This window comes from Protopterus annectens, chromosome 4.part0 (assembly GCF_019279795.1).
Source record: "Protopterus annectens isolate FY-2018-M chromosome 4.part0, PAN1.0, whole genome shotgun sequence".
In the NCBI taxonomy this organism is placed as follows: domain Eukaryota; kingdom Metazoa; phylum Chordata; order Ceratodontiformes; family Protopteridae; genus Protopterus; species Protopterus annectens.
The window spans coordinates 1,484,269,958-1,484,342,046 of record NC_056733.1 but is presented as its reverse complement, the minus strand read 5'-3'; positions in this window follow the sequence as shown (position 1 = coordinate 1,484,342,046).

The following is a 72,089-nucleotide window of genomic DNA, read 5'->3' as shown; positions in this document are numbered from 1 at the left end:
TTGTAAGGCTATAGACTGCCCAAAGGTACTTCTAAGGTGACTGATATCAGCAGGACTGCTAAAGTAAGGCAATGGCAAATGTTCTGGGTGTGAACAGGCTCAAAGTCTTTAACCTACAGACACTCACACACACACACACACACACACACACACACACACACACACACACACACACACACACACACACACACACACACACTTTTACATTTGTCAGGACTGAGATTAGAACCCCTACCTATCTAGTAATTTGTACTATAGTGTTATGCCATTATAACATGCATCACAGAGCTTATAGGGCTGAAAGCTGCCCAAAGGTACTTCTAAGGTGACTGACATCAGCAGGACTGCTAACGTAGGGCAATAGCAAGTGTACTGGGTGTGAACAGGCTCAAAATCTTTAACATATAAATACACACACACACACACACACACACACACACACACACACACACACACACACACACACACACACACACACACACACACACACACACACACACACACACACACACACACACACACACACACACACACACACACATAAACTTCTACATTTCACAGAACTGAGATTAGAACCCCTGCCTAACTAGTTATTTGTATTATAGTGTGACACAATTATCACATGCACCACAGAGCTTGTATGGTTGTAGGCTGCCCAGATGTACTTCTAAGGTGACTAACATCAACAGGATTGCTAAAGTAAGGCAATGACAAGTGTACTGGGAGTGAACAGGCTCAAACTCTTTAACCTACAGACACACACACATGCACACACACACACACACACACACACACACACACACACACACACACACACACACACACGTGCACGCATGCACAGACACACACACACACACACACACACACACACACACACACACACACACACGCACACACACTCACAATTTTACATTTCCCGGGACTGAGATCAGAACCCCTGCCTAACTAGTTATTCATACTATAATGTTATGAAATTATTGCACATGCCACAGAGCTTGTAGAGCTGTAGGCTGCCCAAAGGTATTTCTAAGGTGGCTGACATCAGCAGGTCTGCTAAAGTAGGGCAATGGCAAGTGTACTAGATGTGAACAGGCTCAAAATCTTTAACCTACACACACACACACACACACACACACACACACACACACACACACACACACACACACACACGCACACACGCACACACGCACACACGCACACACACACGTGCACACACAAACTTCTACATTTCCCAGAACTGAGATTAGAACCTCTGACTAACTAGTTATTTGTATTATAGTGTTACAAAATTATTGCATTCACCACAGAGCTTGTAGGGTTGTAAGCTGCCCAAAGGTACTTCTAAGGTGACTGACATCAGCAGGACTGCTAAAGTAGGGCAATGGCAAGTGTACTAGATGTGAACAGGCTCAAAATCTTTAACCTACACACACACACACACACACACACACACACACACACACACACACACACGCACACATGCACACATGCACACACGCACACACACACATGCACACACAAACTTCTACATTTCCCAGAACTGAGATTAGAACCTCTGACTAACTAGTTATTTGTATTATAGTGTTACAAAATTATTGCATTCACCACAGAGCTTGTAGGGTTGTAAGCTGCCCAAAGGTACTTCTAAGGTGACTGACTTCAGCAGGACTGCTAAAGTAGGGCAATGGCAAGTGTACTGGGTGTGAGCAGGCTCAAAATCTTTAACCTACAGACACACACAAACACACACACATGCATACACACACACACACACACACACACACACACACACACACACACACACACACACACACACACACACACTTTTACATTTCCCAGGGCTGAGATTAGAACCCCTGCCTAACTAGTTATTTATACTATAGTGTTATGAAATTATTACACATGCCACAGAGCTTGTAGAGCTGTAGGCTGCCCAAAAGTATTTCTAAGGTGACTGACATCAGCAGGACTGCTAAAGTATGGCAATGGTAAGTGTACTAGATGTGAACAGGCTCAAAATCTTTAACCCCCAGACACACACACAAACACACATGTTTACATTTGCCAGGACTGAGATTAGTACCCCTGCCTTATTAGTTATTTGTACTATAGTGTTATGCAGATCTCATAGGCACCATAAAGCTTACAGGAAGAGGCCAGTCCAAAGATACTTCTAAAGTGGATGACATTAGCAGATCCTGTAAAATAGGGCAATGGGAAGTGTTTGGTTGTGAACAGGCTCAAAACCTTTAATCTACAGACTCATACACTTTTACATTTGCCAGGACTGAGATTACCACCCCTACCTGAATAGTTTTTTTGTACTATAGTGATATGCATTTATCATACACACCACAGAGCTTATAGGGCAGATGCCAGTGCAACAGTACTTCTACAGTGAATGACATCAGCAGATCTTGTGAAGTAGGGCAGTGGGATGTGTACTGGTTGGGAATAGACTAAAACAGTTATTCCTACTACCCAACCCCACCCCCACACACAACCACTGTTACATATGCCAGGACTGTACTTAGATCCCCTACCTATCCACTTATTTGTATGATAGTGATAAGCAGTTACCACACGCACTATAGAGCTTACAGGAGTGGTCAGTCCAGAGGTACTCCTAAGGTGAATGACATTAGCAGATTTTGTAAAGTAGGGCAATGGGAAGTGCACAGGGTGGATAAGGTGCCATAATACTTAGACATCCAGACACACACACACACACATACACACACACACACACACACACACACACACACACACACACACACACATACACACACACCACCTCAGTACCATCAGACAATGAATCTCATCTTCATGCTGGCATATGCCAGTGGTTACAACTGGTATGCAACTGTCTGCTGCAGGACATCACTCTATGTCATTCAGGGTATCCCTGTGTATGATTCACTCTCTGTGTGTGTCTCTCTGTGTGTCTCACTCTATCACTGTCTGTCCCTCTCTTCCCCATGTTTATCTGTGTGTGTGTGTGTGTGTGTGTGTGTGTGTGTGTGTGTGTGTATATACATGTTTTACATATTACAATATGTTGCCCATATATATGTGTGTGTGTATGTGTGTGTATCGCACAGAACAGATGCAGATATACCACATATGTGCCACCTACAGCTGCCTGTGGGTAATCCTGTCTGAAGGGTGTCTTTGGAGACAATTAGGTTTACATAGCTGTGTGTATGCAGAGACATCTGCACAATACAGAGATATAATAGTCTGATGTGGTTTCAGACATGGGCTTCACTTCTCTAAGTGTAGGAGAATGCTCATTATGACCTTCTATAATAAGTGTGGGAATCGATTCCAGGGATAGTTGTACTCCGGTCCAGGGTGTTATGTACTACAGCCATACCTTGCAACATGTTTGTGCATGATACCTGGAGATAGGTTGCCAATATGGGGAAACAATGGGCCAAATATACGGGGGTACTGTAACTATTGCTCTTATCAATGTATGAGTTGCTTGAGTTAGAGGGTTTGTTTTAGCAGACACATTCTGACATATGCAATGTTTGACCTCATACTGTATTGTGTCTTTACCAACTGACAGATATAATTGGATCATCACAGTTATTTACCAGAGAAATACAAGATGGATAATCCACAAACCTATATTATGAGGTATAGGCTAGACATTCTTGCACAATCCTGCCAGTTGGGAGGTGTGTCTACAGTTGATTGACTGATGAAGCTGTGTAAAAGGTCCAGCACCTTGTTATATGCTGGCTGGGGATCTCCTGGTTGTGCAGTATTCTTCTTACCTGGATGGTCATATCCTGGTATGGCCATACCTGTTAGCTGTACAGATTCTTACAGATTATCCAGATTCATGCCTCATATATGTGGTCGATTTCACTTAACATTGTTGTTTTCTAGCACATTTGTTGCAAATGACTCAGGGTTGTAGTCAGGGAATACTGACTGAACATTAGAGTTTCAGACTTCACACCCTTCATGACATCCATGCTATTACACACCCCCTTTGTTATTTTATCAACTTTCTAACATTATGAGAGAAATATTTCAAATGTTTCCCTATATTTGGGCCTTTTCTCCCACCATTATGTATGGCTTTGTCCAGATTTCTTCTTCTATGAGGTTGAGAGGTATGCTACTAGCATTTAGCAGCATGACCTTACATTTGCATTTTGTTGACTGTGTTATGTTGGTAGTATGGACCCCATGACATTCGCTACAAAGGCACTATGGGTGAGGCATGGGCCTTTGTCAGAGGCCTGTAGGCCATGTGAGACTGATGCAGGCCATCTGCAGCAAGGCAATGCATACTGTCACTCATATGTTCCCTGGCTGCCAGGCAGTGGACTCCCTTGGGGTGACAATGGTAAGCGAAAGAATGCACTGTTGTACTACTAGGCACCATACCTCTCTATATATATGAGCCAGACATCTGGACAAGGCCATGAGTAACTGGGTGACAAAGGCCTACATATATGGACCATTGTAACTACTGGCCTTACAAACCTGGAAGGGTGATAAAATAATGGATTTTGCATTGGCATGCATTTTTCTATAGAGTATGAAGTCTGAGACACTACAATCCGTCAACATTTTCTGACTTTAACCCTTTGTGGTTTGCCAATGATTTGCCAGTCAACTACTATTTCAGACCGAAGGCACCACAAATATGATGCACACCTGTGTACATTCTGTGAGAGGTCTGTACAGTTGAGAGGTATGGTAAGCACTATGTAGGTTACTGCAACCTGTGTACTGATCATATGTGTAGCCGCCTGTATATGACCTGTCCAGCTCCCCAGCAGTATTGGATATTCATAGGTTTATAGGTTCATAGGTGTATACTAGGCTAATGGCTCTCGGGCCTTTACAAGCCTAGCCATAGGATTACCCTGGCATAGTGCCACCCGACCTTAGTTCCCAATGCCTCTGTTGAGTAGAGTCACTGGAGTTATCCCTGGGGTGAATTTTTCTGTTTCCCATCCACTCATTAATATTTCTCTTAAAGAGGGTCAGTGAGGTGCTCTGCTTGACATGTATGGGAACTCTATTCCATAGCATGGGCAGTCTCTGGGTTATGAACCTGTCCCTCCAGCATGTTCTGTTAATTGTGGTAATGAGGTTGTGGTCTCTGGAGTGTGTGGTGCAGAGGGATTGGGATGTTTTTAGATGCAGCATTTCTAACAGAGCTGGGTCAGACATGACTTTGTAAGTCAAGCAGAGATCGCCTCTAAGTAGGTGATATGAGACAGAGAATAGTTGGAGTTTTTTGAGTCTGTCCATCTAGGACAAGTGTTTAAGGCCTAGGATCCTCTTTGTGAGGTACTTTTGTGGCCTCTCCAATTGTTGCAGGTGTCTATTGAGGCATATGCCAAATGAGGGATTGTACTCGATGACTGGCCAAATGAGGGAAGAGTAGAGGGAGACAATGACCTCTTTCTTCCTGGATGCAAAACCCTTAGTAATGAGATGTGCCACATAGAAGGACTTTATGACCACAGTGGCAATGCGGTGATCAAAAGAGGGGGTTACTGTCAACCTGTGTTCCCAGATCTCTTATAACACCTTTTGTGTTCAGTGGACTACCATCAATGTGGTAATTCATGGGAACTGGGTTTTTCCCAAAGGGGATGATGACACATTTTTTCGCATTGAGCTTAAGGCCATTGTTCTGATACCAGTCGTTGGTCTCAGTGAGGCCATCCTGTAAGATATCAGCATCACTTGGGGAGTAAATAATAGCTCCCTACTTGCAATAGTCTGTGAACTTTGTCAGCCAGAGTCACTTTGTGTTAGCCTGAACTTCAGAGAAGTAGATACCAAACAGGAGAGGAATCAGGACCGAACCCTGTGGGACTCCACTCATGACTAGTCAGCAGTCTGACTTGGAGTCAGCTACTTTCACACTGTGGATTCTGTCTGTGAGCCAGTTTGCAACCCACCTAGTGATATAGGCGTTGATGCCTAGCTTAGTGAGTTTTTCTATGATTCCTGAGTGGGGAATGGTATCAAAAGCCTTGGCCAGATCAAGGTAGACTGTATGAACCACATTGCTGTGACTGACTCAAAAAAGTCGAGTCGACCAAGTTGAGCAGGCATGATCTACCCTTCACGAAACCAAACTGTGTAGGATCCAGAGTTTGGAGATTCCCTATATCTTTGTTTATTAGGTCCATGATGATGCGTTCCATAGCGTTGCATATCAGAGTTGTCAGGCTAATGGAGCGATAGTTCCCAGGGTCTATAGTCACTCCTCCTTTGTGGAGAGGGATGACTGTAGCAGTGTGCCATTTGGTAGAGACAAAGACTGAGGTGAGGCTGTGATTGAACAGGGCACACAGGTGAGGTGCCAGTTCACTCTGTAGTTCATGTAGAACACAGCCAGTGATATTGTCAGGTCCCATAGAAGCTGTATTCTTGGCTTTGGAGAGTGCTGTTTTAACCTGTGCAGCAGTAATACTGGGTTCCTGGCAATCTACTGATATTGCAATTGGTTCTTTGGGGGGAGAGAGGGGTAAAGTTGGCACTGAATCTGTCGGCCAGTACACTGGCAGTATCTGTTGGCTCAGTATAGGAAGTACCATTGTGCACTATCTCAGAGCAAATCTGTGTATTGCCGTGGAGATTCTTTACATAACTATAGAAGGCCTTATGGTTGTCTTTACTATCTGCTGCAATTCTGTTTTCATAGCTAGCTTTAGGAGATTTGATGAGGGATTTCAACTTTTTGTTGAGGATGATAAGGGAGTTTTTTCAGTCTTGGGACTCTGTTGTAAAGTTTATTTATGGCAGGGAACCAACAGATTGGCTTCCTTTTTTTGGAGGAGAGTGTCTTGGTTCTATTGGGTATGGTGAGATCCATGCATTTGTGTACGTGTTCATACAGTACATTGGTGTATGATTCGGTGGTCATGCAACTATTCTTCATTTGCATGAGTGCCGTGAAGTTAGCCACCTCTGTTTTTAGGAGCCCAAAGTTAGCTTTGGAGAAGTTTTTCATGGTGGTTACCTTTGTGGGGAGGGGGGGTTGGGGGGTTGTGGATTTCCAAGGTGGGTGATTAGTTTGTGGTCAGATCTAACCAGGGAGGAGCTGACTGTTGGTGTACAGCAATGGTCACCCATGTTAATAATGACCAAGTCAAGGATGTTGTTAACTGTAGTGGGGGTAAGAATGAGCTGGTCCAGGGCATTGGAATTAATGAACTCCAGGAAATGTTGCGCAAGTGCACTGGTACATGAGTAGTTTTTCGAGTTAATGGAGGGGTTGTTGAAGTTGCCTAGTAAGAGAGTTTTAAGTTGGACGCTAATATTCTCCAGCATGCTTAGAAACGTGGAGTGTGCGTCCTGGGACATGGTTGGGGAGCTTTAGCAGGCTACAAACTGAATCGCTGTCTTACCGAGTGTTAGTTGCACCTGAAGTATCTTTGATGTGTTATGTTGGGCTACCAGTCTGGAGGTGTGTGCATCCTTTATGAATATGGAAACACCACCACCTTTAGAGCTTTGGTCCAAGTTCTGGGGCTGAGTGTGTGGAATGTGTTATAGCCTGGTAGTGCAGGGGTGCTTTCTGCTGCCTTGAACCAGGTCTGTGTTACAGCACAAATGTCACTGTTCTCCATTTTAAGGAGTGTTTTGAGAGAGTTCATTTTGAGATTTAGACTTCTAGCACTGAGCAGCATGACTCTCAGACTGAATTTGTTTGTAGCTGTTGCGGTGTTACATCTGGACAGTGTGTACTATCCCACCATAGGTGTAGGTGACAGCCAAAATAGTTGGCACTGCATTTCGTGGCACATGGCCCTGTCTACCACAGTACTGTACCTAGGCCACTAGGACACAACAGCCATGAGAAGTTGCTGGCCACATCCTGACAGTATTCCCCACACATATGCATAGCTGATTGGCACCTGCATATTGTTGACATGCAACAAGTTATCCATGTTGACTGGAACAGCCCTGGCAATGTATACTCTGCTGCTATTACCCTACAAACTTACATGTTACTGCATTTCTATGTGAATATGGGTGTGTGGGGGCACACCTGTCAACAGTATACATTTGCACAGACTGTGCTGACATTGACTTTACATTTGGCTCCATTTAGCATCGTAGTGTGCCCTGTCTTGTAGAATAGAAGCATATCACTACAGACCACAGGTTAGATTGTAATGCCATACAATTAAGTTTCAGACTCCTTACCCTTCAGAGTCTTACTGCAAATACAAGGCCTGCTGTGATATCACTGTGTAAGTCTGTAGGAGGGGTATTCCATCATTGTCACCATTTGTGTGCCTTTGCCAGACATTCCTTTATGGTTTCCTGCAGCTGACTTGCTGTGTGAGTCTGGGGGAGAGTATGGGATCCCCACAGTGACATCCATGCATGTGACCTATGACACCCCCATAGTTGCCCCCCCCACATATACTGCAGTGGGATTTGTTACCTTAAATGATACTGCATAGTGTGAGAAAGCCAGTACTGTGCAGACATTTCCTGGTGTCCCACATAGATGTCAGTTGTCTACTGCTATCCCAGTAGGCCACCCCATTCCATTGCATGCATGCAGCATTGCCATAGATATGCTACCAAAACATACTAATCTATTCATTTATTGTTAAAAAGACTGACGTACCTTGTGCCTGCTGCAGTTGTGAGGACGGTGCTTGAGGGCTGCCTATGTTGGATGAACACAGTATACTGCCTATACATGGTAAGTTACAGGTTGATGTATGTGTTATCTATTTTACTGTGTGTGCATGTCAGAGAGAGGTGTCAGTCCCTGGGTCCCTTATAATGTCAGTGTGTGTTCTATGCATTGCCTCTTTGCCAAGGCCTGGGCATACTGGGCATGCCTCCATCTGCCTATGGGAACAGGCTCAGAGGCTTCCAGTTCTGAGTCTCTCTGTGCCTGTGGGGACCTTGGCAATGGTGGGGGCTGTATGGCCCTTCCCCGTGCTTTTCCTGCTGCAGCTATTTTTACAGGGTCATAGTGTGTAGCATGGCACATACTATGAACATGTGTGTGCATGTGGCTGGAGAGTACTGCAAGGCTCCACCAGATATGTCAAAGCAGCAGAACTGTGATTTGAGCAGCCCAAACACACGCTCTATAATGATCCTGGTTTGTGCGTGTGCCTCATTATGGCATTCTTGAGTGGGCGTGTGTGCATTTCTGATGGGTGTCATCATCCATGGCTCCAGTGCATAGCCAGCATCCCCCACCAGATGGCCATACTGGATGTCCCCAGTGGCAAATACCTGGTACAACTGTGATGAATGCCAGGTGTGGGAGTCGTGATAGCTTCCAGAGCTGAAAGCACACACATTCATGATAATGCCCTGGGCACTTCACATGACCTGGCAGCTGATGGAGGTGAAGCCCTTGCAGTTTATGTAGACCCTCCCCTATTCATCGGGTGGTGCTTTGATGTGGATGTGCTTGCAGTCCATTGCACCCAGTACCTCTGGGTATTCTGCTACATGGCGGAATAGACGCATGTTACTGGTCCTCTTCACATGGGTGGTGGGGAAGTAAATGTGGTCAATATCACTGTGTAAGTCTGTAGGAGGGGTATTCCATCATTGTCACCATTTGTGTGCCTTTGCCAGACATTCCTTTATGGTTTCCTGCAGCTGACTTGCTGTGTGAGTCTGGGGGTGAGTATGGGATCCCCACAGTGACATCCATGCATGTGACCTAAGACCCCCCCCTTAGTTGGCACCCCACATATATTGCAGTGGGATTTGTTACCTTAAATGATACTGCATAGTGTGAGGAAGCCAGTACTGTGCAGAAATTTCCTGGTGTCCCACATAGATGTCAGTTGTCTGCTGCTATCCCAATAGGCCACCCCATTCCATTGCATGCATGCGGCATTACCATAGATATGCTACCAAAACATACTAATCTATTCATTTATTGTTAAAAAGACTGATGTACTTTGTGCCTGCTGAAGTTGTGAGGACGGTGCTTGAGGGCTGCCTATGTTGGATGGACACAGTATACTGCCTATACATGGTAAGTTACATGTTGATGTGTGTATTATCTATTTTACTGTGTGTGCATGTCAGAGAGAGGTGTCAGTCCCTGGGTCCCTTATAATGTCAGTGTGTGTTCTATGCATTGCCTCTTTGCCAAGACCTGGGCATACTGGGCATGCATCCATCTGCCTATGGGAACAGGCTCAGAGGCTTCCGGTTCTGAGTCTCTCTGTGCCTGTGGGGACCTTGGCAATGGTGGGGGCTGTGTGGCCCTTCCCCGTGCTTTTCCTGCTGCAGCTATTTTTACAGGGTCATAGTGTGTAGCATGCTACATACTATGAACATGTGGTGCATGTGGCTGGAGAGTACTGCAAGGCTCCACCAGATACGTCAAAGCAGCAGAACTGTGACTTGAGCAGCCCAAACACATGCTCTATAATGATCCTGGTTTGTGCGTGTGCCTCATTATGGCATTCTTGAGTGGGCGTGTGTGCATTTCTGATGGGTATCATCATCCATGGCTCCAGTGCATAGCCAGCATCCCCCACCAGATGACCATACTGGATGTCCCCAGTGGCAAATGCCTGGTACAACTGTGATGAATGCCAGGTGTGGGAGTTGTGATAGCTTTAAGAGCTGAAAGCACACACATTCATGATAATGCCCTGGCACTGCACATGACCTGGCAGCTGATGGCAGCAAAGCCCTTGTAGTTTATGTAGACCCTCCCCTATTCATTGGGTGGTGCTTTGATGTGGATGTGCTTGCAGTCTATTGCACCCAGTACCTCCGGGTATTCTGCTACACGGCGTAATAGACGCATGTTACTGGTCCTCTTCACATGGGTGGTGGGGAAGTAAATGTGGTTACCGGCATGTGGTAGGATGGCATCCAGGAAATGGTGGATTATCCTGGATGCAAATGCCTGTGAGAACCCTATGATATCCCTAGTAGATCTTTGGAATGTACCTATAGCTAGTATTCCTAAGGCTACACATACCTTGGTATCCACTGGGATGGGTTCCCCTCTGTTGGCTCAGGGTCTGAGTTGAGGCCAGCACAACTCGATGATTTGCTTCAGTATGTCTCTGTCCACCCTGTAGCACTCTACTATCTACAGATCATGTAGCCTCTGGTAGGTTACCCTGGTTCTGAACACTCTTCTCCTCCTTAGTCTATGACAGCTGTCAGCATTATCCTCCTCACTGCCCTCAGCCTCTAGCACATACTGATGGATCAAAGCAATGGCAGCCCTTAACATGTTTTTGGTTAAAATTTATTTTATTATTTATTTTATTTATTTGCAGTTGATTTACCAGGATAGTCCATTGGGCCCAAAGAACCCGTTTTCAATGGAGTCCTGGGGAGAAAAGCTCCAGTACAGAAAATTGGGTACATACAAAGATTGCTAAAAATTTATACAAAATGGTAGATAATAGTCATAGGGAGAAAAGCTCCAACACACACAGAATTAGGTTCATACAAGATTGCTAATATTTATAGAAAAGTGGTAGATAAAACATTTAAATTCACAGTTCATAAACATTCAGAACAATACAAACAAAGAGGATTAATGTAAGTAAAGGAGTTTTGCAGCAGGAACATAAAGTACCTTAAAGGGTGGAAACAGAGGGAACACAAGCTTTGTTAGATAAAAGTTGGTCCTGTAAGCATATTGGTGGAAGGATGTGATGTATTTATGAGGGGTGGGAGCAAGAGCAATCCCATTGGGAAATTAGATGTGAGTGAAGTTGTTTTTTGAACATGTATTGGTTAGAGGTGGTACGAATGGATGGTGGGAGTGAGTTCCAAAGACGGGAAAGGTTACAGGATAGTAAGTGTTTACCTGGGGGATAAGATGGTTTATGAATTTCCAGTAGGTTTTGATTGTTGGACCTTAAGACTCTGTTTGGTAGGTGCATTTTAAAGGCAGAAGATAGGGAGGGACAAAGAGAGGGGTTGAGAATGAGCTTATGAGCTAAGGTCAGCTGTATATAGATGAGATGATTAGATAGTTCGAGCCAATTTAGTTTTCGGAGAGAGAGACAGTGGTGGGTGGAGGATCTATGGCTATTTGCGAATTTGGCAATTTTGTTATAACAGGAGGAGAGTTGGTTTTTTAGTGATATCTGAATGTTAGACAATAATGGAGCCCCATAGAGAAGAGGGGATAAGAAAGGAGGAAGCGAGAGTGATTTTGGAGGAGCTAGTAAGATACCGATTCTGACGGTAAAGCATACCTAGTTTTTGATGAGTTTTTTTAATATTAAGTTGAAGATGAGAGTTGAAATTAAGCCGGTTGTCGATTAGAACACCTAGTAGCTTAGCTTCAATTACCAGTTCCAAGGGTGAGTTGTCTTGGCTGGTAATAGAGAATGAGTTCGTGTCGAAGGAAGTAGATTTGGAGGGGGTAAATACCATTAGTTTTGTTTTGGAGGCATTGAGTGCTAAGTGATTTGTTTTCATCCAATCTTCAGTAATAGAGAAAGCTTCTTGTGTGAGTTTTTGGAGTGAAGAGGAAGAGGTGGCAGAGCAGATAATGGTAGAATCATCTGCGTATTGGATGATATTAGCAAATGGAATAGATTTGTGGAAATCATTGATGAATATATTAAAGAGGAGGGGACCAAGAATAGATCCTTGGGGAACTCCAGTGGGGGTACTAAGGAATGAGGAAGTGGCCTTCTTCCAAATTACAGCTTGGTGTCTGTTAGATAAATAGCTGGAAAACCAATCTATGGAGGAGGGAGAAAGGTTAAGTTGTGACAGTTTGGATAAGAGTAGGCTATGTGAGATAGTGTCGAAGGCCTTGGAGAGGTCAAGTAATAGGGTAGAGACAATGTGGCTGTGATCGCGAGCTCTGTTTACAGTCTCAAGAAAGGACAGGAGGGCTGTCATGGTACTATGATGAGGCCTGAATCCATGCTGTGTAGGGGTTAAGAGGTTATTTTCTAACAGATGTGGAAGGAGTTGAAGCTGGATGCACTTTTCTAGAATTTTGGATATAGGGGACAAGATAGCAATAGGGCGGAAGTTGTTGATGTTACAATTGTTACCTCCTTTATGGAGGGGGATGATGAAAGCATGCTTCCACAATTGGGGCACTGTGCATTCATGGATAGAGCGGTTAATTAGAATGCTAATGGGATAGGCAATTGCTTCTGCGGCTATACTTAGGAAGTAGGAGGGGATATTATCTGAGCGTTGGTGCAGGGCTTCAGTTTCTGAAGAAGTTTTTATGGTGGAAGTGGGTATAGGTTTAAATGAGAATGGAGAAGAGTGGGAGAGAGAAGATTTGAGGAAGATGAGGGTGAAGAGGGTTTTGAATAGTGGATGTGGTGGAAGATGGACAGTGAGATGAAGAGAATGAGGAGATAGAGGAATTAAGGGAGGGTTATTTGTGGGAGAGGGTAGGGATGATTTAGGTGTAGAGGTGGGGCATGTGAAAGAGGATGTGAGTTTGCTGATAGAGTCAATGAAAAAGGAGTTGAACTGTGTAGCTAGATCTAAGTCTGGGCTATTTGGGTCTGGGTTTGGGGTGTGTGGCTTACTGGGGTTAAGGAGGGTAGAGATCCCTTCCAGAATCTTTGAGGGTTGGTTTTGTTGTTGTTTTGGAGTGTGAAGAAATATTTCTGTCTATCAGAGATTATCAGCTTTTTTACTTTGTTACGGAGGGTTTTGTATGCGTTATGTTGTTCTGGGGTTTTATTTCTAAGATAGAGTCCCCAAGCTTTGTTTCTAAGGCGCATACTTGATAGGGTGGTCTTAGTTAGCCAGGGGGCTGAATTCATTTTATTCTTTTTGTTCTTAGAGGGCTTGAGAATTGAGTATTTCTAAGAAGGTAGAGTTAAAGTGAGTAACTGCCTCTTCTAGGGGTAGTGTCTTTAGGATATTCCAGTTGATTGCTTTCAGAGAATGTATGAAGGTTGAAGGGTTAAAGTTTTTGTCATTGCGGGTAGTGATGAAGTTATGGGTACGATGAGAGGTACAGGGGAGTCGGCGGGTGAAAGTAGGCAAGTGATCACCAAGGGGTCAGGAAGAGTACCACTGTCTGAGAAATAGTGGGGATGTGAGACTAGAATCCAGTCAAGGATGGTGCCAAAGGAGGGTTTTTTTGATGGGTGTGTTATAGTATTGATTAGTTGAGAGAAATTATATAGGTTGATATTAAGAGGGTTAGTTGAAGACTGGATGGAGGTCCAGTCGATATTAACATCTCCTAAGATTATGGTTTCATTACTGATATTGTTTGAGAGCCAGGAGAGGATGTTTTCAAGTGTGGAAATGTTGTCACCTGGGGGAATGTAGAGAGATGCTAGACAAATGTATTTGTGCTTATTAATCTGTAGGAGGCTGAGGAGTATTTCAGCATTGTTGAACTTAGGAGTAGGTTTGTTGTAGGGGGTAACTAGCAGGGAAGATGAATAAAGGAGAGCAACTCCACCACCTTTTTTCTGGGTCCTGTCTTTTCTAATGATGGAATAGCTGGGTGGAGTTATTTCTGAATCTTTTATAGAGGGTTTTAACCATGTTTCTGAGATAGCAAGTATGTCAGGTTTATTATAGGTGAGCCATGCATGGAGGGTAGGGACTTTATTGACAATACTTTGTGGGTTTAGAGAAGTAAATAATATAGGCTTGTGTGAGGAAGGAGAAGTGGAGGGGCCAGGATTTGGATGAATGTCACCAGATAGAAGGCAGTTAATAAGATGAGAGATTGGTTTAGGAAGGTAATTGAGTAAAGTGGAATAGTAATCTGGATCTGTTATGATAATCAAGGGGTGTTTGGTTACTATTGGGATAGGGTTGATCTGTGAGAAGAAAATCTTGAATGAGAAGGTTAAAAGTTGTGTTATTGGGTAAAGTTGGGGAGAGATAGGAGTGTGTAAAGGTGGGTGAGGGGAGTTCAAGTGGTAGGTTGTATGAAAAAGTTGTGAATGGTCAGGTGAAGGAGGTTGGGTGAGGTAGTAGAGATATGATAATTTAAGAGATAGTAATAGTAAAATAATGGTAGATGGGGTGTTTAAATGCATGTTGAAGGTTTCTTGGTATTTTAGTGTAGCAGTTATCTTATATATTTCTTACATTTTTGGACAGTAGGGAGAAGAAATGCGTTATAAAAGGTATATAGGAGTGGTGGTAGAGGGAGAACTTGATAAGTGGGGGTAAGTGTATGATTGATGTGTAGTGTGATAGATTGGTAATAGGTGTGGCTATACTTGGGTAGTAGGCTGATTGGGGTGTGTCTAGGGAGTTGTGAGTGATTGGTGTAGGGAGGAAGTGGGTGTGGTGTTAAGAGGGATATAGCTAGAGGTACTGGGGGCGGGTGGGAATTGGGGGCAGGGTAGGGGAGCGGAGTGAGCCCGCAGGGTGAACGGAGCGGGGCAGACACCAGGAGAGGATCGAGAGCCAATCAGTCAGTGGTGCATGAATAAGGATTATACAGGAAGGTAAGCCCAGCAGGGTAAGAAGGTTTTCTATAATTAATTGAGCAAAGTAATTGTAGAGAAAAGCAAGAAATGAATGGAAAAGTAATGATAGTGAGGGGAGGACGCCCTCTAGTGGTCGTATGCAGAAGTGCACTGGCCCACTAGGCAGGAGTTGGGACTGGATAGGATAAGTAGGGAAGAGCTGGAGAAGTCAGATAAGATGGGAGAGAGTCAGGAGAGTAAGAAATAAGAAGGGTAGGCTGCTGTTTGACCTGGCAGGGAGATAGCTTACAAAACCTGATTTTGTTAACAGTTGTTAAAAATTGCCCCACATGTGTACACCAATGGTGCAGAGTTTGTGGGAAAAAACAGACTGCAAGGTGTTTGCATAGTTTATACTGTTGTGCTGCAGATGCTGCCTGTATGATTGGCTGATTATGATGCATTCCACCTGCCAGCTATGTTATTTGTACTTGATTGCTTGTATTCTGCTATTTCCCTTTTCTTTTCCTTTTTTTCCCTTCCCATTTCCACCCCTTTTAAGCCCCGAGGTGCCCTGCACAAACCCGGTGCCAAAATCCCTGGTGCGCACCATGCAAACCCATTTAGCTAAGGTAAACAACGAGAAATATCTGTCCCCTGGAAACAAACACACTCTTCATTTCATGGATTAAGTCAATATAACCTCAGACACCTCCTTGCTTAGCTGTGCTTAGCTAAGCTCAAATGTGAGCCATGGAGCTTCAGTGTGCTTACACCAAGCCTGACACAACCCCCTTTTCATGTCTGCTGCTCCTCCTGCTTACACCACTGTCTTATAGCACCTACATGGTTAGGTGCAGTTTGGCACTTAGCTTCTTTTTGTGATTCAGTAAATTTCCCTTATTAGCATACTCCACTGCTTTAATCCCTAGTTACTGCACTACACCAGATCCTTTCCCCTTCGCAACCACTGTTCCCTGGTATTGTTTTGATTCTGCGTGCCATAGACTATAATGGCAAAATGCAGATTTCCCTTAAATTTGTGTTTTCACATCTTTCTTTTTATTTTTGGCAAGATCCAGTTTGCTCGCTGTTGCCCTATGCTTAAATGGCTGAGATCAACCAAAAAAAAATTAACTTTTATTTTTATAAAATTTAAACACTTTTCCATGCCAATGGCCATATATTTGGCATATAATACATGCTTTGAGCTGTCATGCCTCCATTTTGATTTTTTCAGAAATGTATTCGGCTAGTAGCCGAATACATTTCTGCGCATAACACTATTCCTGCACGGATGCTTGCCAGCTTCCTGAATCAGTAATTCACCTCATTTGCATGTTTTTCACCAGCAAATGAGGTAATTAGCATTATTCAGTGGTGTCCGTGCAGGAATAGTGCTACCAGGCTCGTGCACGTCCCCAGGCTTGTTTCTGGATCGCAGCCATATTTCGTGCAGTAGCGCTTACATTATTCTTGAACTCTATGTAAGTGTTACTGAATCCCAGGGCTTGTTTTGTATGAATCAGGTCCAAATTACACAATAGTTCCACACAATTGTCCTTATGACTTCTCACAAAGCAAATAACCTTAAATGCCAAACTGATGTTCTTGCAAACATCTCGCAAGCTGAACCCCTTATCTTCTTTTCCGGGGCTCTGAACTACAATACTCAACTCACAGAGTAAGACTATGCCTTAGAATATCCAGGTATCATAACAGATCCAATCCTAAGTATGTCTGCACATCACTAAAGTGGAAGCTAAAATTAACTTTGCACTTTTGGGTGCTGCAGTATCTCCCATTTCCCAAGTCTAGAAGGGTGATATGCAGCAGACATGTCACCCTGCCAGAGTGACATGCAGCAGGCAAAAATATCTTACAGACTCAGCTAAAATATGGCTTCCTACTTCCTGCTTATGCGTCCAATAAAAATCTGGCTCTGTTCAATAAACTCTCTGTTTATGCTACGCTTACCCCAAACAGAGCACCATTGTATCTCTGTCTCTGCAATAAGCAAACTGGCTTCCTGTGAAAGAATGTGCTGATCATTTCTCCACTGCCTCATACATAAAACCTTAAGCAGAGACAGTATGTTTTCCCTTAGTCAAAGGCAGGCAGTACAAATCTCATACCAACATTAATCCTGGCCAGTAATGCTACTGTCCTTACTATACCCTCAAACTCTATATCCTCCACAGAACTTACTTTCTCAATTCTTGGGCCCAAATTATAGGACTCCCCCAAGAGACTCTACAACATGTCAGAGTTTAACAAATTTAGGGAAGAACTCTTGCTCCTGCATAAGAGATCCCCCCATACTTCAAACAGCCCTCTGTTACATAACTAACCATACCACTACCATTATACTTAACATTTTTTAAAATTATTATTTAAATATTTATAGTACACCCAATAGAAAATAAGACAATTATCCATTTCAAATTACCGCAGATCACTTCTCAAGGTATAGCAACTACAAGGTACTGTTCTGAAAGTATGTAAACACTATGCCGCTTTATTGTTTTAGTTGTTGATATCTATGCATATAGATACAGCGGTTACAGTCTGTTTGGTTGACTTATTCACTCATCAAAGGAAATGGCTGGTGTTTTTAGTCAAATCTCACTTGATGAATAATAAATTATGAGCATTATGTGAGTGTCTGCATGAGATCATCATACAGTGGATCAGGAAATTGCTCCATTTTCAGACTGTTGAGTGATGTTGGAGATGGTATATTTATTTTACTGGGGTGTGAGGTAAGCAGGGGGAACAGGTCTCCTTGTAAAAATGGTTGTTGCAATAGCTTTTGATGTTTTGTGACCATTTGTTTGGCTGATGTAATGTTTTAATTATTAGTGCCGTTATAATGATTATTTGACCTAAGCTAGTATACTCCAATACAGTATATGTCTACTTTGAAATTCACTGCATATGTATTTCACTTTAGATGTTTACAAAGTTTACAACTGTGAACCTTCTCACTGCAGTGAGAGATATGACTAGAGTTTAGAGGAGCTAATAATCTTCTCACTTGAGACTGGAAAAGACAGAGGAACATGATATTGATGTAAAAGGTCATGACAGGGAGATGTGATGGCATCATATAGAACAGGAAAGACAAACATGGGAATGAGGACAGGCAACAGTTTGTTTAGACTAGCTGCTCCCTGGATTTCTTAAGGTACTTCTTCAGAAAAAGGGTTGCAGACCAGTGGAAGGAGTATTGGAATGGATTGTGGAAAAGAAATCTACACAGACATAGGGACAGTGAGGCAGGTAAAGAAAGGATAAAGTATGGCTGGAGGGATGTAAGATATTAAAGTGCAGACGAGATAATTTTACTGCCCCCTACTTCCATCAGTGTAACTGTAATATGTGGGTGCATGACACTCTATCGAATGTATATCTTTTGACAGAGTATAGTGTTGTTGTTTCTTTAAATTGAATGTTACATTGGACAACATCTGGAGATTTCAAACATCAGCTCATTTACCATTTGTAAAATTATGTTGGGAGATATCAGGACTGTATACATACTTCTCAACCTCTCAGTGCAAAAAATCTGGGCAAACACAGAATTAATGAGGGGACAAATGTCCAAAACAGAGGCAGATTTCAAATATTGTTCCTATAAGCTTAGAAAGTTGCTAGTATAACATGTTTTGAATTATTATGTATTTTCTGAAGGATATGAAGTCTGAAACTTAAATGTATGTCATTATTTACTTTTATTTGATTTCTTCAATCCTAAAATGTTTTTCCAGAAAGCCACACATTTTATGAGGAACAGACCAAAAACATGAGACAAAAATCTGGACATTCTGTGAAAATCTGTACAGTTGAGAGATATGACTGTATAGGGGGACAGTGGTAATAGTATATGACTGGGAGAACAGGTTACAGGATTAGCTTTATCTGGGCTGCCTGTTCCAAATTAGTGTATGTGGAAGGTTTATAATCTAGGTATATAAACAATGCATGAGAGGGGTAGAGCAGTGGATGGGGCAGTTATAAAAAGAGAAAGATAAGAAAAGTGTTTAAGTAAGAGAAAGAGAAGAAGTAATGTTTAAGAGGGGGGTGAAAAGATGTGTATTGATTTAAGTGCAGGAGGGAATGTTGTTAGGAGTGTTATTATTCAAGTAAAGGAGGGGGAAAGTTAGTGATGGGTGATAAGAATTGTGTGCTTTCAATAGAGGTCTCAACTTGCTGATGAACATAAGCATAACCAGGATTAGGTAAACTATTGCTTGAGCTGAATTTTATAGCTTGGGAGTTTGTTAGTAATTTTTAGTTGTGTAGGGATGGTGTCCCAGAATTTAGAGATGTAGCAACAATATAGTGAGCACGCTGATGAATTATTTGCTTTAGTAGTGCTTAGTAGAAATTTATCAGGCAATGGAGGTCCCTTGTGAGAGTGCAGGGTAATACCGTATTTTTTAAGACAGGGCACTTTTCAGTATAATATATCAGTCTGTATGTCAGAACTACCGGAGTATGTCAGATAGCTGTTAATGTCTAGACAGGTTAGCTGTTTAAAGGCTTAACAAGTGGTGGGTTTGGTGTACAGTGTTGCTAGCAGATTTAGCTGTTTTGTTGCAACAGAAGGCTAGTTCAGATTTTAGTATATAGCTCAGGTTTTTAAGGATAAGTGAGGCATATAAAAGGATTGTAGGCAAACAGGATGAGGCTAGGATTTTTCTTACTGGGTCTGTAATGTACCATTTGGCCCTTTAAAGGAAGTCAAGTTTCTGGTGGGTCTTTTAATTGTTTGAATAATATGTAGATAAAATGTAAGATTGTCATTTATTATGTTGGCCAGTAATTTAGTGTGTAGTACTACCTCAAGTTTAATATTGTTTGCAGATGAAACCAAGAAAGACTGCATTTGTTTGGTATATGGAAAAATAAAGCTTGTTTATAAAAATATTGAAGGGGTCCTACTATAGAGCACTGAGGGGAACCTATAGTTTCTGGAAGAGAGGAGGAAAGGTCCTGTTTCAATTTCACTGCTGGTTGTCTTCTAGATAGATGGCTAAGGAACCATGTAAGGGAGGAATGACAGAAATCTATAGATGAGAGTTCGTGTGGATAAATATTGGTGTAATACAGCATCAAAAGCTTTGGATAAGTCCAGGGACACCGTTGACACTAGTTTGCCATTGTGCCTGTGGTGGTTGTATTGTGGTAGGGTCTGAAACCATGCTGCATTTCAGTGAGAAGATTATTTAAAGTTAGGTAATATAGAAGCTGTGCATGAATACATTTTTAAGTATTTTTGATAGGGGAGAGAGGATTGCAGTGGGCCCGTAGTTGCTGAATTCTGTAAATGTGCCATCTTTGCGTAAAGGTATAACAGGATTTTTTCGAGACGGACAGTAGGTATTTTTTGGATATAGATCTACTTATCAATATAGAGACTGGAAAATCAGTTGCATCTGCTGGCATTTTTAGTAGTCCTAGGAGAACTGGTCAGCAGCTAGGGTGGGTACTTGTAGCTTATATAGTAGTTTTTTTAATGGTGGAGGTAGGTACTGGGCTAAGTAAAACAGATGAGGATATTTAACAGATGCTGCAGGTACTGAGTGGGGAGTAGAGGTTTTAATGTTTATGAGCAACATTACTGTTTGCTTAAAATAGTTAAACTGTGTGAGAATTGAATCAGTTGTATTGCTGGATGTAAGGGTGGGGTGGTAGTTTGGCTGGGATGCACATGTTTGTTTCTGAATGTCCAGAAGAGTTTATTTTGGAGGACTTTATAATATTTGCTTGTCATGTTTTATTTAGTATTTTATCATATTGCTTAGGTGCCTGAAAAGTTGACGTATTTTATGTTCTATTTTTGTACCACTCATTCCAGGTTTTGTCAGACTGTAGCATTAATTTCTTGGTTTCCTTTGTTAGCCATGGTGCAGAGTTGGATTTCTTCATTCTGGTACATACTGGGACAAGGTTATTGAGAGTGTTTAGGAATATCACATTGAAGTGTGCGACAGCAAAGTCTAAAGGCACAGATTTTAGTATTTTCCAGTTATATTTTGTTAACATTTTGATAAAAGTGTCTTTTCAAAGTTTGTTGAGTTATGAACTTGGTTGTAAATTATATGTTTATTTTGGATATTGTAAATTCTGACTTTTTTAATTTCTCCCAATATTTTAGGTTTCTAATACCATTATAGGAATGGGCCCCATTCCTAAGTCAAAGCATGATTAAAGTTCATGAAATTAGTATTGTTTCAATCTTTGATGTCAGCTAGAAGTGCTCTTCACAGCACCAGCAATGTACCCAGTAATGACTCCTTTTGCAATTTGTACGGAGTTACATGTATTGGTCACATAGCTAAATATGACTCGAGTCTTTTTTATAAAATCAGTTGCTCCTACTACTATTGGAACTGTCTGGGCATCTTTCTTCTACATTGTTCTCATTTTTGCCTGCAAATCCTGATATTTTATGACTTTGTGTCTCTCTGTAAGCAAGACACTGTAGTCACTGGGTGCAACGATTCCGATGATCAAAGCTACTTTTGTATTCTTTTTATGGAGTACTATATCTGGTTTTCTCACATCTATTTTTTGAACTGTTGGTAGTGGGTGATCCCATGTGATATAAAGTTCATAATTTTCTATGATGCTTTGCGGCTCATGTTTCCAGTGTTTTTCAACCAATTCAGTACCATAATGTTTGCACAATCTCCAGTGCAACAATCTTGCCACATTATTATGCCTTTCCATATACAATCCTTCTGCCGTTAGTATATCACAACCAACTACAATATATGCAACTGTTTCCAGTTCTGTTTTACAAAACCTACATTTGTCCATTTCTCCCAGATGTTCAATAGACTTTGTAAGCCATCATGTATGTAGTCCACTATCTTGGGCCACCAATATTAACCTTTCATCTTTTGTTTTTAAATGCACCTCTCCTTAACCATTCCTGCATTTGATCCTGATCAACATGAGGTTGCTCCAAGAGTTTCTATACTTAGAGTTCTATTTATGCATTTTACACATTTCTTGCCTTCTCATCTGATCCTTCCTTCACCTTATATTCTTTTTTTTTTGCCGCGTTCAGTTGCAACCTGATTTTTATCTACTTCTGGTTTGATTTCCATTCCCACTTGGTGCCAATATGCTTCTGCTAAACTAACAGGGATCCCATCTTAGACTTTTTCTCCTCATGTTTAAGAACTTTCATTAGATTTGGGTCTTGTGAAGTCAACAGATATATGTGCAGTCCCACAATTTCAGATCTATACATGTAATCATTTTCGAAGACACCCATACCTCCTTCAAAACATGGGATATAGAATCTTGGTATGCATTGATTTTTATAAATCATTTGATGAGCATGAAGTATCCTTCTTGTTTTCTTCTCTAACCTGTCCAATACATTTTGGGGCCAATCAATCACTCCAAAGCCGTAAGTTAAGACAGGAAGAGCAAACTGGTTTATAGCTTGGACTTTGTTCCTAGATGGCAATATTGTTTTTAGTATTAATTTAAGCATTCTAAAATATTCCTTAATGAGATTTATTTGACTTTGTTCATGTTTTATTGTTGATCCTTCATCAGTTCCCAAAGAATTATACACTCCATCTTGCTCAAGTTCTCTTATAGCACATTCCTTTCCCAACGTGATGTTTTCATGGTGCTGCAGCTTTCCTGCTTTAAAAGTTGCTTTTGCACATTTATCAAGACCAGATGACATTCTTATATCATCTGAAAAAGTTTCCTGCAGGTAGTCTACAGAAAGTTCCAGAACATCTTCCTGTGACATATTCTCTTCAGCTGCATCCTGTGTCACCCTTTGCTCTTTCATATGGGAACACATTGGCCTAACATGCCACAGCATTGACTGTGTCAGAGTTGCCACTGTTTCCTGTTTCTTCCCTCGCTGTGCAACTCCAACTGAACTTTTATAGTGGTTTCCTACTGAAGCTCCAGAGCATATTCATGCTTACCATTCCAAATATTTCTCCTTAATTTGGGGATTCATTGTCCCTTCATGCTGTATCTTTACCCAATTTGGATTTTTCTACACTAAACCCTTCACTTTGCAGGCAATCTATAACTTTGTTTTCTATTTCTTTAACTTCTCCATTTCTAAGCCTCTTTTATACTTTTTCCCTTTGTTTTCTCATTTTTTTGTATTGTGAATTTTTTTATATCTAGATGTCTTTGCCTGTATTTCTTTTCAAATATCTTTGGTATTGCTTTTTTGTATTGATTAATTTTGCTCTCCTTTACATAAATATTGCGCCATGTTAAATCTCGTTTTCTTCCCATGTCCACATTTCTTCTTCAGATGTCTCATTCTCCAACTAGTTCTCTTTAATTTGGGGACTCATTGCTCCATCATGATGTGACATAACCTGTGATAGACTTTCCACACTAAATTCGCTTTGCAGGTATTCCTTAACTTCAGCTTCTATTTTTAACTTATACTTTAGTAATCGTCTGTTCTACATCCCCCGGTTGTGATCTTTTTTTTTTTTTTTTTTTTTTTTTTTTGTGAAATTTTCCATATCTGGGTGCCTTTTCCGGTGTTTCTCTTCAATAATTTTTGAATTGATTAGTTTGGCTTTCTCCTTTGAATAAATAACACACCATACCAGTTCTCTTTTTCTTTCCCGTGTCCATATTTTTTTTTATACCTTTCAAAATTCTCTAGGTTTTGTTGTTTATATTCTCACAATTCCTGTATTGTTTCTTTTTTCAAGCAGCCTAAGTGTTTCTTGTCTGTGAAATGTTTTTCATTGATCTGTTGTATTAATCAACAGAAATCTACATTTGAAGCATTTGACAGTTTTTCTTGTTCAAGTATTTTTCTTTCATCCAATTTCTCTCAATCTTTTTGAATATCTTCAGTCTGTAAATTCTGGGCTTTTTGCATAATAACAACAATACATAATTTCTTCATTATCCTCAATAGTCCACTCTGTCATCTTCATGGCTCTTTTTTGGCCTATCAGTTTTTGTAGACTGGTGCTCCTTCTACAACTGGGGGCCCTCCTGTGTGCATGTGGTTAAGTTTATGGAATTCTTGTAGATTACGTCAGTTCCAGTGTCATGCTTATTTGTCCTGTGAAGCTTAATTATACTGAAATAAACTGAGGTAATTTTGTCATTCATGTGTCTTTTTTCAGCCAGGTTTCTGTATGTATGACTGTGTCTGTGGAATATGTGGAAATAGAAGCACATATGCCTTGGTTTGTGTTGTAAATGCTTCTAAGACTGATATTTAGGAAGAGAAAGCTAGAACTGGGGATCTGAAAGGAAAAGACAATGGTAAGTTTAATACTGTACTGTTAGTTTTGTTTTTTGGCTGTGGTGTGGGGCGGGGCTTTGGGTGAATTTCTGCACTGACTTTTTTGGGTGGAAATTATGTGAAGAAAATGATGCAGTCAAATGCATTTGTATTTTAGTTTTATTTGATTTTGTGTGGTAACAAACTTAGATTTAAGATACCAATAATTTAATAAGTTTGGCAGCAACACTTTCTAGTTTATATTGCCTTTTCATCGACCAGTAAGCAGCAAACCACCAGTTAAGTGAACGGCCAATTCAGCAATGTTTTTTTCCTAGGGAAAAAACATTGCTTGGTCATCATCATGAATTTGCCCTTTCCCCCACTGTAGTGCAATCTCGGAGTTGGTATATTTAGTTAGGGTGTGTGTGGGAGACACATCCCCCACACATTGGGGTGTGTGTGTGGGGGGGGGTGAAGCCCCCCCACATTGACATGTTTGTAGTGATATATCGTTTCTTGTCGGCCCAGCGTTTTTTATCCCTAGGAAAAAAAATAACTGAATTGGCCATTTGCTTAACTGGCGGTTCACTGTTTAGGGTTTGGTGTAAAGGCATTCGGTGGAATGCCTTTTTGATAACATAATATAGACCCTATTTATTCATGCTGATTAATGTCACCAAATTGACATGGGTATTTGCTGGTAAAAAGTGGGTTGAGGACCCAGTCTACTCCAACCATGCCAGGTACCCTCACTAATGGTGGGGGAGTGAATGCATCCCTATTGGCTTGTACATGCCCACCATAAAGGCCAGCAGCCATGGCTCAAAAAGCTAGTGGCTGGCTGGTGCCCAGTTGCTCAGCTTGTGTTACCTGGGATAGATGCATTGAGTGAAAGTTGGATGTCAAACCAATGAACCTGCAATGGTCTTGGAATTGTGTTGAGGGGCAGGCTTCATTAGACAGTGAAGGATATCATCAGAATTAGTGACAGACTCATGGCAATCAGACTGCAGTCTAATGATAATGCAGTATTTCTAATTTCAGCCTATGCCCCACAGCAGGGTTGTGATAGGAAAAGAGTGCAGTTGCAGGACCTTTTAGATAAAGCAGGACAGCATGAATTGGTGTTGATAATGGATGACTTGAATGCACATATTCAGGCAAACATAATAGGATATGAGGACTGCCTGTGTCCACATGGGTGAGGCAACAGGAATAAAGAAGGAGAGATCATTCTAGACTTCCGTCTGGCAAATGGTTTGATAGTAGGCAACACGTGCTTCCGAAAGAGAGACAGTCACAAGATCACATACAAGAGTAGCCAACATGCAACTCAGGTAGACTTCCTCCTAGTAAGGAAATTCCTAGTAAGGAATTTCTGGGGTGGAATCAGTGATTGCAAATTTATCTCCACTGAAACAGTCGGCCCACAGCATAAACAGCTTGTCGCCACAATCAGCTGCAAGCAGGGGTGAAAGAAGACTCTAAGGTCAAAAAAGACCAGGCTGAAGACATGGAAGTTGACTGGAGAGAAAGCACAGCAGTTTAAGGAATTACTCTTGGCTATAGTACCTCAAGAAGAAGAGGAAATAGATGGAGTTGAAGAAGAATGGCAGGGTCTTCAAACAGCATGTGTGAGCACTAGAGAATTGATATGCAGCTGAGCCAGGAATGGAAATAAAGTACATAAGGAAAGCTGGTGGCAGAATTCAGAAGTCCAGAAAGTCATCAAAAGAATGATGGAGTGCATAAAAAGTGGTAGATAGAAAAGACAGACCAGGCTAGGAAGGAATACTGGTTGGCTAACAAAGAGGCTAAGAGAGGAGCTACAGTAGCAAAGAACAAGTCATCAGAGACACTCTACCATCTTTTGGAAAGTGACTCAGTGGATGGCACAAAGAAACAATATCAGATTGCAAGGCCAAGACAGAAAGATAAAGAAGATAGTTAGACACCCTTCATAAGGATGCCAGCAACAACCTGCTCACCAGTCCATAAGACATCAAACACTGATGAAAGGAGTACTTTCAGCAGCTTCTGAATGAAGAAAACCACACAGAAGATGTACTGCCTTAGACATGAGCCTAGGATGAGAGAAGAGGAGGAGCCCACCATTCAAGAAGTAAAAACAGCACAAAGTAAAATGAAGTCAGGGAAAACAGCAGGCTTAGATGTGGTCACAGTAGATATGATAAAGTTGCTGGGTAAGATAGGGAGAAATGGCTCCTGAGGGTAGTCAGAGCAGTATGGAGGGAAAGGTGTATCCCAGGTGACTGGTTGATAAGCATATTAGTGCTAGTGTTCAAGAGCAAAGGGCTCATTCACAACTGGGGTCAAGGCAGAGGTATCAAACTTCTGTTAGACTGCATGAAAGCTTTGGAGAGAGTGATTGATAAACAAATGTGCAAAGTAGTAGAAAATAAGATGGGACATGAGCAGTTTGAATTTAGATCAGGATGCAGCAGAGATGAGATTATGTTTGCAGTGAGACAGACAGTTGAGAAAAATCTACAGATGAAGAAGCTACACATGTTCCTGTGAAATATAATGTCTGACTTGCAGAAAGCATATGACAAGGTCTTAAAAGCTGATTTGGGTAGTCCTGCAATGGTCTGAAGTCCCAGAAACCTTAGCAGAATTAGTGAAAACTATATACAAGGACACCACACCCTACATATCTGAAGAGCAGGTCCTCAAAGCATTGTCCAAGGCAAAAAGCACAGCCTCTATGGGACCAGACAATATCCCAGGCTGTTTCCTAAATAGGCTAAAACATGAACTAGCATTACCACTAGGTACCCTTTTCAATCATAGCCTAACCACAGGCTTTGTTCATGTGGCATGGAGAACAGCAACAGTTATTTCCCTCCACAGAGGTAGCTTAGCAACAGACCCGGGGAATTACAGACCCATAATCCTGACCATCCTTATCTGTAAGGCCATGGAACACATCATTATGGACCTCATAAAAAAGACATAGGTGACCTCCAAACCTGGAATCCTACCCAATTTGGCTTTGTGAAGGGCAGATCCTGCCTGTTAAATCTGGTAGATTTCTTTGAAAATGTGTCCAAGGCCACTGATGAGGGCAAATCTGTGCACAAAGCATACCTCAACCTAGTAAAGGCTTTTGACACAATCCCACATTCAGGCATTACTGATAAACTTAGCAAACGGAATGTAAATCCTTTCATTGTAAGATGGGTTGCCAACTGACTCAAAAACTGAACACACATGCATTATCAAAGTGGGTCACTTCACATCAATCAGCAGACCTGTTACCAGTGGGGTGCCACAGGGGTCAGTGCTGGGCTCTCTACTGTTTGGTATATACTTCTTAGAAGTTCAAGTCAAAACTAAGGGGATGTGGTTGACCAAGTTTGCAGACGACTGCAAACTAGGTGCAATCATTGAATCCAAAAGCCAAAAGATAAGCCAGCAAACTGTGAGACTGAAATAATGTTTATTCAATGAAAAAGCAAACCGGTTTCGGCTGGTATAGACCACAGCCTTCCTCAGTGTGACTGAAATTCATTGAAAGTAATCTTTTATAGGTGTATTTTAATTGAATCAAACCTGTGATAGGGTAATCAAAATTGTTCATTTAATCCAGTTGGGAATAAACAACCCAGTTTAACAATCCACTTATTTTCCTTTGTATCAAGAATGGAATGCCATCCTGCTTTGTTGGATTTATTCCCTTTTATAATGTCTATGACCATGAAACTGAACTTGGCAGATAAATGTTTTGTAGAATGTTTAAATAAAGCACTACTTGGATTTTATTCCTCATGTCACTAGTGTGTTCAGAAATTCTCAGTCTAAATGGCTGTGAAGTTTGACCTATGTAGAAGGTGCCACAGCTGCATGTGGATAAATAAATCAGCCATTCGCTACTGCAATTGGCAAAAAAGTTGCGGTTGTAAACTGTGCCACAGTTCTTACTTGTAAATTGTTTGGACATAAAAACCTTGTTGCAATGAGTGCAATGACCATGTGAGTAGCATCCTGTGAGCACCTCACCCATTAATGTAGTTTGTACTTCTTGAGAGAATGTACTGGAATGTGAATGTTTATAATGGTTGACATGCGAAGCTAGATTTCTGCCCTCATGAAATGAAAAATAGCATCTGTCTGGTAGAACATTAGTTAGGTTGTGATCACTCTGTAGAATATTCCAGTGTCTTTGTATACTGTTGATTAACAAATCGGAATTCCTACCATAAGTAGTGACTAACCTGATAGGTGACAACCTGTGCTTCTCATGTTGTTTATATTCCAAAAGGTCTTCTCTTTTGAGTGTATTGGCCCAATTGCTGGCCTGTAGGACATGTCCCATCTGATAGCCCCTATCCCTAAAATCTGCGAGTCAGATCCTGTCTGTATTCCTGAAAAGTGGAATCCTTGGAACAAATATGTCTCATTCTAACGTACTGGGATTTGGGGATATTTCTTGTTATATGGAGTGGATGAAAGCTGGATGCATGGAGGAGGGTGCTATATCGGGGATACTTCCAGAAAACTTCAGTACATAAAGTGTGATCTGATTTCCTAGAAATAGAAAAATCAAGAAAAGTGGTTGTGTTTGCATCAAAGTTGACTGTGAAGTGTAAACCCCATTTATTTTCATTTAAATATTCAATGAAGTCAGGTAAATATTCCGCATCCGACCTCCATACCATCCAGCAATCATCCAGATAATGCAATCTCTGTCAGGTACAAATTATGGTCTGCATCGTAGATAAGCTGTTCCTCAATAAAGGCCATAAAAAGGTCAGCATAAATGGGGGCAAAAGATGCCCCCATAGCCGTCCACTTAATTTGCCAATAGCAGGTGTCCTGACAGAAAAAGGCATTGTTAGTTAGGACATGTTCTGTCAGGCCTAATAAAAAAGTATTGAATCCTGGCTGATACAATTCTGATTTATCCAACCAGTATTCAAGGACCTCCAAGCCAGCAGTATGAGGAATGTTAGTATAAAGGACACTGACGTCTAGAGTGCACATCAACCATTCAGGTTCAAGTTGGGTGTCTGAGATGATTTTGAGAAATTCAGTAGTGTCTTGTATACATGACCTGACCCACCTCAATAAAGGTTTAAGTTGTTTAGTAAGAAATAATGACAATGGCTCAGTAATAGTGCCTCTCCCAGACACAATTGGTCTCCCAGGTGGTTTAACAGGATCCTTGTGTATTTTGGGCAAAAAATAACTATACTGGCTCATGGGATCTTTGATGGTAAGATGTTGCATGACTTTATCACCAATGATACCTTCTTCCTTAGCTAGTAATAAGAAATCATCTATCTGTTTTTTAAACTTAAAGGTGGGGTCCAGGGGCATCTCAAGATAATACCGCCTGTCCTGAAGTTGTCTTTTTGCTTCTGCATTGTTGTTGTTGTTGTTGTTGTGTCCCTCGGCTTTTTCCCGGTTATCGTATTGAAGCCAATTTATTACCAAAAAAAAAAAAAAACAAGTAGTGCTTTATTTAAACATTCTACAAAACATTTATCTGCCAAGTTCAGTTTCATGGTCATAGACATTCTAAAAGGGAATAAATCCAACAAAGCAGGATGGCATTCCATTCTTGATACAAAGGAAAAGAAGTGGATTGTTAAACTGGGTGTTTTATTCCCATCTGGATTAAATGAACAATTTTGATTACCTTATCACAGGTTTGATTCAATTAAAATACATCTATAAAAGATTACTTTCAATGAGTTTCAGTCACACTGAGGAAGGCTGTGGTGTATACCAGATGAAACCGGTTTATTTTTTCATTGAATAAACATTATTTCAGTCTCAAGTTTGCTGGCTCATCTTTTGGCTTTTGGATTTCATATTACTGGAGCCGTGCAATTGCCTTTCATGCAGGGGGATTCCTTTGATGTAACACTGACTTTTCTCATTCCTTGCTGGGGGTCTGTGAGACTGGTGTGAGCTGCATGTCTTATCTGCAGTTCACAGTAAAAGAACTACAATTTGCTGTTTGAAAGTTGAATTTATCCATTTTTCTACAACTTGACCACATATTTGGTTTTTCAGTGATTAATAACAGTCCAGGTTGCTTGTTTGGCAGAGGAACTGCTTTGTTACATCAGGCAGTCTAGCAGCAGAAGGAGAAATTAAGTCTACACGAGCCTTCAATTTTTTTCACTATGGCTATGTATGCTTCTACATCTATGGACGCTTCCTGACTTTGGGTAAATAAAAAAGCCTTTGAGGCATCTGGCTACATTATTTCAAGTGCACTTTTGGTTGCTAAACTCGGGTTAATATGGGACATCTTTTCAGTCCATTCATCGTCTTTTTCAATTGTTGTTTTTTATTATGTACTGTGCTGCTCATGTTTGGGACTAAAACGACCACATGTGGTTATGTTTCATACGATTTTTTGAGCATTTGGGTCACTTTGTGTATATCCGTATACCTTTTGGTGCATACCAGTTCTGACTGTCCTTCTGGCTTCCTGGTTGCCATTTTAACATCGTGACCAACAGTCAGTACAAGAACGAAGATACTTTTGGTACTAAGGGCTTCTTTGAAGATTAATAGATCATATATGTGTGACTAACCAACATTCTAACTTTATTACATCGGGATTAAGGGATCTGTTTGGACTATATATGAGGAATGTTTATGCTGTGAGATACGAGGGTCTGGTTGACGTGTTTGGGACTTTTTATGCCAAAATACAGTCTGTTTCAAAAATTTTGGACATATAACAACAGGGAATTGTTGTCGCTAAATTATATGTCATTTCTGAAGTGTTTTCATTCAAATAATATCTGCTCATAATTATTTTTTTGTGTTTTTGTATCACAATATACATATTGTCACAAGAAATTATACTGTTCTAGGGGCAGTTAGATATGCAATGACTATTTTTTGAAGTGCTTAAAACCAAACTGAACTGTTAATCTAGTTTAGTTCAATTTTGAAATAGTATGTAAGGAGTCTGCAATTGTTTTTTCTTTCATATATCTGTGTATTTATGATTTAGATTACTTATTACATTATATGCTTAATTTTTTATAGCAGGATCCAAGCTTGATAACAACAGCACACATACACACAAATAAATTTTTCTCTTGTTAGATTTAGGCAAGCATGATCCCCGTGTGTGTCATGGTTTAATATGCAAATTGATGAAGAGACCAAACTTTTGGCATCTATCAATGTGGATATTGGCATTAATAATTTTTGTTGGCTGTCCCTCAGGCTTTAAAGGCTTAATTATTTTATTTTTATAACATTGGATGCCAGTTCTTGGATGGTGGTTATTTACAATTGTTTGTGGTATGCCCTATCTCCAGATTTCCAATAAGCTCCTCAGCTGACTGACCGTTTTTATTTTGTTATTCACAACCAGATTCTCTGATCTGCATTCTGGTATTTCATATATTGGGTTGATTAATATTCAGACCAACACATTATACCATATGGACCATTGGCCAGCTATGTGTATGGCAGCCAGATTTGGAATGCGCGTAGCATTGTTTTGAAAACCACTAAGTGGGTCACAAGACCAAATCTGAAAACTGGGTTGAAGGAAAGCACAAGGGCTACTATTGTTCATTCTATTATTAACACAAGTATTAAGTACCAATTGGAATAATATGGCTTAGCATTGCCATTGCATTTGGCAAGGGCTAATTTTGCCATTAAATATTTGCATACATAGATATTTGAAGGATTTACTAAGTGGATATATAATAAGTGTCTAAGGATTCACAAATTAATTTTTATAGGTTGTTGGTTGGTCTATATTAATACCCATTATCAATATAGAAGTTTTTTTCAATATATATTTTGTACCATAATGGAACTAACAAAAATATTAACAGGTTTGTCAGCTGATAGGGAGGACTTGGGAGTCTTTTGATTGGGTAATACAAACAATAATAATCCAAATGGGGTTACCCTAGGCCCGGAATCCAGTTGTGGCTCATGTTTTGATAAACTACAAAAGCGCATGAGGTCTCTCAGGTCCCATGTCTGGCATTCCAAACTCTTTAAAGCATATATGGCCAAAGGGATCACACCAAGGAGACTATGGATTAAAACACAACCATTATTTAATGAGGCTGATGATGAGTTGAACAAACAATGGGTGGACATCCAACAACAAGCTACTATGGGTTTCGTTGAAGCCCTGGCTAAATTCCATGACAGAGTCATTGACCGACAAATTGTAGACATCACCAGGTTATGTTCTGAAGCACAGACATATGAAGGACAGCCCTTCTTTATTAGTAATATGAACAAATTAGCCAAAGACCTATTTGGTCTTGAAGAACAATTAAAAACCAGGAAGATCAAAAAATTCCAAAGGGACCAAACGGATTATCAGCTTGGTAACCCTTTTAGTATTAGTAAACAGGTCAGATTTCAACAAGCACAAACTCGAACTCCAAAGAGAAAACGACCAAGGTCAATATTGAAAAAGCGACCTATTGACACAGGGTCAATCTACTGATGATTTGTCTTCATACACAGATACAGACATGCAACACACACCAGACTCACCCACCCCTAAGAGGACATACAGTTCGGCCCCTTTAGGCCCAAATACAAAAGAGCAGGCAGAAAACATGCCAGAAATAAACAACATAGATGGTCTTTTGAAACTAATAACACAAAAATAACCCAAAATATTAATGTTCTGAATATATCTGATGAGATTTTGTCCATCACACAAACTGAACTTTTGAATAAAGGTTTACATTTTATTCCTGACTTCTTGGTTACTGAAGATCTTTTAGCACAAGATGTAATGTCATTTTGTAGACTTATAAACCTTAGATTGCATTTTGAGGACTCTACTGACCTTGGTGTGGATATCATAAATCAAGGTATATGCCTCCCATGAATCCCACAGTACATCAATTTCAAAGTAGTGTTCTCAAAGATCTACACTATCATAAGGGTGAATTTACTTACAAATGAAACAATCTCTCAAAGATCGAAAGAGATGCACTATCCGAACTACAAAACAACAAGGACATTGTCATTCTTTCTGCTGATAAAGGTGGGGCTGTAGTGGTAATGAATTGGCTTCAATATGATGCAGAAGCAAAAAGATAACTTCAGGACAGGCAGTATTATCTTGAGATGCCCCTGGACCCCACCTTTAAGTTTAACAAACAAATAGATGATTTCTTATTACTAGCAAAGGAAGAAAGTATCATTAGTGATAAAGTCATGCAACATCCTACCATCAAAGATCCCATGAGCCAGTATATTTAATTTTTGTCCAAAATACACAAGGATCCTGTTAAACCACCTGGGAGACCAATTGTGTCTGGGAGAGGCTCTATTACTGAGCCATTGTCATTATTTCTGTCTAAACAACTTAAACCTTTATTGAGGTGGGTCAGGTCACATATACAAGACACTACTGAATTTTTCAAAATCATCTCAGACCCCCAACTTGAACCCAAATGGTTGATGTGCACTCTAGACATCAGTGCCCTTTATACTAACACTCCTCATGCTGCTGGCTTAGAGGCCCTTGAATACTGGTTGGATAAATCAGAATTGAATCAGCCAGGATTCAATACTTTTTTATTAGGCCTGACAGAGCATGTCCTAACTAACAATGCCTTTTTCTGTCAGGACACCTGCTATTGGCAAATTAAGGGGACGGCTATGGGGGCATTTTTTGCCCCCATTTATGCTGACCTTTTTATGGCCCTTATTGAGGAACAGCTTATCTATGATGCAGGCCATAATTTGTACCTGACAGAGATTGACATATGGAGGCATTATTTGGATGATTGTGGATGGTATGGAGGTCGGATGCGGAATATTTGTCTGAATTCATTGAATATTTAAATGAAAATAAATGGGGTTTACACTTCATGGTCAACTTTGACACAAACACAATCACTTTTCTTGATGTTTCTATTTCTAGGAAATCAGATCACACTTTATGTACTGACGTTTTCCGGAAGTATCCCCAATATAACACCCTCCTCCATTCATCCAGCTTTCATCCATCCCATATAACAAGAAATATCCCCAAATCCCAGTACATTAGAATAAGACATATTTGTTCCAAGGATTCTACTTTTCAGGAATACAGACAGGATCTGACTTGCAGATTTAGGGATAGGGGCTATCAGATGGGACATGTCCTACAGGCCAGCAATTGGGCCAATACACTTAAAAGAGAAGACCTTTTGGAATATAAACAACATGAGCAGCACAGGTTGTCACCTATCAGGTTAGTCACTACTTATGGTAGGAATTCCGATTTGTTAATCAACAGTGTACAAAGACACTGGAATATTCTACAGAGTGATCACAACCTAACTAATGTTCTACCAGACAGATGCTATTTTTCATTTCGTAAAGGTAGAAATCTAGCTTCACACTTCAACCATTATAAACATTCACATTCCAGTACATCCTCTTAAGAAGTACAAACTACATTAATGGGTGAGGTGCTCACAGGATGCTACCCATGTGGTCATTGCACTCATTGCAACAAGGTTTTTAAGTCCAAACAATTTACAAGTAAGAACTGTGGCACAGTTTACGACCTCAACTTTTTTGCCAATCGCAGTAGTGAATGGCTGATTTATTTAGCTACATGCAGCTGTGGGGCCTTCTACATAGGTCAAACTTCAGAGCCATTTGGACTGAGAATTTCTGAACACACTAGTGACACGAGGAATAAAAAAAAACAAGTAGTGCTTTATTTAAACATTCTACAAAACATTCATCTGCCAAGTTCAGTTTCATGGTCATAGACATTATAAAAGGGAATAAATCCAGCAAAGCAGGATGGCATTCCATTCTTGATACAAAGGAAAAGAAGTGGATTGTTAAACTGGGTGGTTTATTCCCACCTGGATTAAATGATCAATTTTAATTACCCTATCACAGGTTTGATTCAATTAAAATACATCTATAAAAGATTACTTTCATTGTATTTCAGTCACACTGAGGAAGGCTGTGGTGTACATCAGCCAAAACCGGTTTGTTTTTTCATTGAATAAACATTATTGCAGTCTCACAGTTTGCTGGCTCATGTTTTGGCTTTTGGATTGCATATTACTGGAGCTGTACAATTGCCTTTTGTGCAGGGGGATTCCTTTGATGTTGCAATCATTGAATCCCCAAATGATGTCAATATACTCCAGGAGGGCCGCATGCAAACCAATGACTGGAGTATTAGTCACAGTCTCAAACTGAATGCAAAGAAATGCATCATCTTTCCCTTTGACACAAACAATGCCCTCTTACACTATCAAATCAACAATAATACCCTAAGTACCCATGAAATGGTAAGGGATCATAAGTTGACTGTGACTTTAACTTCAGCCACCATGACTGTAGTAAGGAAAGATTTCTACCTAGCATACTTGATTAGTAAAGGCATTGCCTTGAAAGCAAAAGAAGCTATAACCCCCCTATACTCGGCACTTATCTGGCCCATAACTGAGTATAATGTCCCATTTGGCATGCACCATACTAAGCACCTGCAGCAATTAGAGGGACCTCAGAGGTTTCTAACAAAGAAGATCAAGGGGCTCCAGTATATGCCTTACACAGACTGACTAAAGTCCTTGTCACTATACTCTATATCATATAGACTTCTTAGGGGAGACTTATACCTGGCCTACAGAGCAATCCAAGACCCATTCCTAATGAAATTGCTGCATATCCATAAATCAAACGAGACTAGGCGTACCCATTCCAATGACCTAAATATGGCCTGCAACTTAAATAGGACATGATGGTGGGACAGATTTATCTCCCAATGGCTGCCGTGTCTTTGGATCGGGCTACCAATTCATGTGAAACAAAGCACCTGTATGACACTGTTCAAGAGGAAACTGGATTAGTGGATGGGGCACTGCAAATTCTTACCTGGGATAGAGCCCACAATTGTCCTGGACATGGGCAGTCATCACAAAATGCAGTCTCAGGTATTGACTAGCATTTCTATGTTATTACATTGGGATGAAATGGTTAGGCTTAAAATGACCTCTGGGTTGAGAGCTTAGTAATATCCTATGATCCTATGAAGTATGAACAATGTTTGGCTTCACAGAGAGGTCCCCAGTGAGAGTGGGTGTGTATCAGGAGTCAGTTCTGAGTCCACTGCTGTTCATATGGGCTACATTGCAAGTAGATTGGAGGGGACAGATTACCAAAGATGCTGTATGCAGATGATGGGACATTACATGCAGAGTCTGAGCAAGAACTTCAGCAAAGGATACGGAAATGGAATGGAAAACTGAAGCCACATGGTATGAAACTTAGTGGAAATAAGACAATTGCAATGGCAACAAAAGTGGGAAATCAAAAGAAGCTGAGAATTGAGACAGAAAAGAAATATGTGGAACAGGTTAACTGCTTCAAGTATCTGGGAGAGACGGGAGAGGAGAAGGGATGTCTGAATGAGGAGGGGAATGCTAGAATCAAAGGGGTTGCAGCCAACTGGCACAGTGTGTCAAGTATAGTATATGACAGAAAAATACCAAATAAGCTGAAAAGTAAGGTGTACAAAACAGTGGTGTGACCAGTACTACTGTATGGCACTAAAACCTGGGCAGTAAAGGTAGAGCAGTAGACGATGCTAGAGATGATGGAGATGAAGTGCCTGAGATGGGTGGTAGGATGAACACTGTGGGACAGACAAAGAAATGAGGACATAACAGCAGAAGCCAGAGTAGCTCCATTTGTGGAAAAGGTCAAAGAGAACAGATTATGGTGGTTTAGGTTCCTGGTGAAGAAGATTTGGGACAGACAGGAAAAGGCAAGAGGAAACAAAAATGTCCACCAAAGAGGTGGATGGATTGTTTGAGAAAAGACCTGCTACAGTCAGTCAGTCATGAGTGCTGAAGAAGGCAAGAGAGTAGCATTGAATAGAGCAAGATGACAACAGTTGATACGACACTTCAACCTCATGTAGAAAATAGGAAAGGGGGGGGGTTGATGATGATAGTGATTTCATTACATCCCACTCAATAGCTAAAACTTCTAAAAAAATTTCTATCTTCCATAATAACTCTCAAATAATTTCCACAACTCATTCCTTAAAGTCCTCTGTTTTTAATACGTAGGTTGAGAAGCACGTGTGTCTCATTCTTTACTTCAGTACCCTGCATTTTTATCTAAGTTGTTATTGTTGCATGATCTGAAATAGTTGCTAGATGTGTGTTGAAGCTTTCAGTTAAATTAACATGTTCCTGTGAAATATCATTTATGTCTAATCCAGCCTACTTATTGTACCTTGGGGAATAATGTGTAAATTCTCTCCAAGTTCATACTACTGAATTCATGTCTTCCATACCAAATATTTTCATAAATATCTTCAGAAATGTACCATCTTTTGTTATATTTTTCCATCTAAGTCCCCCAGACACATTCTCATTATTGCAAATCAAGATCCAGTCCCCACCAGTAATTAACATGCTTTGTAGAAAGCTGATTATTTCTCTCAACATTTTGGCTCCATAATAGCAGTTTTAGGTGGAATTTAAATACATGCCAGCATAATCCTTCTCTCTTGCCGGTAACACCTTACTATCACAAATAAACCATGATCATTTTCTTTTTTTCCTCTCTATCACTAGTGGATCTCCACTAGAAATTTTGTTTGCCCCTGATATTCTGATGAATATGCACCTTGAAATCCTTTCATTATCAAATTCACATGCTCACTTTTTTCCATTTGTACCTCCTATAGCATTGGTATTTGTACTCTGTATTTCTTAATATAGTTCAATACTTTTACCATTTTGTCTATACCTGTGTAGTCATTTAAGATAAATAATAATATGGATAATGTGGCCATTATGATAAAAAGTTATTATTCCCTCCATTTATTACTGACAGCTTTTTTAAAATGTTTATTTCTAGCTTTTCTGTTACATTCACCTACTAATATTTGGCGGGTTGATCCTTTATGCAGTTGTTTCTTGTCATCTCCATTTGAACCTATGTCAGAGTTACAAGACATTTTGTTTTAATGAAAATCTTCAAACAAAAGTTCAAACACACCCCAGCATGCCTATAACCAATTAAATTAAAACAAACCAAAAATGATGCACATTTTTAAATAATAAGTTTAACCCTCCTGATAGAAGCAATTGTCCCAAACAGACAGCCGCACCCAAAGGCTTTACCTAACTTAAAATTAAGGTTATCCATGCTGTGGTGCATGTTGCAGCCTGTTCTTCTATTTACACTAATTACTGAATGTTCTTGTTTCATCTCTTTTCCCTTCCCAGATGTGAAAAATAGCCGGTATGCTTTCAGAAAACATTACTTTTAGCCTTAAGAAAAAGTGTACTTTTAAACAAAATTACATTTTACACTCTCATAGTAAATGCATTGAAATATTTAATACCATGAAAGCTGTGATCCCTCATTCATTTCCAGTAATTTAAACTTTGTTTTCTACTAAGCTGTTTTCCCTTGTACCTTCTAATTTTACAATTCCCTCAGCAAACAGCATCCAGAACTCTTGGGATTTATTGTCTTCACCTGTAATCAGCCTGTCCCCATGGAAATATAAGAACAGAATGTACAGCTGCTCTCAGCGCAGACTTCACAACTCACATTGAACATTTATTTGCTAAAGGACAACTTTTCATTACATTCACCATGTTCTCTTGTATATAAAGCCCACTTAAACACACACACACACACACACACACACACACACACACACACACACACACACACACACACACACACACACACACACAAATGTTATTAGATTATGGCAACAGCTTTAATCTAGATATTGAAAGAACTGAAATTAGGCTGTTAATCTGTATACAGCCATCTTGGAAGTCCCTGTACACTAACATCCTTGAGAGTAAGAAGCATGAGATGTTAGAGTCAGAAAAATCAGCTCTCGTGTCATGCATCCAGACACTTCTGACCTTCAAAGACATTAATGGGTGACTGCAAGTCAAAAGGAGCAAAAGAGATAAAACATTTATGATATCTTCATGCAGAAAGAGACTGACTTATATATGTATTTTCTTATTTTTGTTTGTAGAAAAGTATATGTGATAAATTTAAAAAAGTTACCATAAAGTCTGCAGAAACCTTTAATGACAGTGGTGTGCTAACATAATGAATGTCAGCTGTATTATTGTGCTAGCTACTTGCCACACCGGTCATAAATTCTAATCTGAGATATTAAACAATGCTTCTGATAAGACAAAAAATACTTACATATTTATACATTTAAAATTTTACATTTTAAATTGGAAAGTCATTTTATTGGCAGTTAATGTGAAAAAAAAATTGGGTCTGATTCCTTTCATTTGCCTATTATGCAGACCTTTAAACTTTCATGCTGTTGTGAGTTATTTTTCTTTAATGCAAAAAATATAATAATAATAATAATAATAATAATAATAATAATAATAATAATAATAATAATAAAAAAGGGGGATTGGAAAGTACTGATATGAAAGTTTGCTATTAACAATGATATTACATGTGAGGTAAGCTGCTTTATATGTAAGGTACTCTAGGGTGAAAGGAAATATTCTCACAACTGTGAGACATTGATTATAACATAAAGATATTATTTCAGATTTTGTTATTTACAAGCATAGGCATTAATGACAGCTGTTTTATATTATATGCATGCCTACATGATGCTTTAAAGTTAACTGATATATTTTAATTGCATATTGAATATTTTCTGTATGATTTTCTGTAAAAGGCATTTGCAGATGTACACATGGACATTTAAACATGATGTTGCATATGCACAAATGGCACCCCCTCCCCCAACCGACACATTCACAGTCATGGAACTATTTGAATGTTTGCACTGTGAGGGATTATTTAGTGTACTAGTGGTACTGTTTGCGGTTTATAGATCATTACAAAGATTTTTTTGTTTATTTAATGCTAATGATTTCATGAAGGTATTTTCCCTGTGTAAGTATGAAAATACTTACATGAGTTTGTGTCCTTTCATGGGGTTTAAACACAGGATTTAATTGCAAGGCTGTGTAGTTACAGAATTGCTAGAATAATTTATCTAATGTAACAATGAATGTCCTTCTATATTATTATTGCAGTATTCTTTACCTTAGGGACAGCCTGCCCAGGCTTACCTGAAGCTTGGCCACTATACCAAAGTCTTATGATTTTGTATGTGCTGTCATCACACGTATGCTCCCCACTCAGGACATAGGTCACAAAGGTTACATACGGATGCAGTTACCTAGAACTTCTTTGCAACCAGTCTGAATGCCATCATTGCTAGTCAGTCTGAATGTATTTTGCAATGTTGAAGATCTAGCCATCAGATATATGCCCTTTTGGGGCCATTTTTCTTTCTTTTGGTCTTGTACTTTATTTTATTTACCTAGAGTTCATGTCATCCAAGAAGGAAAAATGTCAGTGTGAGAGGGAGATCCCACATAAGGATCATTATGATCAGTGTATCTTTTGCTTTGGTGCTTCCCATGAACATACATCTTGTAGTATCTGTATGGTGTTTATGCCTAAGGCACTCAAAATACTAGTTGTCTTTCTTGGCCATTAATCTTGAAAAGCATCATCTTAAACAGTTAGCCCAGGGTAGTATGGTGGAATCCATTAACCCTGATGTACTACTGCTAAGTAAGAGGAAGGCCAAGATATCTCTTCTGGATTCTTTAGCTGTTCAGCCTCAATTGGATGTCCCTCTTGAAGCAAGTGGTAGGTCAGTAGGCCATCCAGTGTCTATGTTGCATTCTTCTGCTGTGACCCCATTGGAAGCCAGCATGGATCTGTCTTTCCGCACGCCCTCTGAGGCTTTACGGACATCTGCTCTGGACATCAAGGGGGAACTGTGGTTTGGTTATGTTGGAGGATCATAGAGGGTTTCCACAGATATTGGTCATGGAGAATGTTTGGGTACTCTTATTGAATCCTGCCAAAGGGTGAAACCTCTGATATGTGTTAGGGTTGACATCCCTTCAAAGAAAAGATGAAACATGCTTCTGTACATCAAAAGGATCCTCAAAGGGAATGACAAGAATTTACTCAGGGCTTGTTTTTTGCCTTGATGGCCCTGAAGCCTCTATAAGGGGTTTCAGTGCCTTCTCCTCTTTGGACCTCTACCCCCTCTAAATATCCTAAGGATCTTGATTTCTCAGATGAGGATTCAAAGTCTGGTCATAGGTCTTTGTCCTGTTCTTATCAGATGCTTTCATCTTTGGCATATGGTTCTGATGAAGAGGAGGCTATTAGCCCTGAATCTCCTTTTGAGGAATTGTCCTTTGGAGATACAATTGCTAGAATGATGGAATACATTAAATGGGGTTCTTCTCAAGTGTCGTGATACTCAGAGTAGATATTAAGAGTTGCTTCAAATGTATATTCCTCTTGCTGCTTCCAAGTCTCCTGATTCTTAGACTCCTGCTCCTAAAAACCTGATAGGTTCTATGAGGTCCCTGAGGATTGTCAATTTTTATTTAAATGTCCTTCTGCTGATCCTGCTATGGTGTCAGTCTCTTCAGACAAGCCATCTAAGCTCTTGCCCTCTTCCAAACTTTTGCCTTATGAAAAGGATAGTAAGGTAATGGAGAGTATTGGTAAAAAGGTCTACAGTGCTTCTACTTTAGCCTTTAGGCCATAAATTACCATATCCACTTAACCAGCTATGCTCTGACCACGATTACTCAAGCCTATCAGGTTATTTCTGACCTCCCTGATTCTGAAAGCAAATCTTCTGCATTATCCATTTTGGGTTCTACTTCTCTTTTTTTTTTTTTTTTTTCGATAATCATTTTTATTGTTTTTCAAAACCATAATACAATTCACACACTATTTACATTATGTACAAAATTGCTTCCAATGTTTAGTTCCATTTCAAATATCCACATCATACATTAACAATAGATATCGTATTAATCAAGTAAAGGAAAACAAAAAAATAAAAACGAAAACATCTACCAGAGACAATTAAAAACAAACTCAAGCCAACAATCTGTATTGTTTCTACATCTTCTATCTAATCTAAGATTGTGTTTGTTCACTTACTGAATGTCCTAAAAGAAAGTGGATAGGAACCTCTAAGCCAATATAATGTTAAAGATTTGCTCCCAAATTTTTATACTATTTATACTTTTCTTGTTGTTACTAATTAATAATTTATGCGCTAAAATATGCTTGATCGCTAACAGCCTGAATTTTTGCCACAATGTCTGTGCTGGGTTCAACCAATTTGTGGCTATATATAATTTCATTAATAAACTGATATTCATAATTACAATCCTCTTTGATTTGTCTAAATTCTCCGGTGGGATGTGTAGAATCAAAAATTCCCAGGTGAGTGTTGAGTTTTGGTAACCCATTTTTTGTAACTGCAATTTTAATGAGTTCCACAATTTATAAATGCACTTGCAACTCCAGAACATGTGTAGCAGGTCTGCTGTCTGATCTAAACACTGTGGACATTTAGGTGAATTTTTTGAATCAAATTTATGAAGAGTGAGATGGGTATAATACGCATTGTTAAATATCATCAGTTGAGTAAAGACCAGTTTTTGAAGGGATACTGATTTCAATGTTAAGTTAAACGCCTCTACTATCTTACTATCATCTAGGGATACCAATTTCTCTTTCCAGTATTTCGATAAAAGAATATGATTATTATATTTCCTCTCTTTTATCATTTTATATGCTGAGGATATGTATTTTCTGTCTTGTTGCAATGCTTCCCACAGATTGCGAGAAATAACTAGTTCCTCTTCTTTGATCTCGGAGCTATTAAAATAATTTATGGAAATATCTTTTATCTGCCTCATTATAATTAAATAAGAAATGGGAAGATTCATCTCTTTTAAGATATCCTGTACTGCTACTCCTAAGAAGGGGTATAAATCAATTACAGTTAAATCCTTAATAAGGGGAAATTTCTTTAAATCTATCAATTGACTACCAATAGTCATGTTAGGATTCCCATGAAACGGTTGAAACATCATCATATATTTTAATAAGTTTAAAGAGGCAAACAGAGTTTGAGTTGCCATTGCCCATATCTTAATGTGCTCCATTAAATCATATTTGCTCAGTGTTCGATTATTTAAAAATGGTACAGCTTTAACGTTAATTCCCACTCCTTTTATATGTTTACAAGTTAGAAGCACCCATTTGGGTATCCATTTTCTACTATTACTGTCCAAGTAAGACACCCTTAAAATCCTATTGGCCTGAATCACTATATAATACATCTCAAAATCCGGTAAATCCAACCCCCCCCTAGTTTTAGGAGCCATCAGTTTCTCATATGATATTCTCGTTTTTCTGGGTTCCCACAGAAATTTCCCCATTCCTATCTGAAACTGCTTAAAAAATGTTTTCGTGATTTTGAGTTGTGCTGCTCTAAAAATATAAAGCATTCTGGGGAGAACATTCATTTTTATTATCGCTGCTCTTGCCATCATCGGTAACTTCAACTTACTCCATCTTTTCAAATCCAGTGTTATTCGGTCTCCAGTTGCCTTAATATTATTAATAAAGAATTCTCTATTTTCAGTTGAGAAATCAATCCCCAAATATTTTATCCTTTCTTCTGTCCTTACTTGTCCTATCAATGGTAGTATTGAAAAAGGTGTAGGTGTCTTTAAAGGGAATATTTTGTTTTTTTTTTAAATTTAGTTTGTAATTAGAAATTCTCTCAAAGTTTTGTATTGCTGTTAGTATTTTTTCCGTATCCAACACTGGTGTGGTACAGTATATATTTAGATCGTCTGCAAAAGCGGCCATCCTAACCTTTATCCCAAGAAGTACAGGAAAGTTATAAAAAACATTTTGCTTCATATGAAGAAATAAAGGCTCCAAATACAGATTAAACACTATGGGAGATAATGGGCATCCCTGTCGAGTTCCATTTTTAATTTGGATCCTTTTGGAGCATTCATGATTTATAGATAAACTAGTGTATGCATTATTATATAACTTCCTTAACGTTGAAATAAAGACCTGAGGTATATTGAAATATGATAACATATCAAATAAATATGCCAAATTAACTCTGTCGAATGCTTTTTGAGCATCAATTATTAAAGCATATATGTTCATATTTTTATACTTCGCATAAGATATTAATGTATGAAGAGTTAATGTATTGTCCGTAGTCTGTCTCCCATCTATAAACCCTGCCTGTTCCTCTGATATTATTGAATTTATTATTTTTTTCAGTCTACTAGCTAGAATAGATGTCATGATTTTCATATCAATATTCAACAGTGATATACGCCTGTAATTGTCTGGATTTTTGGGATCACTATTCTCCTTCAATATCAGGATTGTCCTTGAGGCATTAAAGTGGGGATCATTGCTGCTATTCAAAATGATATCATTAAAAGTCTGTGAAAGTACAGTGCTCAGAATCACACTAAAAGATTTATAGAATTCGGAGGTCATGCCATCTGGCCCTGGGGCTTTATGGGGCTTCAATTTCTTAATTGCCTCCAAGACTTCCTCGACTGTAATCGGTGCAGTTAATTCTCCATGAGAATCTTTGTCAATATTGGGAAAATTAATTTTCTGTAAGAACTCTTTTCTATCTTTATCTTGAACGTGTATTTGCTGCTCACCATACATCTGATTAAAAATTAATTCAAAAATCTTCATGATATCTGACTTGTCAGTATATAAAGTATTGTTATGATTTATTTCAGTAATTAATCGTGTCGATTTCGTCTGATTAATAATACGGGCTAAAGCTTTCGAGGGAGTTTGAATATGATTTGCATATTTAACTAAACTTCTTTGTTCATACAGTGTCAATTTGCTATTATGCAAAAGAAACAGCTCTTTCTGACATCTTAACAACTCAGTTTCTGTCTGTTCATTATAGTTCCTCATCAACTACTGGTCCAGTAGTTGTATTTTGGTTTCCAAATCCAGTTGTTCTTTAGTTTCTAATTTTTTGTAATATGTGGCTTTCTGAATAAATAATCCTCTTAACAAAGTTTTAGTTGTGGCCCATTCTATATCTATTGGATGTTTGTTACGGGGAATATTATATAATAATTGTTTAAGTATCTCCTTGACTTCCTGTAATATATCCTCTTTGGTCAATAGGTATGGGTTTAAGGACCAATTATATCCACAGTGATTTTTAGTTTTCAAAATATTGGTATTTAAAGTTAAAGTTATCTTAGAATGGTCAGAGAGCTGTCTAGCTTGATTAGAAACCCTAGGGTCAAGTGAAATGAATACTTCTGAAATTAGGAAAAAATCAATTCTCGACCACATTTTATGGCAGCTAGAGTAAAAGGTAAAGTTCTCTGCCTTTGCTTGTATGTGTGTGTGTTTAAAAGGGTCATACAGTTTGAAATCAGTTCTCAGTTCTTTCAACGCTACCATTGCCTGCTTATTAAAAGCTGTAGAAGCCCCCAGCTTATCAAGTTTAGAATCTTGGTATGAGTTCCATTCCCCTCCCATCACTATGTAACAGTTATTATATGACTGTAAAATGGAGTAAATTGAAGTTATAAAATGATGTTGGTTCACATTAGGGGCATATACACATATAAGTACTATTGGTTTATCATAACTGTCGGATTTGAGAACCACCTAACACCATCTGCCTTCTTTGTCTATTTTGTCTTCCAAAATTTCTCCTTGAAAATGATTCTTGATTATAATTGCCACCCCAGCACTATTCGTAGTCCCTTCCGCCGTCACAATCTTCCTAATCCATTTCTTGTCCTTCATTGTTTCCCACTGGTCATTAGTCAAATGCGTTTCTTGTAATAGAATAAAACCTGCTATTGATTTAAAAAACAGATGCAAAAACAGCTTTCTTTTTTTCATGTTCTGGAGTCCTTTAACATTCCAGGAATCTATTATCCACATTCGAAGCTATTTATTAATGTATTATAATATCTAGTTTTTTTTATCCACCTTAGATTGACAAGTGTTGGCATTTCTTAAATTTTTTGGAAGCAAAACTGCCATCCCATCCCTACCCAGTGCCTATCCACTATCCCTCTGGACCAGGATGAACATAGGCTTTTCACATTGCTTAAAATTCCCCAAGTAGCTAATCTACTAATTCTACTAATTAACAATAAAATATCATGCAAAAAACCTACACCAACTATATCTACGTCTACAAAGCCTAACCCAGACATTCCCTACTAAACACTGCACTCAAGTAACTACAGCTCTGTACATTTTCCCCAATATTCATATAAACTAATTGTACCTGACATTTCAAATAATTCACTTTTATCAGACTTTATATTCAGCAATAACATACTAGCATTGTAATTACTTGTTCTAAAACATTTTAACTATCAGTTCACGTAATAAGCACACAGTTGTTATACATTTTGTTTAAATAATGCAATTATTTTAGTCAGCTACTTTTCTCCAAAACAATCCTAAAACGTTCCATGTTAATTTTTATAGATCATTGCAGTTAAAAATAAACTATAATGCACATTTACTAATTGTACTGGTAAGTAGTCAAAAAGAAGAAAAAAAAAAGGTTAAAAAAGCCAAAAGAGAGCAGACAAGAAAAGAATAAAATAGAAGGAAGATATATTATCTTAGACATCTTTAGCCCTACTATTACATATTCTTTATTCTTGTCACCAAATCCCTTACCTCTATTAAATTCAGTGTCCTTGTATCACTATCTAATTACAGATTATGCTTTTTCTCTAAAATGATAAAATTTAAAAGCTACTTAATTATTCACAAGACAGAAACACAGTAGAATAGAAGGCAAGCATGAAAAAGAAAAAAGAAAAAAAAACAAAGACTGCATTACCTTAATTAACCACTAAGCCATAGAATCTCATACTGCAACAGTCAAACCATTCATTTTAGCCTTTACCTGACACACTTGACTTCAATGATCGTCCTACAGTCATTTTACCCTTAAATAAGTCCAAAAAAGCTTTGTTTTGGTTCCTCAGCAGTTCTTCTTTCTTCCCAGCAGTTGCATCAGTTCAGGCAGTTCTTCTTCATTTCTTCGAGCTCGCAACGGGGGAACCAATTCGCGAACGGACCTCCCAGCTGCACCACGCTCAAAACGGTCCCCCCGCTTCCTTTACCTTATTTCCTGTTGCCTTGAGGGTCAGAAGCGCTCGTTAGAGCCATAAAACATCATAGAATCTTCGTGTTTCAGCTGGGAAGACGAGATAAGAAGATAAAACGGAGATTTTCCAGGCCTGCTGAACAAACAAGAACAGACAAAGGATTTTAAAGCCTCGGATCCTCGTAAATGAAGTCTCCCATTCATGCTGATGCTGGAAGAAGCCTAGTTAGACTGTTCAGTTTTCTGACGGTGGCAAAGCCTTAAAAAGCTTCAAAAAGGCAGGCCTGGCTTCTTTTTTTTGTATTTACAGAGTACTTAATGCCATCAACAGTAAAAATTAAACTGTTAGGATATTTCATTTGGAATCTAATGTTTTTATCAAGCAGAAACTTACAGTATGGAGCCAGCATTTGTCTAGACTGCCTTATTTGTGTTGGTAAATCCTGTGCTATAGAAACTTTATAGTTTTGCCACATTATAGATCCACCAGATTTTTTAATGGTTAGAAGTATTTTACTCACATCTTGGAAGTTTAATATTTTAACATACACAGGTCTGGGTGTATTTGAAGCTTGGGAATCCCTGTATGCTCTATGCGCTCTTTCGATGACAATTTGCTGAACAGCCACAGAGTCCTTAAGCAGTGTTTCAAATATTTGTATAATGGAAGTGGTCAGATCATTATATTGGATTGATTCTGGGATCCCTCTGATGATTATGTTGTTACGTCTCGATCTTGCTTCCAAGTCCAGAATTTTGTTTTGCATCATTTGAATGTCAGCCTCATGGGACTCAGTTCTTTTAGTGAGCAATGTTATATTGTCTTCATTTGCTGCTATTCTGGTTTCCGCTTTCTCCATTCTTGCAAGAATCCGGTTGCATGTATCACTAAATGTTTGTGTTTGGGATGTTAGATCTTTTAAAGCTTCCTGTATAGGTAGTAATGCAGACTTAATTTCTTCCATTGTAACCTGTTGATCAGGTTCGTTGTTGCCCCTGTTTTTGCAGTCTCTTGCTGTTTAACTGTTTTCTGTCTCTTAATTATAGATTCCTTCTCTGGAGACTGTAATGCTGACAGTTTAGTTTTAGTAGTTGTAGTATCCATATTTTTATCTTCTTTTGACATTTTGCAATGCTGCAGATAAAGATATTTCCCAAGGAAAAGTTTCAGAAGTGAGGTAGTTCAGTCCTTTGTTTGGTGCTCTGTTCAGAGTCAACCTAACAATCAGTTCCAATCCTGCTGTCACCAAGTATTTTCTTTCAATTTTTTTCCTCAAGAAGATCACTGACTTCTAGTAGTTTAATAATTGCTGGCAATTAGTGGATTAACTCCAAATGTACATCCGCAGGGTTGATTTTTTTCTCTGGTCTTTGGAGAGCTGAAGTACTGCAGTGCTTATAGAATGGCGGCCATCTTTGAATCAACACTTCATTTTCTTGGGTTCTACTTCTCAACTGGCACGCCACACTATCAAGTGTAGCTATGATGCTGCTGATGCCTCTCCTAGGGCTGCTGCTTTTGGGTCCATCATGAGGCATTACTCTTGGCTTTATCTTCAGTCTTTGTCTGATGACATTAAGGCCATTCTTTGGATAATAAACATATTTTTGAGACTGCTGCTGACATGTTTAAGTCTCTTCAAGAGAAAAGCAAAGCCATGCAGGACTTTAAACATCACACCAAGTCAAAAAATGTTCTGTGTGTGTCCATGTAGCCTCACTGATAATAAACCGCAAACACAAATAAAATCTAAAATAAAACACTTTTGTTACAAATAGCTGTTTTGGGAGAAACACGCTTGGTTTTGAGAATGCTACATGAGCCATTTTCAGTTTTTATTCATATTTGAGGAACTCAAACATATTTTTGTCTCTTATTTCCCTATGTTCCAGAGAAATTATCCCAGTAGGTCTGCTTTTGTCTTCTGGCAGCCTTGTTAGGCCACCAAGGGCAGAAAGGGTGGTAGGCAAGTATTTTCTGCTAATTCTTCACAGGTTTCTGAGGCCAGAAGCCTCCTTTATCTGATAAGCCTGCTTCTGTTGGACAATTCCCCCACCACAAACAACTAGACCAGGTTCCTTTGTCCCTTTGGCCTTTCCTTTGCCTTACACATTGGCTTATCATCACTTCTGATTCTTGGGTTCTATCACCCATCAGGGTTACTTCATGGCATGGACGTCTCTCCATCCATTTTCAGGGATTCCTCAATCTTCTCCAGAGCAACTTCATCATTTCTCGGAAATCCTAGGATCCCTGATGAGCCAAAAAAACATTCAGCCTGTGTTGTCACCTTCTTTCTTGATTCAGTGCTGCTCTTCTAACCTCTTCATATGGTCATGCCAGACTATTGGAGGTTTTCTCTCATGCAATCCTTCCACCTCATTTCCTTTTGCCTTGTTCCTGTCTCTCACTTCATCAGATTGTCTTCTGTGTTCTTGTATAAGTAGCCAAACCACCATAAGCTGTTCTCTTTGACCTTCTTCTGCTCTGATTTCCACATTGCTTCACCTGTCCCACAATGTATATCCTATCGCCCATCTCAGACATTTCATCTCTATTACCTCTAGCTTCCTCACCTGCTTTGTCTTCTCTGCCAAGATTTCTGTATGATACAGTAGCGCTGGTCACACCACTGTTTTGTACACCTTACTTTTCAGATTTTTTGGCATTATTCTGTCACACTCTATCCCTGACCAATATGACAATTGACTACAGCCTCTCATATTCTAGCTTTGACCTCCTCATTCAGCTTCCATTCTCCTCAACTACCCATCAGAAACTTGAAGTTGTTCACCTGCTTCACTATTTTACCTTCTTTCTCACGTTTTATCTTCTTCTGGTTTCCCCTAATAGCTGCCATGCAACTGTTTTGCCTGTACTCAGTTTTATTCCATGTTTCATCTTATGTGCCTTTAATTTTGCATTTCATTCCCCTATTATTTACTGAAGTTCTTGTTCAGAGTCTGCCTGTAGTGCCAAATTGTTTATATACAATCGGCCAGCTTGCAAATGTAGTCCATCACCAACATGAACAGCAATGGGCAAAGAGGAACCCCTCTATGAATCTGTTCACTGTTCATATTTGTGTCACTGGGTCCTGTGAGTCCGATCACTGTTCATACTTGTGTCATTGGGCCCATGAACATAGCCTACCAATGATTCATGGATGTCAAACTATCACAGGACTGCCCGTATCAGCTTTCTTGGGACCTTGGCAAATGCTTTTTCCAAGTCTAGCAATGCCCATTTGGCATCTTTTGTCATTTCTAGCTACATCCCAACTCACTTTGAACTTCAGGTCAGTTGTGCTGCATCGTGATCTGAATCAGAACTGCTTATCTCCCATCTTGCTTTCTATTACTCTGCAAATTCATTTATCAATCACCCTCTCTAGTGCTTTCATGTAGTATGACAGGAGTTTGATTCCTGCCTACTGCCCACAGTCCTGAATACCCCCTTTCTTCTTGTATACTGACACTAGAAGTTTTATTCTCCAGTCATCTGTGATATCCTTTTCTCTCCATACTGGTATAAGTACCCTCTGGAGCCATTTCTCCCCCTAACTCATGCAACATCTTGATCACATCTGTTATGACCTCATTTGAACCTGCTGCTCTCCCTGACTTCATTTTCCATAGTGCTGTTCATACTTCCATGAGTGTGGGTTCTTCTTCCTCCTTCATTGTTGGCTGTATCTGCAGCAGTATACCTTCTGTGGGACTTTCTTCATTCAGGAGCTTCTGGAAGTATTCCTTTGATTTGCCTTTGATGCCCTGTGGACTGCAGAGCAGGTTGTTGCTGGCATCCCTTATAAAGGGTGCCTGATCTTCTTTATCTTTCTGTGTTTGCCTTGCAAACTGACATAGTTTCTTTGCACTATCTACTGTCCAGAAGCTGGTAGAATGCATCTAATGCCTTGTTCTTTGATATTACGACTGCTCTATTTGCCTGTTTGTTAGCCAACTTGTATTTCTTTTTAGCCTCGTTTATCTTTTCTATCTCTCACTTTTGATAACTTCCTGAACTTTTGCATTCCACAAAACATTTTCCTTGTGCACCTTATTAAAATCTCCATTATGTTTTCTATAGTTGTTGCGCATGCTGTTTTGAAATACTTATTTTTCAACTCTACCTATTTCCTCTTCTACATGAGGTGTTAGAACCCTGAATATTTCCTTAACCTCTAGTGTGTTTGCTCCAGTCAACTTCCAGGTCTTCAATGTAGCCTCTCTTACAGCCTTTTCTGACCACTCTTTGCAGCTGAATCGAGCCACCAGTGCGTTATGCTATAGGCCGACTGTTTCACTTAGGATGACTTTGCAATCTCTGACTCTACCCCAATCCCCTTTGCTTACTAGGAGAAAGTCTACATGAGTTGTGTGCTGGCTACGCTTGTATGTGAACTTTGGACTGTCTCTTGCTGAACCATGTTTTGGCTGTCACTGAGTCATTTGTAAAACAGACGTCTAGAATTGCCTCTCTTTCTTTATCTCTATTGTCCCATGCATGTGGACCCAGGCATTTCTCATATCCTGTTCTGTCTCTCCTGATATGAATATTCAGGTCCCCAATTATCAACACCAATTCATGTTATACAGCTTTATCTAGTAGGTCTTGCAACTGCTACCTGAATGCAATCTTTTCCTCCCTATCACAACCCCAATGTGGGGCATAAACTGAAATTATAAATATTTCCTTACCTTTACACTGGAGTTAGATTGCTATGAGTCTATCCCTTACTGTCTTCTGAAGACCTCCCTCACCACAATTCCCACACCATTTCTACTTTGTCCTCCCCCCTGAGTAGTAGACTGTGGATATCATGCCAAGTGGCTTGGCTGTACTTCCCTTCCATCTTGTCTCCTGAAAACTCAGGATGTCCAGCCTACTCCTTCCCATCATGTCATCCACCTCCAAGTGGCATCCTGTCAGTCAACCTATATTAAGGGTAGGAATCCTTAGTTCATGTTTGGGCAGTCTGGTTGGTTTGGGTCTATATTAGAACATCGAAGTTTCAAAACTTTGAATGTTCTAATATCGACCCCTATTCAACAAAAACTGAAAACATCGAACATACAGAACAGCAAATTTTTTCCTAGGGAAAAAAATTGCTGTTCCAAAACACATACACACAACACAAGCACACCAAACAAACAGCAATCCTCACACATACACCTAAAATCTTACACCTAACCCTACACTGAACTATACATACACCGCTAACTATCCACTTACCTTAACCCAAACCCTAAACCTAAGGTCCGTCACTATCGTACACGCACCTCACCCGTACACTAACCCTAACTCACCTACCCCACCCTAACCCTCATGTCCACATAATCGCACACTTACTTGACCCACGCCCTAACCCTAACTCACCTAAACTGCCCTAACCCTCATGTCCACACAATCGCACACATACATAACCTGCGCCCTAACCCTATCTCACCTAACCTACCCTAACCCTCACGTCTACACAATCGCACACATACCTAACCCGCACCCTAACCCTAACTAACCTAACCCGCACTCAATCGCACAATTACCTGAACCCGACCCGTAACTTTCCACCACAGCACTAAAAATCCTGAAGCAACAGAAACGGGCAACCAAATTTTTTCCCTAGGAAAAAATTTAGTTTTCTGTAGCTTCAATATTTTCAACGTTCACTGAATACGGGTTGATATTAGAACATTCAAAGTTTTGAAACTTCGATGTTCTAATATAGACCCGTTGGTTTTACATACAGTTTTTGCTCAGCAGAACTATCCCAGGTAATCCAGACTGGACAACTGTATACCAGTCGACCAGTAACTTATTGACCCAGGGCTACTAGGCTTTATGGGGGGCACACAGTCTGGCCAACAGAGGCATATATTCCTCTACTACTATTAGCATGTGTACCTGGCATAGGTTGGAGTTGGCTACATCCTCAAGCCACTTATCATGACCATTTTTGGTGACATCAAGCAACACAGCAAAATTACATAGAACCAATTTTTACAGCATTGATAGATTACAATTTGTGATCTATGTGCTCCTATCAAGAGGATACTGTACATAACAGCTGATGCCAAACTGATTTGTTTGTGCAATTTTTGTGCAATATATCTAGAGTCTATGCTGCTGCTGCCCTGTCTCCATTTAATTTTTGGGTTAGTATAAGGTGGAAACACCTAGCATGTTTTTGGGAGAACCCTCACTGAGACACAGTGAGAACTTGCAAACTCCACACAGGCACTGGTCGGAGGTCAAGACTGAATCATGTACCTTGTTCATGGGAGGTGAAGACCTTTACCATTATGTCAGCTGTGCCACAGTTTTATAACCACCATATGGCAAAAGGAAAAATGTGGACTTATTCAAAACAGCTTTTGCAAAAAGAAAATATTTTTAAACTTGGGAATTTATACCTGTGTCCTTTTCTCCTTGGCAAAAGAACTGTTTTAGGACCCGGTCTATCACTATATTGGGTTCACTAGACAATCCCAAAATACTGAAATGTCAAATCTCAGTATTTCGAGACTGAATAGTGTAAAGTGCAGTTACGCGAAACTGCACTATGTTGAATGTGGAAATGTCGAATCCGTTGTTGTGGTGTTGCGTTCATGACGTGCGGTGCGGTTTGTGGATTTATCTGGGGTTTCAGATAAGTGGCATTTATGTAAGGGTATTGGGTAGGGATTTTAGTGTGTATGAGTGTGTAGTGGTGGTTTTTGTGTATTTGTGACTTTAGTGTGACCTCGGAGTTAGTATATGTGGGGGGCTGATGTATGGGGCTTGCCCCCCTGCTTATAGGTAGGGTAGGTGTGTTTGTGTGTTATGTTGTGTTTGTGTGTGTTGTTTTGTTTGTTGTAGTGTAGTTAGGTAGGTGTATGTATGTGTTTATGTGTGTGTGTGTGTGTGTGTGTGTGTGTGTGTGTGTGTGTGTGTGTGTGTGTGTGTGTGAGTGTGTGTGTCTGATCGCAATTGTACTTTTCACAGTTTTGGGTTTTCGAGTATGTGGGTTTTCTACTATTCAGTTTCGAATACCGAAATTCGACATTTCAGTATTTCGAGATTGTCTAGTGAATCCCACTATATTACACAACATATTTAATGTTAATGTGTGGTGTACCTAAATTTAGAAATCAATCTTTTCATGTAGCTTTACGTTAGATGCTATATGTATTCCATTTAGAATATCCCACTAAAATATCAGTGTATAGACTTGCAACCTAGAAGCTAATTATTTCCTTTTATAAATTAACAAATGCTATATGTAAAACTTATACTCCACCAAGAGGTCAGAATACTCTCAGTTTTGTCTTCAACGGATACATAATCAATAAATATCAAAACAATATTCATTTTAATTATATACATGGTCCGTTTAAGCATCAATTAAAATAACATTTTTTTATTTCATTTTCTCAGAATAGACAAAACATGTTGATTCACTGTTTAATACTCAGAATTACTTATTTATTTTACATTACTGCAAATGTTCGCAAGAAACCATATCCTGAGTGTACCTGAAACTATAGTTGTGTTAAATCTTACCATAGGAGTAGATGTCCTTTTCTTCACTGCTGCAGTATTCTTTATTGTAGGGATCCCCTGCCCAGGATAGCCTGACACTCGGCCAGTATACCAAAGCCTTGTGATCTTGTATGCACTGTGTGTCACATGTATGCTCCCTGCTCAGAATGTAGGGCATAAAGGTGATGTACAGATGCAGTTACTCAGAACTGAATTGCCCCAGTTGAGAACAGCCTTTATAGGACAAAGGAGTCTATACATATCCATAAGGATAAAATGCAGAAGGAAAAAGGGAAACCTTTGGTCAGAAGTGATCCCAAAACAAAAAAACAGAAAAAGGGGGTTGGAGGGAGGGCACAAACACTGCAACAGTGAAGAGAAGGACATCTAATGTTATGATAATATTTTATACAACTGTACTATGCCCTTCTGTGTCACTGTTGCAGTTTTCTTTACCAAAGGGAGAGTACAAAAGCTCAAGAAACATAATGGAAGGTGGAAGTCTGAGAAGATCCTTCAATAAACCCATGAAAAATGGCTCTAAAAAAAAACCTGTCCCTAAAGACCATATCCAATTTATAATGCTTAGTAAAAGTATGGACTGAAGACCAAGTAGCAATTTCAATGATGGAATTAGTGTCCAACCCTTTGAGGAAGGCAACAGAAGAGGCAACAGCCTTATTGGAATAAACTTTAACAGAAGTAGACAGAGATTTGCTATGAAAAGAATAACAAAAAGAAATGGCCTTAGATATCCAAGAGGAGATGTTTTGCTTAGAGACAGCCAAACCAAATATTCTGGTTTGAAAAATACCTGAGTTGTCTATGCAAATCCAAGGTATGTAATACCTGTCACTTGCAGACTGAGGAGAAGAGAAAAAGGAAGGGAGTTATACAGATTGGTTCAAGGACAACTCATTCAGTACCTTGGACAAAAAAGAAGGATTAGTACTAAGGGACACCCGGTCCCTGTGGAAAACCAAAAAAGGAGGGATGGCCATAATGGCCTGAAGCCCAGAAACCTTCTGAGCAGAAGTAAGAGCGAGCAACAAAACAGTCTTCCAGGTACAGTGTTACAAAGAAGCTGAAGCAGAAGCTGCAGACTCAAAAGGAGCCTGAGTCAATTATTTCCAAAACACAATTAATGTCCCAAGGAGGAGGAATAGGTTTGCTTGGAAGCCTAAGATGCAGGACACTTTTAAGAAACTGTTTGACCTCAAAATGAGAAGCAAAAGGAGGATTCAAGGACTTGCAAGCAGAAATAGCTGACAAATGGGCCTTTACAGAAGAATAGGCCAAGCCAGACTGAAGCAACTCACACAAATAGGAAAAAGCCAAAGGGTTCCGGACTGAAAAAAGGGTCCTGGTTATAAGCATAACACCAGACAGAAAATCTTCAATTTAGATATATAAGATTTTTTGGATGCGGGTTTCCTTGCCTCTTCTAAATCCTTGAGCACGTTCTTAGAATAGAGGTACCAAAATGAGATCAGCTGGAGAGTAAACAACTGAGGCTGGACAAGCGCCCCTTGCCCTGTGTGAGGAGGTCCAACTAGTGAAGTAACTTATGGTGCTTGCCCCTGGCCAGATGAAGAAAAATGGGGAAAAGGGTACTGGTGATGATATCCTAAGAAAGTTATCCTAGATAACCTGGAAAAAGCATTAGATTTATTTGATTGTGATTATACGAAGGACATGTTTTTATATTAATAGGCACAACTGTTTTTCAATATGCTTTCATAATATAGTACCATAAAAAATAAAACAAGCATGTCTCCAAAGCCATGAGAAAGGTAACTACATGCAACATATAGGAAAAGCTTTATTGACCTCTAAATAGAATAAATGATGGACTGAGGGCTAGACTGACATATGATGCAGACAGAAGTTCATAGGTTCATAGGTAGGTACTAGGCTATCAGCCTGAGGGCCATAGCAAGCCTAGCCAACAATGTATTGGCTTTCGCTAACCATGTATTTTTAAATTCCTGTCCCTCTATCCAGCAGTGCCCCAGACATAATCCCAGGGGTGAATTTCCTATCACCCATCCACTCATCAAGGTTTTTCTTGAATAGTGCTAACGATGAGCTCTGCTTGATGTGGATGGGAATCTTGTTCCAGAGCATGGGAAGTCTCTGGGATACGAATCTATCCCTCCAGCAAGTCCTATTTATTGTTGTGGTTAGGTTTAGATCCCTAGAGCGTGTAGCTTGGGAAGATTGGGATTTCTTCAAGTGGAGTATATCTCCAATAATTCCGGGTTTTACATAGCTTTGTATGTCAGACAGAGGTCTCCCTGGAGTAAGTGGTATGCAATCGAGTAGAGTTTGAGTTTCTTGAGCCAGTCAGCATAGGGAAATTGTTTGAGGTCAGAGATCCTCTTGGTGAAGTACTTTGGGGCCTCTCAAGTTGTTGTAGGAGTCTTGTGAGGTACATTCCAAATGGGGCATTGTATTCAATGAGGGGTCTGATAAGTGATGAGTAGAGGGGAACAATTACTTCCTTATTTCTAGATGCAAATCCTTTCGTGATTAAGTGTGCCATGTAGAAAGATTTTCTGACCACTGTGGCAATGTGTTATCAAAGGAGAGGTTACTATCCACTTGGGTCCCAAGGTCTCTTATTACACTTTCTGTGTTAAGTGAACTTCTCCCTATTTAGTAGTTTATGGGTACCGTGTTTTTGCCAAAGGGGATAGCAATGCACTTTTTGGCATTTAGTTTGAAGCCATGATTTTGACACCAGATGTCAGTTTCAGTGAGGCTCTTTTGCAGGATGTCTACGTTGGCAGGGGAATCAATAATGGCACCCAGTTTACAGTCATCTGCAAACTTGGTTAGCCACAGACCCTTGGTGTTTGCTTGTACTTTGGAAAAGTATATACCGAACAGTAGGGGGCCCAGGACTGAACCCTGTGGTACTCCACTTGTCACTGGTTTGGAGTCGGATCTGGAGTAAGCAACTCTTACCATGTGGGTTCTGTCCATGAGCCAGTTGGCCACCCATTTCGTGATGTAAGGGTTTATGTTAAGGTTGCTGAGTTTATCAATGATTCCGGAATGAGGGATAGTGTCAAAGGCCTTAGTGAGGTCCAGGTAGGCTGTGTAGACTACCTTGCCCTCGTCTATGGCCTTTGTAACTGTTTCAAAGAAGTCAACCAGGTTTAGGAGACATGACCTACCTTTTACAAATCTGAATTGGGTAGCATCCAGAGTTTGTAGGTTACCTATATCTTTGTTTATGAGTTCCATGATGATACGCTCCATGGCCTTGCAGACCAGGCTTGTCAGGCTAATAGGCCTATAGTTCCTGGGGTCCGTGGTGGTTCCTCCTTTGTGGAGTGGGATAACTGTTGCTGTGTGCCATTCTATGGGCACATAGCCTATAGTGAGGCTGTGGTTGAACATGAATTTTAGGTCAGGGGCTAGTTCATTTTGGAGTTCGTGTAAGATGCAGCCTGGGATGTTGTCCAGTCCCATGGATGCTGTGTTTTTGGCTTTAGAGAGTGCTGTTTTTACCTGAGTGTTTGTGATTTCCGGGGCTCTACAACCATCTGGTATAGTTATGGGCCCTTTGGGGGGTGAGGGGGGAGTAAAGTTTGCACTGAACCTATCTGCCAATATGTTGGCAATATCAGTTGGCTCTGTAAATTTTGTGCCGTTCTGATGCAGTTCAGTGCAGATCGGGGTGTTGCCATGGAGATTCTTGACATAGCTAAAGAATGCCTTGTGGTTATCTTTGGAATCAGTGGCAATTTTCCTTTCAAAATTAGCTTTGGAGGATTTTATGAGAGATAGTTGCTTACTGTGGCTCATTAGTGAGTTTCTCCATACCTGGGTTTTTACTGTCTTTTGCAACAGTTTCTTCCTTCTGTTGTAGAGTTTGTTGATGGCAGGGGACCACCAGATCAGCTTCCTTTTTTGGAGGATAAGGTCTTGGTTTTGTTGGGGATAGCGCGATCCATACACTCATGCAGTTGCATGTAGAGTGCATTTGTGTAGGATTCAGCAGTCGTGACTGTATTGACTATGTTATCCATCTGCAGGGGTGTCAAGAAGTTAGTCACCTCAGCTTTGAGGAGCGTGAAGTTCGCTTTGGAAAAATGTTTTACTATGGTTTCCTTGTGTGGGGGTGGGGTCGGGATGTGGATATCTATGGTGATTAGCTTATGGTCTGATCTAACCAGCGAGGAGTTGATCTTGGGCATTGAGCACTGGTCACCCATGTTGGCAATGACCAAGTCCAGAATATTGTTGCCCCTGGTGGGGGCATTGACAAGTTGGTCCAGGGCATTAGAGTTTATGAACTCCAGGAATCATTGAGCCAGGGGGTTAGTACAAGAGTAGTTTTCCCAGTTAATGTTAAGGTAGTTGAAATCGCCCATAACTATGGTGATTGGTAGGACCCTTATTTTCTCCAATGTCCCCAGGAATGAGTAGTGAGCCTCCTGAGTCATGGTGGGGGATCTATAGCAAGCTACAATTTGGAACACATCTTAGCCCTGGGTTAGTTGCACTTGAATGATTTTAGAGGCATCATACTTTGCAACTAGTCTGGAGGTGTGGATGTCCTTGATGAATATGGACATGCCTCCACCCTTTGTGTTTCGGTCTGGGTTTTGTGGCTGAAGTGTGTGGAATGAGTTATAGCCTGGTAGTGCTGGGGTGCTCTCGGGAGCCTTGAACCAGGTCTCAGTCACTACACAGATATCGATGTTCACCATTTTGAGGAGTGCCTTGAGGGAGTGCATTTTGAGGTTTAGACTCCTAGCATTGAGTAACATTGCCCTCAGTTTTTTGTTTCCTGTATTTCTTAAGGTGGTGGGTTTGTTTTTTGAGCCTTGCCTAAAAAAAGGCACTATAGGGGTGGCAAGAGCCTTGGCCAGTATTCTGAATCCCAGGGGTGACAGGTGCAGGTCATCTCTGGCGAAGCATCATGGCCTGTTGAGCATGTCATCCCAGGCAGAGAGGTACTGGATCCCCTTTGAATGACACCAGAAACTTAGACAATTGTTGAAATTAATCATCTTGTCCATGTACTGTGGTGTCATTTTTGGTAAAGACAGGATGCTACTCAGGGGTAGGGTCATACCTGCTTGGGCTACAAGATTGGAGAGGCCCTCCATGTCTCTTTTCATATAGTCCAGGGAGGTACGTCTTAGGTCATTAACACCAACATGGACTATGACAGAGTCATATTTGTACCTGCCATGTAGTGACCTGAGTGCGTGCGTTATATGGCGGATTCTGGCACCCGACAAGCAGTTGACAGTAACCTTCTCTTTGCCCAGCCTAGTGAGTGGGACATCAGTGTGCCTGACTATAGAGTCACCTATCACATGTATTTGGTATGTCGTTTTGCCTTATGTGCTATGGTTGTGTGGCACACTGAGTTTGTGGGCTATGTGTTGCTCGGAGTGTGTTGGTAGGAGGAGGTTGCTTGTGTGTCTGCTTTGGAGGTCTCTGTTGCTTAGGCAGGTTAAGATTTTTGGTCAGAGCGTCCATATAAATCTTGGTGTTTCTATGTGTGGGTTTTAGAGGTGTTGGTTTGGTTTGTCTATGTGTTGTGAGTGGGGTGTTGTGAGTTGGTACCTTTGCCTCTTGACTGTGTGTCCCAGTCTTGTTTGGAGAGAGCTTTGCCTCTAGATTGGCTGTATAAGTGCATCTCTCGCAAGTGTTAGTGTTTGTTGGAAGGAGGAGAGGGTTGTCTGTGTACATAAGGCAGTTGTAACATTGTCTCAATATGCACAGGCTCATCGGGTAGGCAGGAGAGTAAACCAGGAGCTGTCTCTTGGACATGCCTGAATAAGAAGGGAAGTATAAAGAAGATTCCCTTCTGGTTGATGCGGAGGTTGATTACTTAGTGCTACCATAGATTTAGAATAAGTACTGAGCTGAATGGTGTGGGTTTGAGTGCTTTAGGTTGAAAGTTCTAAGAAAAAAACTGAAGAGCAGACTTTGTGGAGCAGGGAACAGTTAACCCCAGCTAACTGGTCCTGCACGGTGTGCAAACCCACACAAAAACAGATAGGCTGCTCAAAGCTCCCCACTCTCACTGGTGAACAGAGAAACTTCCTTCTATTCAAGTAAGGTATGGGCCAACACAAGAACTACCAAACAGTCCTGCATACAGCAAACTCTGAAAACCAGACTATACTAGCTTCAGGAGGCAGGATAGAGTATAGGATAGCTTCTTTTTTTTTTTTTTAAAGATTAAGGCAGTAAAGACAAAATAAACACTTTAAAACACAGGAAAATGGCTATTGGACTTGAGTGTGTAGCCTACAACAGTTAAAACAGTTTAAATGCTATAAAAAATGAGTTTAAAGTGCAAAACAGCAAGTAAAATTTACTGTTGGAATCGGCTTTTTTTGTATCAAATAAATGCTAGAAACTTAGCATTTAGGCGGAATTAGCAAAAATAGCAAGAAACAAGCCAAAAAAAGTACTTAAATCAAACCAAAGTCTCTCCTTTCTCTTTCTGCTGCTGTAGGACTCTGCAGATCACCTGGGCAGGTTCTCGCTGAGCTGATACAAGCACAAAAAAATGCGCAAAAGTGGGGTTTTATAGCAGGAAGATAGAGAGGATAGAAATTAGTCCAAAATGGTCAATAGACTACAAATTCTAGGCTGAAAACCTCTCCTCCAGGGACAGATAGGCTGCTCAAAGCTCCCCACTCTCACTGATGAACAGAGAAACTTCATTCTATCCAAGTAAGGTATGGGCCAACTCTGGAACTACCAAACAGTTCTGGATTCAGCAAACTCTGAAAACCGGACTATACTAGCTTCAGGAGGCAGGAAACAGTATAGGATAGCTTCCTTTTTTTTTTTTTTTTTTTTTTTTTTTTAAAGTTTAAGTCAGTAAAGTCAAAATAAACCCTTTAAAACACAGGAAAATGGTTACCGCATTTGAGTTTGTAGCCTACAACAGTTAAAACAGTTTAAATGCTTTAAAAATGAGTTTAAAGTGCAAAACAGTAAGTACAATTTATAGTTGAAATCGGCTTTTTTGTATCAAATAAATGCTAGAAACCTAGTGTTTAGGTGGAATTAGTGAAAATAGCAAGAAACAAACTAAAAAAGTACTTAAATCAAGCCAAAGTCTCTCCTTTCTCTTTCTGTTGCTGTAGGACTCTGCAGATCACCTGGGCAGGTTCTCGCTGAGCTGATACAAGTGCAAAAAATGTGCAAAAGTGGGTTTTTATAGCAGGAAGATAGAGGGGATAGAAATTAGCCCCAAATGGTCCATAGACTACATATTCTGGGCTGAAAACCACTCCTCCAGGGACAGATAGGCTGCTCAAAGCGCCCAACTCTCACTGGTGAACAGAGAAACTTCCTTCTATCCAAGTAAGGTATGGGCCAACACAGGAACTACCAAACAGTCCTGGATTCAGCAAACTCTGAAAACCAGACTATACTAGCTTCAGGAGGCAGGAAACAGTATAGGAAAGCTTTTTTTTTTTTTTTTAATCTTTAAAGAAGTAAAGACAAAATAAACACTTAAAAACACAGGAAAATTGCTATCACACTTGAGTGTGTAACCTACAACAGTTAAAACAGTTTAAATGCTTTAAAAAACGAGTTTAAAGTGCAAAACAGTAAGTAAGCACAATTTACAGTTGAAATTGGATTTTTTTGTATCAAATAAACACTAGAAACCTAGTGTTTAGGCAGAATTAGTGAAAATAGCAAGAAACAAGCCAAGAAAAGTATTTAAATCAAACCAAGTCTCTCCTTTCTCTTTCTGCTGCTGTAGGACCCTGCAGATCACCTAGGCAGGTTCTCGCTGAGCTGATAAAAGAATAGGAAGTTACCACTCTTCCAGATTCTAGCCAAAGTGAATTTATATCAGACAGCTCAGCTGTGATTGAGAAAAACAGAGGGTTATAACAGTAAAAAGTTCCTATTGCTTTTGTTATTTATTAAGAAGAGTTAAGAGCTAAACCAGGAAACAGCGAAAGCTGTTATGTGACTGAAATATTTAAGATTAAAAAGTTTTTACTTTTGCGGTAAAGACCAAGTAAAAAAAACATCAGGTTATATAAAATCAAAACATTCATGGTTCACTTCTTGGTTAACTAGTAATGGCTAATCTGACATAAAAAATAATGTTTTGTTATTTATAGTAGATTTAAGAACAGATGTGTTATTTTTAGGTTACTGTGTCACAAAACTGCAGATCATGTCTTATGCTTATTCAATAAATTATAAAGAAAAATTATGTCTTACAAGGACCATCAATGTTGATAAAGTTTATGGGTAGACATAGAGGTACCTTCATTCATGTAGGAGGTGGTAACCAACAAGATTAATAAATTATTTCAAGCCAGCAGGAACCAGAGTGTAATAACCGTATCCAAATTATTTTACATATATGCATATGCAGGTTTTCAAAAAAAGGTTATTTTTTATAATTCATTTTTTCACTCTTTTTAATTTCTCCAAGTCTATTGGGTTTCTAGTACCATTACGGGAATGAACCCCATTTCTAAGTCAAAGTTTGATTAAATTTCATAAAATGAGTATTGTTTCAATCTTTGATGTTAGTCAGAAGTGCTTATACAGCACCCGCAATGTGCCCAGTACTGACTCTTTCTGTAATTCATACGGAATTACATGTATCGTTAATATATCAAAGTACGATTGTAATTTTTTTTTTATAAGACCCATTGCTCCTACTGCTACTATTGGGACTGTATGGGTATCCTTCTTCTATTGGAGATGTCTGGGTATCCTTGTTCTACATTGCTATCATTTCTGCCTGCAAATCCTGGTATTTATGACTTTGTGTCTCTCTGCATGTAAAACACTGTAGTCACTGGGTGTAGCAATTTCAGTAATGAATACTACTTTTGTCTTCTTTTCATGGTCTAGTATATCTATTTTTCTCACATCTAGTTTTTAATTATTGCTAATGGGTGATCCCATATGATATAATATTCATTATTTTCTATAATGCTTTGTGGCTCATGTTTCCAATGTTTTTCAGCTACTTCAGTATTATAATGTTTGCTCAATGCCCAATGCTTACAGTTGTCTGTTTCTCCCACATGTTCAATGGACGTTGTAAAATAATGTGTACATAGTTTACTATCTTGGGTTGCCAATATTAACCTTCATCATTTGGCTTAAATTCACCTCTCCTTAACCATTCCTGCATTCAATCCTGATCAACATGAGGTTGTTCCAAGGGTTTTCCATACTTGCAACTTTAGTTATGCATTTTCTGCATTTCTTGCCCCTCATCTGATCCTTCACCTTATAGTCTTTCTTTTTTTTTTTTGGCACATTCAGTTGCTGCCTGATTGTTATCTACTTCTGGTTTCATTTCCATTCCTGCTTTACACTGATATACTTCTGCTAAACTAAGCAGGGGAGTCATCTTAGACTTCTCCTAATATTTTAAAACTTTCATTTCATTTGGGTCTTATGAGGTCAGGAAATATGTATGCAGTCCTACGATTGCAGATCTATACATGTAATAATTTTCAAGGACTTCCATATCACCTTCAGAATGGGGAATATATAGTCTTGGTATACACTGATTTTTATAAATAATTTGAGAAACATGAAGCATCCTTCTTTTTTCCTGTCCAACTGATCTAACACCTTTTGGGCCAGTCAGTCACTCCAAAACTGTAAAGACAGGAAGAGCAAATTGGTTTATAGCTTGCACTTTGTTCCTAGATGTCAGCTCTGTTTTCAGTATTAATTTTAGTCTTCTAAAATATTCCTTACTAAGTTTTAGTTGCAGTTGTTATGTTTTACTGTTTATCCTTCATCAATTCCCACATATGTATACACTCATCTTGCTCAAGTTTTATTTATATCACATTCCTGTTTCAGGCTGACGTTTTCATGGTGCTGCAGTTTTCCTGCTTTAAAGGTTGTTTTTGCACATTTATCAAGACCAAAAGACATTTTTATATCATCTGAAAAAGTTTTGACCACTCGCAGTTGTGCTTTTAGTTCCTCTTCTGATGAACTATACAGCTATAAATTATCCACAAAAAAGATGTCTTTACATTTTGTTGTTTTCTGGGAGCCAACAACAGACAGTTTAATGGATTAAGGGAAAGCCAAAAGAGCAGTGGTGATAAAGAATCACCCTTGAAATATCCTAATTTGAATTTTTATCCCTGGAATAATAATTTGTCCTTTATTATGGCTTAACTGCAAAATGGTTTGCCATTGTTTCATGGTCACTGTAATGTAATCAATCACTGTAGGGTGTATCTTGCACATTTTTAAAAACTGTTTTATCCATGGATGTGGGATACTGTCAAATTATTTTTTGTAGTCTATCCATGCCCTACTTTGAGTCTTCCCCATTTTACAGTTTACCATTATGACTTTATTTAACAACAAATTATTCTTTGCTCCAGATTACTTTTTTTTGTTACCCTTTTGTTCTAGTGTCATGACTGAGTTTCTTCTAAATGACTATAAACTCTGTCTGCATCAATTCCAGTGTATAGTTTATATGTTGTTGGAAGGCAAGTTATTGGTCTATAGTTTTTAGGATAGCTTGCAGGTTTGATCTTAAGTAGGAGTATTGTTTTTCCTGTTGTTAACCAGGTTGGTGTCTGTTTGGGGTGCCCATATAAATAGTTCTTACTGATGGATAAATTGTCATGTAAAGATGTTAATACTTTTGGCCAGAAGTTAGGTATTGCATATGGGTCTGAGGTTTTCCATTTAGGAGCTTTTCTTAACTTTCTTTCAATTTCTCTAGCTGTTACTTGATCCCATGTCATACCCTGTACATTTGAACTTCTTATACTTTCTCTTACTTCTTCTATCCATTCAACATCTTTGTTTTGCTCCACAGGATCTTCATAGATATTTCTCCAAAATGTATCTATTTCTTCTTTTTTTGGTGGTGTTTCAATGCCTTTTGCCTTGTTTCCCAATTCTGTATAAAACTTTTTTTGGGTCATCAGTACATTGCTTATTTTATACTTTTCCTTTATATTTATCTGCATATCTAAGTATTTTCTGCCTGTGCTGATATTTCAGTTTATTATTTGTGACAGTGCACAATAGATCCTGATCTGTCCTGACACTTGTCATTGTTTTTATCAGGTCTGTCATTCTAAGTATTCTTATTAATCGGTTCCCTCTTCTATACTCTTCTAATAATTACACTTCTTGTCTTAACTGCTTTATTGTTTTCTCTATTCAATAGTTCCGTGATGGCATTTGATTTCTCCCCTTCCTTTTTCTTATTGCCCTGTGTTTTTGTGGCAAGAATTTATCTGCTATTGATTTAGCTGCACAGTAATATTATCATATTTACTTCTGTTATAGCGCATGAATTTCTGTGAACAGTCCTAATTACTGTGTTCATTTGTTTTATTCGACTTCTAACTTTTTATGATGAGCTTGCCAATTATTTATGAAAAAAATGGTCATGAGGAAGCAAATAGTGTGAACAGCCCCATAGTTAAATTAGGATTCAAACTTAAATGATACTTTGTTTTTGCAGTTTCCCATTTTTTTAGTTACAGACCTTTTATTAGGAATTTCACCAGTGACAACAATCAAAAGCTTCTTTGTTATATATATAACATCTGCAAACAAGACAAGGATAAAAACATACCCCTGCCTTAGTAACTGATAAAAAAGAGATATAAATTTCAATAGAAGAAAAAGTGTTAACATAAAAACTCATATCCTAATACTTATCTACACACCAGAATGACATACATGTAACAGGTTACCAAACATTCCTTAATAATAATAATAATAATAATAATAATAATAATAATAATACTAATAATATCTTACAACATTGATAGTGTTTTTCCACTTAATCTAGGGGTTGCCTAGAAGATCTGATGAAAGACATCAGTAGTAAGATATTTTCTGAGTGGGTTGTCAAATACAAGACCCTGTTGCATGTAGGTCTAACAGATACTGCTTGTAAAAAAACCTCTGGTGACTTTGAATGAGCTTTAGTGATCCAGTATATTTACCTTTCTGCAGATATTAAGAATATTGTTAAAAAAAACTATTATCTATAAATTATTGGGACAAGAATAATTTTTTACATCTAAAACTGCTTGCAATTTTAAGAATGTATTTGAATCTGTTTACAATAATGATGCAGTGGTTATTATCCCTAAGTATGGTACTACCCGTTGTGGTTACTGTAAGCAATACCCATATATTTTGGACGGCAAAGCTTTAACCCTTGAAAACATATTAAATTCCAGCATATTTTTATTAAAAGGCAATTGCTCTTCCAAAGGTGTTGTATATATAGCTAAGCACTCAGTATGTTCTGTGTTTTATGTTGATAAAAACAAGTGTTCCTACATAAGAGAATTTATGAGCACTGTTATGATATATTGAATAAAAATGAGAATAACTCCTTATACAAGCATACTTTATTATGCTCGACATACAAAAAAAATTACTTTGCTAATTTGGAACAAGTTAAACAAAATCCTTGTGATAGTGATTGGGTAGTAGTTTTGGAGTTGAGAACTACTTTGGCAGCTCAAGCTATATGCAAATACCTTTCCTGGTTTGAACAAGCACATTTCTATTCAACCTCTACTTCAGCTGAAAGCTATAAAATTGTAATAAAATATATCTTATTTTGGGCTGTTTTACATTCACTTCTGTATTCATTATGTCATATTTTATTACCATTCATGTCATGCAATTTATTTCATTCAGGTTTGGTTCCTTTAAGAATTGTGTATCACATATTTTAATTAATTAATGATTAACAGTTTGTGTGTATATAAGAAAGTCTGTTACCTATGGTAGTATTCTGATGAAGTCCCCCATTTGAGGTGACGAAGATGTTTAATAAATCATTTGGTTACTATTTTGGTTGATTCAAATCCATATCCTCATAACACCACACCATGTTTTTAACTTGTCTTTGTTGTTTTTGTGGTTTTGGAGAAAGGAACTATGGATTTGTTGAATGAGATTCCCCCTATATACACTCCTGTTGACAGAGATGAATTTAGCAGACTTTTCTTGGAAGTATTCTTTGTGAAATGGGACCTGAACAGATTAATTGAACTGTTCTTGCAAGTCGTGGGTGAGAAGAGAACATTACTTTGTCAAATAGTCCCACCTCTTCTTTTCCAGCTCCAGGACATACAAACACACATGAGGCTTCCAACAATGACCCTGGGTTATTCACTGCTTCTAATACATTGGATTTTCATTTTTCATCTAAAGGAGAGTCCATCAGATGGACGGTTTCTTAGTGTGAAGCTTGTGCTAGGTCTAATACAGCAACCATGGATATTGAAGGTACTGTATCTAACCAGCTTACTTATGCAACAGTTTCAAGCCTGCCTTCTGTGGTTAATGGGCAGACTCGGGTTACACAGTTCCTTCTTCAAGTAAGGGAACTATTTCTGCTAATGATTTTATGAATAATCGTGAAGAGACCTTTTGATTTTAATTATGTAATGGTCAGGACTTTTGGCTTTAATAATTTTAAGAAGACTCAACTTTCTGTGCAGGTTCCTACATGCCACCAGGGTCTATATTATAACAGTGAATGCTTAAAAAATGTATAATCTATCCCTCAAAAAAATGAAAACACAAAATTCCAAACAAATGGAACAACAATTTTTTTTCCCAGGGAAATAAATTGCTGGTTCGCAAAACAAAAAAATCACAAAATAAAGTTTGGGGCTTTGCCCCCACACCCCCCCCCACTTAAATATACCAACTCCGAGATCGCACCACAGTGGAGGAAACGGCAAAGTCCTGAAAATGGCCCCTGGGGAAAACAATTGCTGTTCCATGTATTTGCGATTTTGCCATTTCAACATTTAGCTGTCGATTAAACAGCATTCACTATATTAAGCATTCACTTACTTAATAGGGAACCATGCCACAATATGTGATTGTTGAAAGACATGATTGGTTTATTGTAGAAAACAATTAATTAAAGTCAAGACTTTACAAATAGACAACAGTTACTTGTGACATTTTTTAAGCTGAAAATAGTGCCATAAGGTCTTCAAGTGTTTAACTTTCCTTTTGGGTTAGTTTATCATAGTGAGAGTTATGTTTATTTTATTAGTATGTTTGATCATCATGGTTTTGAATTAATGGAAACGTTGATTAGATACAATTATGTTAACATTTTTATACCACTAGCTGAAGCAGAGAATTTAAATTTGGAAATTCAACAGGATTTAATTTTTGAACAACATAAAAGTTTTTATATGAAGGTATTTCATAATGTTGATAGGAAATGTGATGTATTTCAAAGGATCAAAATAAACTATTAAGGGATGTCAAACAATATGATAACAATGAGGCTTACTCCATTAAAATTATCAAACTTCTACCAAGTTTAAATAGTCTTATCCTATGCATGATCATGAGAATTTTACAAGTGATATAGGTGATTCTCGAATGGAGGGTGACGTTGAATATGTTTCAGATGCAGTTTCAGAAGTGGAGCATTACATTTCCACTTCTTTTAACTTTGACAGAATTCTTTGACCCTTTGTAGGTCAGATTGGCTGGCAAGTCATTTTAAACCATTTGTGGATCCAGGGCCAAGTACATCGACAACTCACCCAGTAATTCACAACAACCATTACCCCAAGAAAACAAAGGGAAAGAAGAGGAAGTAATTTTGGAGGAGAATGGAGTAGTTGGCTCTTATATGGGCTGTGATGCCCCTGCACTGGCCCAGTAATCAAGGAGCCTCAGTCCTCACCACTAGCAACAGCTAGGGGGTGTACACACTAGGAGGATGACAAGTACACACACAGTAAAGTCCAATTTCCCTTAAGAGCACTCAGCGATCACAGTCAGTCTGGGTCTGGTTTCTTCCTCTTTCTCCATATCCCAAATAAGACTCCTCACTGGCACATTTATAGAGTACAGATCTCAGCTGAGTGGCCAAGCTAAGACCTTCAGCACCCTCTCTGTCCATGCCCAAGTAGCTAGCACACACACACTTTGAGATTTGATTTATATACAAGCACACACATACACACACACACACACACACACACACACACACACACACACACACACACACACACACACACACACACAACTGGGGAAGGCTGGCACAGGTTTACTAGCTATGCCCTCTTCTGCCCAGACTATAAGGTAGCTCCAGCTACCACCAGCCACTACTTATCAGCTACTTAAGGCCCTTAACAAAGGGTATCCAATTATACTGTATAATGTTACTATTAATCCAAATGGTAGTCTGACCAAGAGCAAGGCTATTTAGGAGTGGCTTGTACGTTGTCACCAAATATGTATGCAAGTACTCTTAGAGATTAAATATGTCTCACAAATATCAGCCAGAAAGATAGGTTTAAATATATTTAATAATAAATAATAAAAGAACAAGACAATACTCAGTAAACAAACACAGTTACTTCAGAGTTCAAAATCACAGAAAATATTTAAAACAGCATTGCAGGACAGTCTCAAATAAATACAGAAAACATATAAACTAATATTTACTATATTCCTAACTATATCTAAAAGAGTTACTATGCCCTAAAACTTACTTATAGCAAAGCAAGTGCAGATGTGATGATGAGTGGATATTTCCAGGTCAAAGACAAAATACAAAATGCCCATTCTCTCTCTGAGAGAGTTCTTAAATTATTATCAATATTACTGCTGGGTTAGCTTATAGGACATCACTTTTTGTCACCTGACTTTAATTCCCAAGCTACCCCCATTGTCAGAAAGTACAAGCATTTTAGCATCTCTCTGTGAAAAATACAGATGTCTCAGATGTTTGCAGATCTTGAAAGTCATAAAACAATAAAATATTTCTGCATCTCAAACCTAATAATTACTTCTCTTCCAAAACAGTACAAAAAACTTCTAGCTTTAGACATTGTGTCTGCTACACTGAAACTGAGAGATAACTTTTATAGCGCAACCATAAAACAATTTAATTTCAACTTATTTTCTTGAAATTTTGCAAGTTAACTCTGTATGTTCCAGTTTCTATTAAAACATATACATCTGCACATGTATATAGTTTATATACATTTCTGTTCTTTTCCAGTAGGGTACACTGTGGACACATTCTTGAAACTCAATACTGTACAAACCCTGTTCCACACATACTTCTGTACCAGTAGTTTAATACACAGATAACATATATGTCTAATACATTTGGTAACCCAAGCAATGGCATCATGCTGGTATTCACAAATGACATATAACTATTTACCAAATTCCAGCTAGCTGGGCTGGTGGTATTTCCCTTGTGTCACATGGCCACCACATTTTTATGATAACCCTGTTACCAATGAACATTTTTGTCTTTTCCAAGCAGGGTTTAAATTTGTACCTACAAGAAATTCTGACATAGCTGATTCTTTAGCCAAGGTAAAATTATTTACTTGGAAATTAAATTTAGCCATCTATTTTTATGATAAGAATAAGGATGATGCATATGCTGCTCCAACTATTGATTGTGGTAATAATATTAAGAAGAAGGGTACTTTTAGTCTTCTGCAACATCCCATTATTAATGTAGTTGAAAAGGCAGTGATTGATGACATTTATGATATACAGATTAATTACCCTAACTTATCTTAAGAAGAACTGGTTCTTTTAGAAAGTTCATGTAAGTATAGGTCCCTACGTATAATGAAATGGACAATGGGGGTGGAACTTTTCTTTTTAATTCTATTGATTATTCCAGTGCTATGTTCAATATTTTATACAATACTCATACTTACACCCTGTTTAGAAGAATGAAATAAATATAGTGTATGGTAGAATCAATTCATATTGTAAAGTTTTTTTGTTTAATCAAAGAATTGATCTTGAGACCTATAATTTTTTGAAAATTTCTAAGTCCATTATACTAATGATTTTGGGCATACC